We start from the raw sequence: 72,089 nt of genomic DNA on the forward strand, positions 1-72,089 counted from the left end.
TCCCTGCTCTGTTGGACTAAACGTCTATCAGGCCCTCATATGGCCAGTAATGGAGTATATGTGTCCTGTCTGGGGATACACGGTGAAGCAGCACCTGGACAAACTCCAGAGGCTGCAGAACTGCACCCTCAGGAGGGCACTGCCCCTACCCATGGGCTTCCCCATCGATGATCTGCACGCTGCTTCCGAAATCCCACTCCTTGAAGAAAGATTCCAAGATCTGGCAAGGGCTTTCTATGAGACCTCTTCCAGATCTGGAAATAATCTCATCCACTCCTTAGGTCGGTATGACATGTCCCGCGATAAACACAAACGCCCCATCACGATCTTCGACGACTAAGTCGAAGAGAAAAATCCCAAAAATCTCCAAATCCTAATACCAATTCTTAATCAAAAAAATGGTTCAAATGGCTCTGAGCACTATGGGAGTTAACATCTATGGGCATCAGTCCCCTAGAACTTAGAACTACGTAAACCTAACTAACCGAAGGACATCACACAACACCCAGTCATCACGAATTCTTAATCCTTAAAATACCCAACATCTCATCAACCTCAGGCAAGCACTAGACACCACCAGAACACCAACACAACACAACACACAGACAGCCAAAACAGTCAAAGACAATCACATACTCACAACGCAAACTGTGGAGTAAAAGCCTACAGGCTATAAACTCCTCCATACACTTCTCCAAGTAAAAGGTGAGAGGGAGATATCCCGACACTTCGCCTGAAGATCATGGAGACGCATTCAAACGTTGCTACGAGACGACGGCGCTACTCAGCTGACAACCCGTGAAGACTTCATATATGAAATTCACATGAGTTATCATTTGTTTTTGTGCATCTTTGTTGTAGTCACCTGGTGATAAGAGTACCTAAATAACTCAGGATTCAAATATAAGAAAGTAAATATATATATAAATTCTACCATATTTGCCAGATTTATATTTGAAGCTGTAATATGTATTTTAGATGGTTTAAGGCATTAGATTAAGCTGACTATTCCTATGCTGCAAGTCCACACACTGTACATATTGTAGTCGAAGGTGATCAAATATAAATTTATCACTTTATCAGTACACTAGTTTTATCTCTTTTTCATACATAAGCAGATTTCCATTCAGAAATTTGATAAAGTAGTGGGAAAATTTGACATATGTTATTAATGTTTCTCGATCTAGGAATTCAATAAAATTTTGTACATGTTTGAAAGTCAAATTTCAGCTTGGTCTTTTATATTGTACCTTTGGTTGCTGAAGTTCACCTTTGATGTAGTTGTATTGATTGACAGATGTTTTATAGGCCATAAAAATTTGAGGTTGGAATTCGTGAGGAGATGAGAGAAGTGTTATTCATTGTCTTAACAGTGAGTTAATTGTTCACAATTGTTATGTGTACCGTCGCGCAAGCCTACCAGAAATTGTCTTTTGGAAAAATCCCCTATTCTTCAGTGCGATATGTATGTTCCTAATTCGGAAAGGAAAGTGCTGTTGTATATCCCGTGAATTTACCAGATGTTTGACAAGTGTCATTAAAGGTGTAGAAACGTCTTGCTCACGTATGAGAGTACAGCGAGAGCCGCGCAAAAACGAAATGTCATATGGATGTCAGTGATGCATTAACCGAACTGTTAATGGAATGTTTGTGTGCATGTCTTCCATTGGGTCTGTTTAGTTGATTTAATGCAGTTTGTTCTTCGTTTGACGTAGCTTAACCTGAACGAAATGGTAAGCAGCAGCTCTTTTTATTATTATTACTTATTTTGCGGTATCTTTTACCTTGAGACACATTGGTTTGTGTTGTGATCGAAGGTTGGCATATCGTTAGCTGAGGACATGGAAGCATTACGAGACTAGTGTGGCCTGTACGCCTCCCCGAACTCCAGTTGGTACATGTGAGAGTAATATGAAATTTATCTTGCTGTCAGGCAATTACGAGTACGTAAGTTTAGTGTATGCGAAAACTGCAGGGCGTGTCATGGTTCAAATTAACGGCAGATGTATATGTAATTGGCAGGGTAACAATGCTTTCATGTCAGAAGAAGATACGGACTTTCTAAGTTCCTTTAAGATCAGGCATGGAAGGTAAAGTTAAACATGTTTTGTACCAGACGTCGAGATGTGTTGCTAGCGCTCTCCATGCATTTTCGTAGTGCAGGTTGCGTTACTAAAACGAACGGTGCCATCTACTTGAGAGTATACGTTATAACATGACTATAAAGATCTTAACTTTGTGAAACATTTCCTCAGATACGTCCAAGGGGAAACAGTAGATATATTTGATGCGGTCACTTGAGTATGGAATGGCGTGCCACAAGAGGAAGCACTCTAATGTTTGGCATTTGCTGTAGGTCCTATATGATATGCTCTAAACTTGCATTATGGAATGTTGTGATAATGTGTAGTGAGAGAGCTTTTTGTGCAGCATAAACACCAAATTATTCATGTATGCAGTGCAATCATGATCCTTGTTTTCTCCTACTCTCATCCCCCTTCATCCCCCACACTCCGCTGTATTTATCACATAATGTCATTTGCTCTCTATAACATTTTTAACTGTCTGTTGCAGGTATTCAACAATTAAAGAATGGTAAAGTGATAGTAGTGAATCACAGCTTCACACTAAGATTTTAACAGAAATATTTACAAATAATTAAATGTTAAAATGCTCTCGAGGAAAAACAGAGATTTGAGAACTATCAAGGAAGGTGTAGTTGGAAAATATGTCAAGAAAGAAACACCTCCAGAAATGCCCAGTGAGTAAATACCAATATGCACTTTCTTTGTACGTTTGTTTGTTGAGCTATAAGTGTGAAATATGTGGTTTGTTTGCAGTAATCAATGTATGGACGACGGAGCCCACCAAGAAGTCACATAGACGGATTAACCAGAGTCCTTCACCAACCACAGTAAGCAGACACTTTTGTATGAGCAAATTGTTTGCTAGCAATAGAAGCCTAAGTTTGTTCTGTATGAGGCTGCTTAAAAAATGTTTTTTTTTTTTTAAATACTGCTTGTGGCACTTTTTACATTTCTTCTATTTTATGTGAAACAGTGTTGATTTGCACAGTGCACTTTCAAGATAGTTGTAGAAAAAATAAACTATACTCATAAATGTCTTTGAGCGAAGGATAAGGAAAGCGTAGCACGCAGATGTTCAGAAAAGTAAATTGGAGATCATAAAACAGGAACAATAGAATACTTGCTTTTTCAAGACCAATCTGGATATGTGGTGGAGCTGTGATAATCACCAGAAGAGTATAAAAAAAATTGAAATCTGTAACCAGTTGTAAATTATAGTCACATGACACATTTAAAGGATTAACTGCTCATTGTTAAGTACTATTTGTATACCTGAGGGTAAGACATTAAACATGTGATATTTTGTTTGTTCCTGTTAAGTTATTTGTAACTGGTTACAGATCCATTTTGTAAAACTGATGAAAACATTGTCTTGCCTGCAGGTAAAAGAGAGAAGCTCCAGCTTCTGCTTTTACAGTTATAAATTCTATTTTTTCCGTCCTCTTCCAAAATACTAGGGTGGAATGCCTGTGTGGTTACACACGTTTCATCAAGGAAAAAAATCATTGTCTGTGTACTATGGGTATTTCATTTTTCCTTTTTGGAAAAATGATCTCCATTTTGGTGTTTTTTTTTTTTTCTGTGAGGAGAAGATGGAGAGAGTTATTCTTTTGTCCTTTTCTTCTTCTTCTGTACAGCCAGTAATTCACACAGTTTCCTTCTATTTTTGTTTTTGGTGTCAGTGCCTTTGTACACAACAGAGTGTGTGTGTGTGTGTGTGTGTGTGTGTGTGTGTGTGTGTGTGTGTGTGTGTTTTTGTACGAAGGTAGTGTTTTTGTGTGTGTGTACGAAATTGATACCGCCATTTATATATTTTGAAGGGGTGCATGAAATACCAGAAACAGGTGTGGAGCAACAATTTTTTATTATTAATTTTAGCATATCATGTGAAATTCTAATTGTGCATACAGGACTGCACAGTCCCTCACTGTGATGGAACATTTTGTTGTGGCTACAAGCACTGGTCACTCTGTCAATTATGGTCATTAGTAATATGCATCATGGAAGGAAATGAGACACCTGTAACCTCTCCCTTCACATTTCTTTTGTGAGTAGGTATGTGGTCACCATGGGGCCTCCAACCCATACAGCACTAATTCCCTACCCATGCTGTGAGTCTATCCTTCTACTATTCTTTTTTCCTCTCTGTCTTTTCATTGGATGGTCTTCTAGGTATCAATTGTGCTTGGATCTGGTTTGTGATTTAGGCACTGTTTTCTTCCCTCCGGCATTCTACATCTGTTGAACTACGTGGTCCCCTTGTTGAGTCTGACATGCTACTCCTCTCCGAAATTTTACAGAAATGCTGACCATGCAGAGAAGAGGGCCCTAGGATAATCATATTGATACAGGCGCCTCTACCTTAGCCTTTGAAGCGAATGTCCTCCCGGAGACAGTTAACATCATAGTGTACAAATTGACATGAAACTGTTTTTCTCACAGCCTATGAGGTACTTCAGGCATTAAGACGTTGGGCATATGTCATTCTGCTGCACAACAGACCCTTAATGCTGCAGCTGTGAGTGAACACTCCAGAAAGATAGTCCTTGTGAACATCGGCTTTTGTGTGTCAACTGTGTGGGACATCACCCTCCACATATGCAAATATGCCCATTTTTCAAGAAAGAACAGAAATTCCAGGAATACAGATATGTTGATCATCTGAGGCATGGAAGAACTATGAATGCCTAGACCCTGTGGATATGACGATCAATTATGCTAAGATCATTACATCACCCCAATCTCAACCATCCCCAAACCACATCTCCCACCACCCTCCCCTCTCATGGTTCCCACAGTACCTTCTGTGGGGATCGCTTTCCACACCCGGCTGAAGAAGCATCCTCCTTTGGCATTTATCGGTGACAGGGCTGCTCCTTGGGATCCCTGTCCCCAGCAACACCTCAACTGGAGGCCTGACGACAAACAATGGCTGAAGGAGCCATGTCCTGTGAGTCCCAGCTCTGTCCACTCTTAACTTGTCGCTCCGCTTAATGCAGATAGTCCCTTGAATGAACTTTACCCTTCAAAGGTCAGGCCATCAAAGTTTACAAAGGAAGAGAATAAGAAATGATACAAAGGTCCTCCAGTGCCCCCAGAGGTTCCACATCCTCCCACATGGTCAGATTCTTAGCCCGTGTTTGTGGATGTGTTTTCATCTCCACTGGTGACAGGCAGTGATTCTACAGCACGATCAGTCCTCCTGGCCCTTTCACACCTAACCCGGCCACCGGTAACATGATCATTCGGTGGAATTGTAGTGGGTACTGCTGTCACCTGCTGGAGCTACACTACCTTTATTTCCTCGTCTTCTGTAGCTTGTATTGCTCTCCATGTAACATACTTCGCTGATGACCATTATCCAACACTCCATGGTTATTGTGCACACTATCTGAACCATCCAGATCCCAAGGTGTTCTGTACTTTGGTTTGTAAAGATGTTGTCAGTGAATGGATTCTCCTTTGCATCTTGTTGGAGGCAGTAGTAGTGGGGGTGCAAACCACCTCAGCAATTACCATTTACAGTGTTTACCTATCTCCAGGCAGAGCACATACTTGTGTTTTTGAATTGACCACATTAATTCAAAATCTTACCATCCTTCTCCCCCACCCCTGCCTCCACCCCTGTTCTCCTGCTTGGGGACTTTAATGCGAACCACTTCCTGTGGTGGAGTACCACTTTGCCTGCTTGGGCTGTCTAATTGACCAGCTTCTCATAGACCGTGGTCGTGTTGCCTCAGTGGTGGTTTTCCTACCCACTTCAGTGCCATGCATGACACATTTTCAGCTATCAATCTGATGATCTCTTCCCCTAATCTTGTTGGTTTGCTATATTGGTCACTACACGACAACCTTTGAGACAATGACAACTTTCCGCTGATCCTGTCTATTCCTTGCCATCACAAGAAAGATCGACTACCACATTGGGCACGTTACAGAGCCAACTGGCCTTTGTATGCCTCTGATGTTAAATTTGCTCTCTCTGTCATATTGCATTGATAAGCTTGTGCAAGGCATCTCAGATGTGATTATGGATGCCACTGGAACTGCTATTCCCTTTTCTACAGGGGATTGAGGATCTCCAGCTGTATGCTAAGTCTTGGGGTTCCTCAACCCTACCTCCTTGTCGAGGGTACTCTTGGATCCCTCTTCAATTGCTTTTATATTCAGTTTGCCTCCTTTCTGCTAAACCCAGTTTTCTGTTTTGGGTGTCACACTTTGTTGAATAGTGGACACTCTTGACTGTAATGGATCAGAAATGGGACAGCTGTGGGTGAGACATTTCCTGCAGCATGCAGAGCCCTGGTAACATCCACATGCTGACTTCCCTATCTCCTCCATCTTACTTTGACTTATTGACAGTACAAACTATGTCCATTACATTTTTAGCATTCTTGCTTTTACTGTTATAGATATCCCGACTAGATCAGAAAACATTCTTGGTGGACATGTCTACTTCTGGGTGCACCACTCTTGGATTGAGAGACTGATGAGCTTCTTGTTTGGTTCCTTATCCTCCCTCCACCAACCAGCCAACCAACCATTTGGTTTAATAGTACCTGTTCAAAGAAGCTTGGGGAAACAGTTTGTTACACTCTTGCTTCAAAAGAGAATGTAAGGAAATTAATAGAGGAAAGCTGACAACTTGTGCATACATAACAATGACTGTGTGTGGTATTATATCCGTAAGTAAATTGTAGGAAGTTCTGATTCTACATAAAGAGAATGGATTGATACAAATTTTCCATCTAGTTTGCCATTAGTCATTGTGATGAATGAAATTGAAGGCAACAGACAGAAACCAGAAATATTAAATACCAAATTTAAAATGCATACAGTTCTAAGACTCTTACTTGTAATTCACACATTGCCAAATGAGTGGTTTTGAAGCGTGCACTCCCAGTTTTGAAAAATAGTTGAGACTATTCAGAGAGAGAATGAGTTGTCAATTCCCTGTGGAATCCCTATTACATTATACAGTGAATGTCCCACTGAATTACCAATTTCCTGCTAAAAACTTATTTGGAAACTTGCATAGTGCGATTTTTGGTGATGGTAGAACAGGTGTCGGACAATCCCATCAAATATGAGTGATAAAAATACATCCACAGAATTAGCCAATCTTACCTAATATTTACATTTTGAAGAATGACCCATCATACTTTAAGCTCGAATATTGATATTTGTAGAGGAAGAAAAGCTTCACTCCATCAGTACTTTTTTACGAAAATACACTCATGCTCATGAATTAAGGATAATGGCAGATTGTGGTGCCACACAACATTAATAGCATAGGCACATAGGGAACACCTGACACAGTTCTGTAAGTCCATGGCATTGGTGATAAGTTGAGAAAACTGTCCCAAATCACATATGCTACAAAACGCCACTGTTTCCTGTGCATGTACCCCAACAACAATATGGGATATGATCACCGTGCACATGTACACAGGCTGCGCAACGGGTTGGCATACTCTGTATCAGGTGGTCGAGCAGCTGCTGGGGTATAGCCTCCCATTCTTGCACCAGTGCCTGTCAGAGCTCCTGATGTGTCATAGGGATTTGAAGATGTGCAGCGATACGTCGACCAAGAGCATCCCAGGCATGCTCGACGGGGTTTAGGTCTGGAGAACAGGCAGGCCACTCCATTTGCCTGATATCTTCTGTTTCAAGGTACTCCTCCATGATGGCAGCTCGGTGGGGCCGTGCATTATCATCCATCAGGAGGAATGTGGGACCCACTGCACCCCTGAAAAGGCAGACATACTGGTGCAAAATGACGTACCGATACACCTGACCTGTTACATTTCCTCTGTCAAAGACATGTAGGAGTGAATGTGCACCAATCATAATCCCACCCCACACCATCAGATCATGACCTCCATACAGGTCCCTTTCAAGGACGTTAAGGGGTTGGTATCTGGTTCACGCCGGATGAAAACCCGGCAAGAATCACTGTTCAGACTATACCTGGACTGATCCATGAACATAACCTAGGACCACTGTTCCAGTGACCATATACTGTGTTCTTGACACCAGGATTTATGGACTCTCCTGTGACCAGGGGTCAGTGGAATGCACCTTGCAGGTCTCCGGGCGAATAAACCATGTCTGTTCAGTCGTCTGTAGACTGCGTGTCTGGAGACAACTGTTCTAGTGGCTGCGGTAAGGTCCCGAGCAAGGCTACCTGCAGTACTCTGTGACCGTCTGCGGCCACTGATGGTGAGATATCGGTCTCCTTGTGGTGGTGTACACCGTGGACGTCCCATACTGTAGCACCTGCACACATTTCCTGTCTGCTGGAATCGTTGCCATAATCTTGAGATCATGCTTTGTGGCACAGGGAGGGCCTGAGCTACGACCTCCTGTGTTTACTAGGCTCCAGCCGCCCTAGTATTCTACCCCTCATAACATCATCAATATGTGTTCTTTGAGACATTTTCAACACATAGTCACCATTAGTACGTCTGAAAACGTCTGCACGCTTACTATCTGCACTGAACTCTGACATGCACCAACACACCTCTGCATATATGGACTGATGCCAGCGCCCTCGTGAGACGACCGCAGGTCAAATGGGCCATATGGTTATACCCCAAGGAGATTTAAACCCACAAACCACGCTCCAGAGCATTGTTTCACCATGTATCAGCATTGTCATTAATTTATGAGTATGAGTGCAGATAGTTTGAAATGCATATGACTTGTCAACAGACGAAATTTTCCAAGTATTTTATGCAAGTGACTGGGGAGTTTGTCAGTCTGATCATACCAAGTTTTTTTTATGAATGTATGAGAGTGCTATACAACATGACAGATTTTCAGTTGAGACAAATAATATTTACTCCAATGGAAACATAGATTGTTCTCAGTATACCTAAATTATTTATCAGATAGGGTCAGCGGCTCTGACAATATGTTCAATTATTATTCTGCTGTCTACAAGACAGTGTCGTCGTTGTATGACCCAAAGAGAATGCATGATGACATGGAACATATTTCCACTTGTACTGAATGGCGGTTATTTAAACATGGACCAATGACCATGACAGAGAGAATCCATATTATCCAAATAAATAATCAGTTGTTAAATTCCGGAGCTGGTCTTATCATTCAAATACTTTTGGATAATACAAGGTGTTCTGAAATCTCATGAAACACTTTTATTGGAATTTTTTGGAGATTGTGATGAATCTGTGAAGAAAATCATAAACAGGATGCTAGAAAGATTTATTCTAGGGTACCATAGAAAGATTTAGAGCTCTTAGTTAGTAGCTGTGACAGCTGACTTCGAAAAAATTCAGACATTCTGCTAGGATTGTAATGGGTTACGGGGATTGTGAAAAAATATGGAAGGGCTTTGGGAACTTACATACCAATTGTGGTAGAATGAATCTGCTTTTGAGAAAGACTGTGAAACAGTTCTGCCTTTGTAAATATGGTGCACTTGTGAGGAAAACATGTGGCAGATTAAGGTGCATACTGAAGAATACAGACTGTCATCTTTCCTCTTGCTTCATAGTATAAAATAATGTGGCAGAAAAGTTAAAATTGATATGAAGAACTCTTTACCACACACTGTACTGTAGCTTGCAGACTTTGTAAACAGTGTTCAGTGGCGATGCATTTTGTGCCCCTGGTAGAATTATTTGTCTTGCCATGTACATTCCCATGCTTTTATCATTGCTGATTCCTTGGCTTTAGGGACACCACTTACCCAAGGAGCAAGAGTGTTCAAACATTCCTTCTCCAACCACTTTTTTGAAGCCTGTTTACCATATGAGTAAGATTCCATCTCCTGAAAGTCTTTAAGTTGTCAATATCGTTAATCAAAATTGAATAAGTTAGATTGTAGGAGAATTAGGTTAGTACTAAAAATGCTAACTGCAAGACCATGGTGATAGAACTTGCAAACCATAAGTTTCTGTGTATATGCATAGGAAATACAGTCAGTCTAAGAAAATATTCTCATGTTCACTCAGATGAAAGCATATTATTAGGTTGACGCACAGGTGTGTAGCGTTTTTGTTTTGTTTTTTATGGTATCCCAGTTGCTATGGGTTTGCTTATCAGTTGTCATTTTTTATTTGTAGTTCACTGTTACTGTTTGAGTTTACATATTATCATGTGATGATAGTGATTGGAGTTGTAGTCACTAGAAAATGAGGTGCCAAGTGGAGAAATCTGAACATTTCTGACACATTCTTCTGTTTGAGTTCAACAGAGGGTGACAGCGGCGAAGGCAGCACCGTGTACGAGGATAATGCCATTCGACAGAGCATGGCAAGGAAATGGTTTCCTCTGTTTGAGGAGGATCTTTTTGACATTAGTGACTCTCCACTCTCAGGAAGACCTTCGGGGTTTGATGAATATCGTTTAACTGCGCTAATTCAGAATGATACACGTCAGTGTGCTAGAGAACTGTCAAATGTGATGAACTGTGATCATTCCATCATTTGACACTTGCATGCAGTAGGGAAGGCTCAAAAATTGGGTGTGTGGGTACTGCATGCTCTAAGTCAGAATCACATAAATCAGCAGGTGGGCATATGTGTATCTCTGCTTGCTCGTCATCAGTTGACTCGTGAAAAACACCAACCATTCCAGTCATGTATCATTTTCGGTACTGGTGATGAGAAATGGTGCCTTTATGCTAACATAAGGAAAAGAAAGGAATGGTTGAGCTCAAATAAAGAAGTAACTCGCTGTACAAAGGCCTGTGCTCATCCACAAAAGATAATGGTATGCATCTGGTGGAATAGCGACGGTATGCTGTACTATGATTGCTTCCCTGAGGTGTCATCACTGCTGACATTTGTTGTCGACAGCTGGGGTGTCTTGCAGGCACAATCCAAGCACAGTGTTGAAGAAGACTGCGTGAAGTGATGGTACTCCACAATAATGCCTGCCCACATTCTGCTAGACTGACAAAAAACACTATACAGGAGTTGGGTTGGGAATTTTTTCTGCGCCCTCGTTATTCACCTGATCTTGCACTCTGATTTTCACCTTTACCACTCTATCCAACAACCTTCAAGGAACTTCCTTTCTGGATGACAGTGTGCTCCAAACATCACTCAGTGAATTCTTTGCCTCAAAACCATGGGAATAGTTGTAGAATCAGAAAGTAACCCCTGTGTTGGCAGACTGTTGTAAATAGTGAAGGAGAATATATTATTGATGAGTAAAATCTGTTGTGTGTGTCTTTTGCTTTTATTAAACTTAATGGAAACCCCCACCCCCCCATAAACGTGAACCTTGCCTCCGTGAGGAGGCTTGCGTGCCTCAGTGATACAGATAGCCATACCGAAGGTGCAACCGCAACGGAGGGTATCTGCTGAGAGGCTAGACAAGCGTGTGGTTCCTGAAGAGGGGCAGCAGCAGTCTTTTCAGTAGTTGCAGGGGCAACAGTCTGGATGATTGACTGTTCTGGCCTTGTAACATTCACCAGAACGACCTTGCTGTGATGGTACTGCAAATGGCTGAAAGCAAGGGGAAACTACAGCCATAATTTTTCCCGAGGGCATGTAGCTTTACTGTATGGTTAAATAATTATGGCGTCCTCTTGGGTAAAATATTCCAGAGGTAAAATAGTCCCTCATTTGGATCTCCGGGCAGGGACTCCTCAGGACGATGTTGTTATCAGGAGACAGAAAACTGGTGTTCTGCAGATAACAGCGTGGAATGTCAGAACCCTTAATTGGGTAGGTAGGTTCGAAAATTTAAAAAGGGAAATATACGGGTTAAAGTTAGATATAGTGGGAATTAGTGAAGTTTGATGGCAGGAGGAACAAGACTTGTGGTCAGGTGAATACAGGGTTATAAATACAAAATCAAATATGGGTAATGCAGGAGTAGGTTTAATAATGAATAAAAAAATTGAAACGCAGGTAAGCTACAATGAACAGCATAGTGAATGCATTGTTGTAGCCAAGATAGATGTGAAGCCCACGCCTACCACAGTAGTAAAAGTTCATATTGCAACTAGCTCCACAGATGATGAAGATATTGAAGAAATGTACAATGGGATAAAAGAAATTATTCAGATACTGAAGGGAGACAAAAATTTAATAGTAATGGGGGACTGTAATTCGATAGTAGGAAAAGGAAGAGAAGGAAAAGTAGTGGGTGAATATGGTTTAATAATCATGAAAGAGGGTTTTAAATGTGAAAGAGGCATGGAGATACTGGAAGGTTTCAGATAGATTGCATAATGGCAAGACAGAGATTTAGGAACCAGATTATAAACAGTAAGACATTTCCAGGGCCAGATGTGGGCTCTGATCACAATCTGTTGGTTATGAGCTGTAGATTAAAACTGAAGAAACTGAAAAAAGGTGGGAATTTTAGGAGATAGGACCTGGATAAACTGAAAGAACCAGAGGTTGTAGAGTGTTTCAGAGAGAGAATTAGGGAAGACTTGACAAGTATGGGAGAAAGAAATACAGTAGAAGAAGAGTGCGTAAGCTTTGAGAGATGAAATAGTGAAGGCAGCAGAGGCTCAAATAGGTAAAAAGACAAGGGCTAGTAGAAATCCTTGTGAAATAGAAGAGGTGTTATTTAATTGATGAAAGGAGAAAATATAAAAATGCAGTAAATGAAACAGGCAAAAACAAGTACGAAGTCTCAAAATGAGATCGACAGGAAGTGCAAAATGGCTAAGTGGGGCTATCTGGAGGACAAAATAAGGATATAGAGGCATATATCACTGGGGGTAAGGCATATACTGCCTACAGGAAAAGTAAAGAGACCTTTGGAGAAAAGAGAACTACTTGTATGAGTATCAAGAGCTCAGATGGAAAACCCGTTCCAAGTAAAGAAGGAAAAGCAGAAAGGTGGAAGGAATATCTAGAGGGAGTATACAAGGGTGATGTACTTGAGGGTAATATTATGGAAATGGAAGAGGATGTACATGAAGATGAAATGGGAGATACGATGTTGCATGAAGAGTTTGACACAAAACCCTACCATCTGATGAGAAAGATGTATGAGACAGGCGAAATACCTTCAGACTTCAAGAAGAATATAATAATGCCAATCCCAAAGAAAGCAGGTGTTGACAGGTGTGCAAATTACCAAACTATCAGTTTAATAAGTCACAGCTGAAAAATAATAACACGAATTCTTTACAGACAAATGGAAAAACAGGTAGAAGCCGAACTTAAGGAAGATCGGTTTGGATTCCGTAGAAATGTTGGAACACGTGATGCAATACTGATCCTACGACGTATCTTAGAAGAAATATTAAGGAAAGGAAAACGTATGTTTCTAGCATTTGTAGACGTAGAGAAAGCTTTTGACAATGTTGACTGGAATACTCTCTTTCAAATTCTGAAGGTGCCCCTTGTGGGTCCAGGGTAAGAATAGGCCCGAGGTATTCCTGCCTTTCATAAGAAGCGACTAAAAGCAGTTTCAACTATTTCGGCCTTCAATGTGATGGTCCTCATTGGGGTTTTGACCTACATTTTTCAAAATTCTACCGAAGTACGAGCCTTTTGGGGAAGGACACCTTACGTGGTGTATCACCGGTCCTCAGTGCACTTAAGACCTTGGCATTCAGCATTGTAACGGTGTCGTAACTGCACCCACTGTTCATCAATTTGGGACTAAACACCTGATGGGTTGCACAAGTTACGCCCATAGTGCATCCCCATCAGCACCTACGATCATGATGGACTTTCCATGGCACCCAAAATCCAGCACGGTAGCCAGCCCGCTGTGGTGGGGTCATCATGTACCCTCTAGGTTGTAGCCCCCTAACACAGGGATCGTACTGCTGATACCTGAGCTGCACCCTCCCCATGTAAGCCAAGGAGTAGATGCCCGTCTACCTGGGGCATCAGGACTCCCGGCAACAGTCATCGTGCCAGGTGACCCTTGCTGAGGCTGGGTGGTGCCCGTGGGGAGAATCCCTGGTCTGAGTGGGTGGTATCGGGGCGGACGTTTCACAGATGAAACGTCAACATGCATCAGGTCGCTCTGCGGCCGCGTCTTCTAAGAGGAAGCGTTCTGTCTCTGTCTCTGGTTTTGGTACTTCTGCCTTTCCCCCCTTGGCCGCTCCCTGGGAGGAAGGACAGGCCCGCCGGCTTGGGGCGAAATACTTCCCCTGCTATGTAGTCTGTTCTTGGACCAATGGGGCGACGTTCGCCACCTCCGAGCCCATGTTCTTTGTACAGCATATTGAGGATATCTTTGGAGAAATTGAGGCTCTTAGTAAAATGCATTTGGGGTCCATTCTCATAAAGACCACCTCCGCTACACAGTCGGCGGCGATCCAGGCATGTGACCATTGTCCATTGTCCATTGTCCCGCACCTGGTTCTCAATAGGACGCAGGGGATTATTTTCCATTGGGACCTCCTGCTGATGAGGAGCTCAGGGCCAACCTGGAGCGCCGTGGCGTGCATTTCGTCTGGCGAGTCCAGCGCGACCCCAAAGATCGTCGCGTCGACACTGGGGCCTTTATCCTCGCCTTCGAGGGGGATGTTATCCCGGAGAAGGTAAAGGTGATGCGCTACCGGTGCGTCGTGCGACCTTACGTCCCGCCTCGTATGCGATGCTTTCGATGTTTGCGCTTTGGGCACATGTCGTCACGGTGTGAAGCTGATCCCCTTTGTGGCGATTGTGGACATCCTCTTCGTCAGGGACGTACATGCATCCCACCACCTCAGTGCGTTAATTGTCGTGGCCTCCACTCGCCTAGATCTTTAGACTGCCCCGCATATCAGAAGGAGAAGAAGATACAAGAATTGAAAACCTTGGACCGTCTGTCTTATTCTGAGGCCAGGAAGAAATATGACCGCCTCCATCCCGTGATGTTGACAACGTCATTTGCTTCGGTTGTGTTCACTCCTTCTGCAGTATCGTCACCCCTATCCTGTCCCCCCTCCACCTCCTCATCCCGTCCGGGGTCAATGCCTCATCCTCCCAAATCCTCCTCCCTCGCGGCCCCTGCCCCCTCTGCCCCAGGAGCCACCCTCCCTGCTCCTCCTCCTCCTCCTCCGCCTGAGGAGCCGTCCTCTTCTCAGGCGTCCATCGGGGAAACATTACGGACCCCGGCTTCCGAGGTCCAGCGTTCCAAAAAGAACCCTGAGCGCGAGGACTTTCTTTGGGTCCAGCCCCCACAGCCGACCATCCCTATGACTCATCAGTCTTCCAAGAAGGCCTCAAAGAAGAAGTCTTTATCCCCCTCTCCACCCTGGCGCGTTTCGTCTGATGCTCCATCTGACAGTTGCTGCTCCCGGCCGTCCTCAGTTTCGCCGGAACGCTCTGCTGCCAGGCGCTCAGCTGGCCTGTCGTCGGCAGACGATGCTGCCCCTCCTGTGCAACCCAGGAATTTTGCCGCAGCTGGCAACGACTTGATGGAACAGGATCCGCCTCCTGACAGCTGTAGCGATGTTCCCTCGAAACCTGTCCCTCCACGGCCGTCGAGGTGACCAGCTCTTCACCCGTTTCGTTCCCCCTTTCTCTGATTCGCGATGGCTCTGTTACATTGGAACATAAGAGGTATTTGATCTAATCGGGAGGAATTACAACTGCTCCTCCGCCTGCACTGTCCGCTTGTCATTGGTCTCCAGGAAACGAAGTTACTCACAACTGACCGTATTGCTTTTACCCACTATACCTCCGAGTGATCGGACCTGTCCCCTGTGGATGGTATTCCAGCTCATGGTGGGGTCATGTTGCTTATTCGGGACGATGTCTATTACCATCCCATCCCATTGATCACACCATTCCAAGCAATAGCTGTCCGTGTTACTCTTTCTGCCTTTACTTGTTCTGTTTGTACTGTCTACACTCCATCGTTGTCCACAGTTAGTCCGGCTGACATGATGCGCCTCACTGCTGAGCTTCCTCCGCCGTTTTTATTGTTTGGCGACTTCAATGCCCATAATCCCCTTTGGGGTTCTCCTGCATCCCATCAGAGAGGCTCCCTCTTGGTGTATGTTTTTAACCATCTCAATCTTGTCTGCCTCAATACTGGTGCCCCAACTTTCCTCTCGGACTCTACTCATACCTACTCCCATTTGGACCTCTCGATCTGTTCTACCACTCTTGCCCGTCGGTTCGAGTGGTATATCCTTTCTGACACCTATTCGAGCGACCATTTCCCCTGTGTTGTTCGTCTCATGCACCACACCCCATCCCCACGTCACTTGAGCTGGAACATACCGAAACCTGACTGGGGACTTTAGTCCTCCCTGGCGACCTTTCCGGACCAAGATTTTCTCAGCTGTGACAGTCAGGTCGAATACCTCACGGCTGTTATCATCAAAGCTGCCGAACGTTCCATTCCTCGTACTACCTCTTCTTCACGTCACATTTCAGTCCCCTGGTGGAATGAGGCTCGCAGAGACGCTATCCGTGCTCTCTGACGTGCTTTACGCACCTTTTGCCGCCATCCTACACTGGTGAATTGTATTGATTACAAACAACTCCGAGCGCAATGTTGTCGAGTCATCAAAGAGAGCAAAAAAGCTTGTTGGGCCTCTTTCACAAGCTCCTTTAACAGTTTTACACCCTCTTCTGCCATCTGGGGTGGCCTGCGCCAGCTGTCGGGCATTAAGGCCCACTCCTCGATACCTGGCCTGACTTCAGGTAATGAGGTACTTGAGGACCCTGTGGATGTCTCCAATGCCTTCGGCCGCTTTTTCGCAGAGGTTTCAAGCTCCGCCCATTACCACCCTGCCTTCATCCCCAGAAAAGAGGCAGAAGAGGCTCAGCGACCTTCCTTCCACTCACTGAATCTGGAAGATTATAATGCCCCCTTTACCATGCGGGAACTCAAACATGCACTTGCACTGTCCCGGTCCTCAGCTCCAGGGCCAGATGCCATTCACGTTCAAATGCTGACCCACCTATCTCTCGCAGGCAAATGCTTTCTTCTTCGTACCTATAATCATGTCTGGACCGAAGGTCAGGTCCCCATGCGTTGGTGTGAGGCCGTCGTCATTCCCATACCCAAACCCGGGAAGGATGGACACCTTCCTTCTAGTTACTGCCCCATTTCTCTTACAAGCTGTCTCTGTAAGGTGATGGATTGCATGGTTAATGCTCGGTTGGTTTGGATTCTTGAATCTCGACGGCTACTTACCAGTGTCGAATGCAGCTTTCGCCAACGCCGCTCCGCTGTTGACCACCTTGTGACCTAGTCAACGTTCATCATGAATAACTTTTTGCGTAAGTGCCAAACGGTAGCTGTGTTCTTCAATTTGGAGAAGGCTTACGATACCTGTTGGAGAGGAGGTATCCTCCACACTGTGCACAGGTGGGGCCTACGTGGTTGTGTGCCCCTTTTTATTGATTCATTTTTAACAGATAGAGTGTTTAGGGTACGTGTGGGTTCCGTATTGTCCGACGTCTTCCTCCAGGAGAACGGAGTGCCTCAGGGCTTCGTCTTGAGCGTAGCCCTTTTTGCCATAGCGATCAATCCAATTATGGATTGCATTCCACTTAATGTCTCAGGCTCTCTTTTTGTCGATGACTTCGCGATCTACTACAGTGCTCAGCGAACATGCCTCCTGGAGCACTGCCTTCAGCATTGTCTAGACAGCGTATACTCATGGAGTGTGGCAAATGGCTACCGGTTCTCTGAAGAGAAGACGGTTTGCGTCAACGTTTGGCGATATAAAGCATTCCTTCGACCATCCTTACATCTCGGTCCCATTGTTCTCCCATTCGTGGAGACAACTAAGTTTCTAGGGCTGACACTGGACAGGAAACTGTGTTGGTCTCCGCACGTCTCTTATTTGGCTGCCCATTGTACACGTTCCCTTAATGTCCTCAGAGTTCTTAGTGGTTCATCTTGGGGAGCAGATTGCACTGTCCTGCTTCGCTTGTATCGGTCCATAGTCCGATCAAAGCTGGATTATGGGAGCCTCGTCTGCTCGGCCATCCCTCCTACGCCGTCTCAACTCCATCCACCATAGGGGGTTACGTCTTGCGACCGGAGCTTTCTACACTAGTCCCATCGAGAGTCTTTATGCTGAAGCTGCCGAATTACCATTGACCTTCCGGCGCGACGTACTGCTTTGTCGGTATGCCTGCCGGCTGTTGTCAATGCCCGACCACCCCTCTTATCAGTCCTTCTTCGTCAATTCTCTCGACCATCAGTATGGGTTGTACGTGTCTGCCCTGCTGCCCCCTGGAGTCCGCTTTCGTCGCCTGCTTCGACAATTGGCTTTTGCCCTCCCTACCACCTTCAGAGAGGGTGAGAGCCCGACACCACCTTGGCTACAGGCTCCGGTTCATGTTTATCTCGACCTCAGCTCGCTCCCGAAGGAGGGTACTCCGGCTGCAGTGTATTGCTCACGGTTTGTCGAACTTTGTGCGCGACTTGCCAGTCACACCTTTATTTACACTGATGGCTCCAAAACTGACGATGGTGTCGGCTGTGCCTTTGTTGTCGGGGCCGTCACCTTTAAATACTGGCTCCTTGACCAATGTTCCAGCTTTACGGCCGAGCTTTTTGCTCTCCATCAGGCCGTTCAGAATGCCCGCCGCCACCGCCATTCATCGTATGTACTCTGCTCTGATTCACTCAGTGCTCTTTAGAGCCTTGGAGCTCCATATCCGGTCCATCCCTTGGTGCAATGGATCCAGCAGTCCCTCCATTCTTTTGCTGAGGGTGGCTCTCCTGTCAGCTTTCTGTGGGTTCCCGGCCATGTAGGAGTGCCTGGGAATGAGGCTGCTGATACTGCAGCCAAGGCTGCAGTCCTCCTGCCTCGGCCAGCCTCCCATTGTGTCCCGTCATCTGACGTTCGTGGGGTTGTTTGTAAGAGGCTTGTATCCTTGTAGTGGGATACTTGGTCCTCACTTCAAGAAAACAAGCTCCGGGCAGTAAAACCGTTCCCAACTGCTTGGACAACCTCCTCCTGACCATCTCGGCAAGAAGAGGTCCTTCTGACCAGGTTGCGGATTGGGCATTGCCGGTTTAGCCACCGCTACCTGCTCTCCGGTGACCCAGCCCTGCAGTGCCCTTGTGGTCATGCATTAACAGTGCGCCATGTTTTATTGTCGTGTCCCCGTTTTAGTCAATCTCGTGTTGTCCTGTCTCTGCCATCTATTTTACAGGATATTTTAGCTGATGATGCTCGAGCAGCTGCTCGTGTTCTTCGTTTTATTGCTTTGACGGACTTGTCCAAAGACATCTAACTCTTTTAATTATTTTATCTGCGTCTTTGTCAGAACTTTCTGGTGGTCCCCCCGCCCTTGAGTTTTACCAGATTATATGTGCACTTACATTTGTGACTGGGTGCTAATGACCTCAGTAGTTGAGCGCCCTAAAACCCCAACAAAAAAAAAAAAAAAAAAAAATCTGAAGGTGGCACGGGTGAAAGGCAGGGAGCGAAATGCTGTTTACAGTATGTACAGAAACCAGATTGCAGTTACAAGAGTTAAGGGGCATGAAAGGGAAGCAGTGGTTGGGAAGGGAGGAAGACAGGGTTGTAGCCTATCCCTGATGTTATTCAATCTGTATATTGAGCAAGCAGTAAAGGAAACAAAACAAAAATTTGGAGTAGGAATTGAAATCTATGGAGAAGAAATAGAAACTTTGAGGTTTGCTGATAACATTGTAATTCTGCCAGAGACTGCAAAGAACCTGGAAGAGCAGTTGAATGGAATGGACAGTGTCTTGAAAGGAGGATATAAGATGAACATCAGCAAAAGCAAAATAAGGATAATGGAATGTAGTCAGATTAAATCAGGTGATGCTGTGGGAATTAGTGTAGGAAATACACTGAAACTAGTAGATAGATTTTGCTATTTGAGGAGCAAAATAACTGATGATGGTCGAAGTGGAGAGTGTATAAAATGTAGACTGGAAATGGCAAGGAAAGAGTGACTTAAGACGAGAAATTTGTTAACATTGAGCGTAGATTTCAGTGTCAGGAAGTCCTTTCTGAAAATATTTGTATGGAGTGTAGCTATGTATGGAAGTGAAACAAGGACGATAAATAGTTTAGACAAGAAGAAAATAGAAGCTTTCGAAATGTGGTGCTACAGAGGAATGCTGAAGATTAGATGGGTAGATCACGTAACTGATGAGGAGGTATTGAATAGAATTGGAGAGAAGAGAAATTTGTGGCACAACTTGAGTAGAAGAAGGGATCGGTGGATAGGACATGTTCTGAGGTATCAAGGGATCACCAATGTAGTATTGGAGGACTGCGTGGTGGGTAAAAATTATAGAGGGGGACCAAGAGATGAATGTACTAAGCAGATTCAGAAGGATGTAGGTTGCAGAAGGTACTTGGAGATGAAGATGCTTGCACAGGATAGAGTAGCATGGATAGCTGCATCAAATCAGGCTCTGGACTGAAAACAACAACAACAACACAGAAAACACTATGCACTTATTTGCGAACCTAATATGTTGATTCAGTTCTGTATACAAGATTGTTTTTAGGAAACCATTGCTTAAGTCATGTAGCAAGGCTTTATGGCGTAAGGAAATTGATTTTTTGTAAGTCACTAGAAGTAGTTTTAAAAATGAACAGAAAATTTCCTCTTGAACTTACACTCCAATTAGATTAGACAGATTCTCAATTTAAGTAGGCCTGAGTATGAGGACACATAATAAAATAAAAATGTGATTTTCTAACACATAGTGTGGTTTCGTGGAGACGGTCACATATTTGTTACAGATTACTTTGTTTCTTTCTTCCCCACAAGCAAAAACATTTAATGTGTTTAATCATCAATGAGATAAGTTTCAAGTATGTATTTACTTTTGTAGATGACAGAATATGCAAAGAAATTCTCCTGCTGTAGATTTTATTGTGTAGTAAAATATTTGAAAATAAAACTTCTGGGCAGATTAAAGCAGTGTACCAGACCTGGACTTGAACCTGGGACCAGGTTTGAGTCTCAGTCCAGAACACAGTTTGTCTCCCACGTCAGCACACACTCCACTGTGGAGTGGAAATTCATTCTGGTTATTTGAAACTATATCAGCTTGTAAGACATAAAGTTCCCACTAAAGTACAAATTTATAGTTTTTATGTTCATACCAGTGGTATTTTCTTTGTTTTTCTCTTGTCTTATAGAGCACTGTGCAGGAAACCAGCATAACTCAAAAATTTGGTAATAATCGAATTGCTCCCAACCTAGGAGGTCATGAAGGAAAATACACTCCAAGCAGTTCCGTCCCAGATATTGCTCAGAGGTAAATTCTTTCCATTCTACAAATGTTTCTTAGGGACTTATGTACATTGGACTTCAGGTCACATTGAGCATGATACAATTTTAATGAAGTCGTATGCAAGTTTTCAGTCTGTTCAATGAAAACTTTATTCTCCTATCCTTTTTGTGTGTGAAAAAATTGCCAAAATTAGAGAGGATAGTTTCCACTTCATATTAACATCATTCTGTTTTCAGCTTTTGATTTGAAATGTAGTTGGTGTTGCCTAAATTTATATTTCCTGTTCAGGTAAATTAATGCACTGTAACATATTTAACAAATAAATTTTGTATTATTTACTAAGTAATGTAGTACATGGCAGTGTTCATGGCACCATGAACTAAATTGGCTTCATAGGTGTTTCAAAATAGTCATTTAATTTTAAAGAGAACATCGAATTGTAGGGAAGGCATGTCAATTGAGGCTACTGAAAAATGTGAAAAGTGTGTGTGTGTGTGTGTGTGTGTGTGTGTGTGTGTGTGTGTGTGTGTGTGTGTGTGTTTGTGTTTGTCTGTGTGTGTGTTTTTTTTTTTTTTTTTGGGGGGGGGGGGGGCTGACAATTTTCGAAAAACCCATATATTTTGGAATGTAAAGAAAAGTTAAAAGTAGCTCATTGCTTCATAATCTTTGTATAAATACTGTTTTAAACTTGATACACCAGTGAAATATTAATTTAGTTTGTCTTACGTATCAGAAATTGATAAAATATGGAAAATTGGGTCATTCATTTTCTCATGATGTTCAGTAGATTTTGTCAAGATGGAAAACCTTCAGGGACATTGACAGGACCAAATTATACAAGGCAATAAGAAACAGTCTGAAAAGCTTATAAGGGTGTTGAAGCGGAGGTTCTGCAGAGAATAATTGTTAAAAAAAATTCAATACATTTTGTCATTTCAGAGTTATTTAACACTGAAGATAGTCAAGTCATCATGTGCACAATTTAAGCAGCCTGCCAGAGACAGCATTGCCAAACTTCTTCTCATTCAATTTCCTCAAACCAAACAAATGTAGCTTTTGCTCACCTGGTTTAAATTTATCATTTCCAAAAAAGGTACAAACTGGTAATGAGCATTTGAACAAGTGGTAAGTAACAGATGCACAAATGTCTGCTCATTACTGCATTTTATTGTGTGTGTGCAAGTGCTTCAATTTACACACTCAACAATCTGATTGGCTAATTTGGAAATGGTACATCATATAGAATTTTTTTCTTAACCTTTACACCTCACCACAACTTCCCGTGCAACATCCTTACAAGCTTTTCAGAGTGTTTCTTACCATCCTGTACACTAACAATAAACTATCACTATACTGCATAATGTTGTTATGCTTATGGGTCATTCTGTGCCAAGTAGTCTAGAAGTCCTTCATGAACATAACGGATTTTGATGAAATTTTGTATGAAAAATCACACGTTCCCAATGAACCCTGGTAAAGTTTCCTGTTCATTAAATCAATACTTCAAGAGATATAGCCCTTTGTTTGACCACATAGCACAGCTATCAACAGTGCACCCGTGGGTTTTTGGCAACTTTGGGACGTAATATCTTTGGTAATATTTCCGGGAAAGAAACAAAACTATGTCATCTTGTACATTTTGCACTCTCTTAAGCAAAATAAATAAATAAAAAAGCTTTCCTGGCTGATTTGAGTATGGGTAATTTAAAGTGAAGTTGGCCAGAAAAAATATAGCCAGAAACGTGAAGTTTAACTCTTTGTATCTCTAGAAGTAACTACGGGATAAACCTGAAACTTTGCACGTAATAACTTACCAATACCAAGTTAGAATATAAGATTTCATTCTTCAACTGCTTTCTGGTAGTTTACAAATTGACGGCAAAGTTGACGATTTTTTTAAAAATCGCCAAAAATGGCTATTTTTGGCCCACTTTTACAAGAAAATACCTTTTGCAAACTCTTTCATTAGGAATATCATGTTCTAAACCACCTAAGAAACTATATTTGGTTTTGCAATGTGAGTGTATAAGGCCCTAAAAGTGACAACGAAGTGGAGGTGCTTTGATAATGGCCCCACTTTCCACTGGCACTCAAATTAAATCTGACATCTTTTATTTTGTTGTGCTATTGTGTAGTACTCTCTGGTGAAGGCAACACCTGTGTATCACGCACTGGTAGGAACTGACGTCACACACTAGCAGCTTCAATGCACCTTTGTAATCCAGACCAGAATCCTTTATAGCAGCAAACATCAGCTTAGCATTTTGATGGGTCTCACATACACAAACATTGCGTGTGCCCCTTGCTCTTACAGACACAACACATTTTGGCCGAAGATTGAAAAAAGATGATAAATCTACTTTGGTATTGGGCTACTTTTCCTGAATTCTACATATAGTTCTGATATGTTGCATAGCAACAGTCTTTTTTGCATCTGTACCGTTACATAGTCTTTTTTTCCAGGCATTATTCGGGTGTAGTCATTATTTTCATTAAACTCCGACACTAGCACCTTAAGGGTGCTAAACTCTATTGCTTACCCTGAGCCTGCTGAAGTTGTGGAAGCACTCCTTGGGTTGCTTTTATTTTCCTAGCTTGCTTTACGATGTATGTAGAAACATTGAATTCCTTTGCAGTGTAGTCAATAGACCAGCTTGAAGGTGCAAGGGTAAAAATAGGTACTTTTTTCTGGCATGTGGATATGGCACATTTTTCTTTCAAATCATGCACAATTTTGTCCAGATCAGAGCATTTCTGGCATGATTTCTGTTCCTTTGGAGCAGATAGTTCTTCCTCTTCCACCATCAGTGTGTCAGCTATTTTGTGTTTTAATTCCATTTGAGCTTCTTGTAGTTTTCTTCTACCATAGTTCTGTCTCTTTTCCCAACTTTGTGTGTCTTCATGGGGGACAAACGAAGAGCAGTCACTGAAGTATTTAATTGCTCATCCGCTGTGGTTGTAGGTGGCTGATACTCTTCGTCACTGTCATGTAAATTATCAGAATATTCTTCATTTTTTAGCAGTGTAACACACCTGGAACATAACTTTTGTCCTGGTTTCATGTTAAGTCCCATGCACTGATTAACTTTCAATACTGATTTTATATCAATTTTTCTGAGGCTACACTTCACTGTCGTCTTATGAATCCGAAATGGATCAAAACAACTTCTTTGTAGGAAAGAATACTTATCCAGAAACACTTTCATATGATGATAACAAACACTAATGTTTCCTGGAACTGTATTCTTGTGCCCACAAGGTGTATCCCGGATCTCCAAAGCAACAAATCTTGGTCTGATTCATCCAGATCATACAGTACAAAGCGAATGCCTAATTTTGTTCCATATGTTGTTTTATGACATTCAGACGCTTGTGCTCTACCAATACTGCAACTTGTTTGAACAAAAGCACCACTAGTACACTCTACTGCCTCCATACTGACTTTCCACAACAGTACTGACCAGTCTGAACTAGTATCTTAAAAACATGAGTAACCTGTAATTGTTGCTTGTTTCCTTTGTTGTTCCTTCCTAACAATGACTCATTCTGTCCCTGAAAACTACCATTGGTTAACTTTCTGTTGCCTAATGGTTCCCAACAATTGCTGCAGCTTTATCTGAAACAAGCTTTCTGCATCATCACTATTACTTGCTAAATCGTGTTAAAAGAAACGTAACCAAATACATGTCTGTCAACTTTTATTGTACACAGATGCCTTGCAATAAGAAGTTGAAATTTTGCCACATATTATATTATGGTCTACTTATGCAGTGTTTGAAATTTGGCTTGGATATCACTTGTCCCTTTTGTGCTACCACACGTAGAAAATCCACGTTTTTCAGGTAATTTTTCAAATTTTTGTATTTTTGTGTGCATGTAACTCTGTATGTGTGACTGATATGGGCAAGATGAGTTCTGTGTGTGTTTAGGCCACATTAAGCTTACCGCAAAAAAATTTATACCCTTTTTGAGTGAATTATATTTGGCATAGAGGGCACCTATAATATGTCCCTTTTAACGTATTACATATTTTTAATCACATTTTGGAATTTTTTATTTTCCCTCAGAAATATGTTGTTGGCGTTTTGATTTATAGAGTATGTTCTCTAAGTGGATGTTACTGGGTTGTAAAAATTTCACTGGACTGTGCGGAATAGTTCCAAAGTTATTAAGACCTGAAGTTGAGTCTGAAGATAGATTGCCAGATGCGGGTTGCAATTTCCGGGTCATGCCACCTTCTTTCACAGGCCGTAATTCTGGAACAAATTGGCAGGGGAACTTCAAATTTTGTACATGAGTGTTCCACACTTGGTAGCATTGGTGTACTAAATTTCAGCCAAATCTGAGACTGTCAGCTGAAACATCAGCCCTAACACACCTGCACTCAACCAGCTGCCACAATGAAAATGAATAAAGGAAATGCAGTTTCCTGTCAGAGGGCATTCATGGACAATGCCCACCACAGTGGCCCAGAATGCTAGGAAAACAGCAAGTGGCCTACTCAGCTTGTGTGGTATCAAAAGTTGTGTTATCATTAGGGGTCAGTTTCCCAGAACTTACGTTCAGCAGTCAACCATATAATCACTAAGCCAAGACATAACTTTATCGTATTATTTGTGGATAAAGATGATGTTGCTAGTTGACCTTCATGTCCTTACTCTTTCTCTTCAACCGGTGTGAAGTTGCCATAGCAGTTTAAGTACATGTTGGTATTCAGCAGTTAAACTTTTGCTCTCCTTCGATCACTGACATACCTAGAATTCAATGTGAATTGCGTTGTTAATGGTTGTGAAGCCTATAGAGCATTTTTGTAAGAGGTGGTAAGTTATTACTGGCTGCTGTCAAACTCTGTACACTTCCTTTCACTGCAAATAGTTCAATTTTCCCTTTTTCATTCTGCCACTAACTACTTATGAAAACTGTCTCAACTTTTTCACATTAATAGTTGTCTCAGAGAACCCTAATTAAAGCCATTATTGTGTGCACTCATTACTTACATCGCCAATATTTTCCTTCACTTACTCTTACAGTTCAAATTCTTTCAAAATTCAGCAGTGTGGGAGTATTATCAATTACTATTTATTTTTTACTTCTTTTAACTTATGTTTCGGCAAAATGAAATCCATTTGTTTTGTTGTGTCATTACATTGTGAAATAATGAGTGCAATTGAACCTGACTTGATCCACAAAATTTTGCTAGTGAAAGTTGGTCCTAGTTCATAGTGAGATAATCTGAGGTTGACATATACACACTGCAGATTTCATGTTTGACTTACTCAAAATTTTTCTTCTTCTTCCCCTTCTCCTTTTTTTTCCTACTCTAAGACCTTATGTCACAAAATGTACCAGTAGTATCATAATTTAATAATGGTAGACTTCAAATGACAAACAAATCATACAGCAATGGCTAAGGTGTACGTTTGACATTAAACAAACTGTGCTACTCAGTGTGCATGGGTGTACAGGTGTGATATTGTTTATTATGTAATCCCATCCACCATGGCAAGGTCATTTCACATCGGATGGGAAAAATTGGCTTTTAGTTGTCCTGAGGCCAAAAACAGCATAAAAAGCAGCAATCAAAATCAGATTGGATTATTAATTTCCGTGTGACTGGCTCAAAACATGTTCAATATGCTGTCCACCATTCCCTGCAACAAGTTGAAATCGAGAAACAGCATGTTCCATAGTTGATCATAGTGTTTTCTGGGGTCAGGTTCAGAATATGTTGCGCAATGTGTGCCTTCAATGCAACTAAGTTTGCAACCAGAACACTGAACACATCATCTTTCAGATAGCCCCACAGGTGATAGGTACGGCCAGGCTGTAGGGAAATGTCTGCTGATAATTCTAGTATTTCCGAAATGGCACTTCAGCAGCTGCTTAACTGGGTTTGCAATGTGTGAAGGTGCGCCATCTTGCATAAAAATGATCCCATCCATGCTGTTGGAGAGCTGGAATGACGTGGTTATGCAAAAGACACTCACAGCATTTACCAGTGACGGTATAGGTAACAGGACCGGAGTCACCTGACTCTTAGAAAAAATATAGCCCTATGATAAATGATGCTGTAAACCTGCACTACACTGACCTTTTCAGGATGAAGTGGTACTGGTTGATTGGCGTATGGATTTTCCATTGCCTATATTCGACAATTCTGTGTATTGACATATCCTGTCAGATGGAAGTAGGATTCGTGTGGCCACAAAATCTTCCATGGCCAGTCATTGTTCACTTCGATGCGAGCAAGAAATTGTAAAGCAAAGGTCTCTCTTGCTGCCAGGTCAACAGGAAGCAACTCGTGCACATGGGTAATTTTGAATGAATAGCAAAGAAGGGTGTTTTTTGGGTTTTACCTACCTTGCTCACAGGCATGTCCAGTGTTTTGGCAATTCGCCATGCACTACATATTTGCACACCACCACTTGTCTTCTCCTGCATTCACTGCTTCCACTGACATCAAATCAGTTCGTTTCCTCCCTCTACCAGGTTGCACATCAAAAGAACCCGCCTTTTTGAATTTCCGAATCATTTTCTTGAGACCCACAGGTGTCATCGGACCAATGCTTTTTTTCAAACCCTTCAGTGTCCGGAACATTGGCTGAGCGAAGTGTGCACAGTCATCATTCTTGTAATACAGCTTTACAGTCATGTTCATGGAACATACCTGAGTTGCATTTGGTTTGCTGATGACAACATTGTGGTGTTACTTTCTAATGAAGACAAAATTCAGCAACAAATAGAACAACGTAACAGAGCAAGCTTGAAAGCAGAACTGTGAATCCACTATATTAAGGTAGAAATAATATCCAGTGAGTACATCAAAGAGAAAACAGCAGAAATTGACAGTGAAATCATAGATCCAGATGCTGGCATTTTGATTTATGAGAGACTTGATAATGACTGAAAATGACTGCATGGACAACAAAAGAAAGAAATAGAAAAGTAAGTGGTCTGGAGTGGAGTGGTTTTTATAAACTTAAATTGGTTTTCAAAACTAAGCTTCTGATGTGTCTTAGAAGCATAGTTCATTTTATATTACAAGTTTTAAATTACAGCAGTAGTTAGTGGGTTTTGAATTGAAAATCCATTCAGACCTGAGTTGCTTAGAAAACAAGGGTGACATATATACTTAAGAAAAAGGAACAGGAAAAAAAGACCACAAAACAGACTGAGGTGGAAGAAATAATTATTACCAAATTGAAAATGAAATGGTTGAGGATGAAACATATAGTCAGCCAAATGCATGGTAGATGGAACAAGGAAGTTATTTGCTGGATTCCAAGGTCGAAGAAAAAGCAATGACAACAGTCTAATGGAAAGTAGGTTGATGATATTACAAAACATCAAAGAGCAACATGGTTGCTTATAGCTAAAGACCATAGTGTATGAGAACTCCGGAACAAGCATTTACTCAGCAGGGATTGTAAAATTTTTGACAGTGATGGTGGTGATAACTCTCAATCTAGAATAATTCGTTGCCTTCTGCCTGACCCCCCGCCCCCTGCGGGTCTGGGGGTAAGAATAGGCCTGAGGTATTCCTACCTGTTGTAAGAGGCGACTAAAACGAGTTTCACACTTTTGGCCTTTTTGTGATGGTCCCCTGTAGGGTTTGACCTCCATTCGTCAAAATTTTCCCAAAAAGGGAGCCATTTGGGGAAGGGTGCCTTAAATGGTGCATTGTGTACATAGTGCATTGGGATCTTTAGCCCACTTTCTCATCGTCGCATTTCAGTCCCGCTCATTCTCCATCTCTTGGGCGAGGGCACCTTCCTCGGTGCATTTTCCACCATGCACTATGCAGTGTCGCTTTCTGCGTTGACGATGATCATGGACTTCTTTGCACCTGATATCCAGCACGGTAGCCAGTCAGTTGTGGTGGGGCCACAATGTATGTTGTTGGTTGTAGCCCCCTGACCACACAGGGATCGCTCTGCTGATGCCTGCATTGTTAACTCCCCATGTATGCCAGGGGGTAGATGCCCATCCCCCTGGGGTATCGAGACTCCCAGCAATGGTCGTCCTGCCAGGTGGCCTTTGCTGCAGCTGGGTGGCGCCCATGCAGAGGGCCCCTGGTTGAAGTTGGTGGCGTCAGGGGGGATGGCATGTGATGAAGCGTAGTCCGTTCAACGCACAGAAGTACGACCGCAAACCGTTCCCCTCCCTGGCCACACAATCGGAGGAATGTCAGGCTAAGGATGGTAGCGGATCTTATTCGCCCTGGTACCTTGAATGTTAGAGAGCTGATGGGGAGTCTTTCATGACGAAGAAGCCTCAGTTTCTTGTTGAGCATTTAGAGGACAAGTTTGGGGAGGTGGAGGGATTGTCCAAAATAAGATCTGGCTCAGTCTTGATCAAAGAAGCATCCTCTGCCCAGTCAAAGATGTTACTCACTTGTAACAAGCTGGGGGATGTTTCTGCAACCATCATGCCTCATAAGAGCTTAAATATGGTCCGGGGTATCATATTTCACAGGGATCTTCTTTTGCAGTCTGACGATGAGCTGTGCACCGATTTAGAGCGACGAGGTGTACATTTCACCCGGCTTGTCCACCGGGGGTCCGAAGGATAATCAGATTGCCTTCGGTGCCTTCATCTTGGCCTTTGAGGGTGATATATTGCCCGAGTAGGTCAAGGTGATGGTCTACCGCTGTGATGTAAAGCCCTATATCCCTCCCCCAATGTGGTGCTTAAAGTGCTGGAAGTTCGGCCTTATGTCTTCCCGCTGTACTTCCAGCGTCACATGTCGAGATTGCGGACACCCATTACATCCCAATACTCCATGTGCCCTGCCTCCCATCTGTGTCGACTGTGGAGAGCACAATTTGCATTGCTTGCCAGACTGCAGTATTCTCCAGAAAGAAAGGAGAATCATGGAGTACAAGACCCTGGACCAACTGACCTACACTGAGGCAAAGAGAAAATTTGAACGACTACATTCTGTACATATGACATTGTCTTACACCGCCGTTACAACAGTTCTGACACCATCAGCTCTGCCAACCCAAGTCATGTCTCAAAGTGGGAAGACTACACCTGCTCCGTTGATGGTGGTGGGCATTTCCCTCCCTGTTGCTCCCGCACCACCTACTTCGGGAGCAACACTCCCCCAACCATCAGGGAGTTCTGTCCCCACTTCTAAGCTGGAGAAGCATAAGTCTTCTTTGGCTTCTCTCTCGCTAGGAAGGGGTCCCTTGGGTCACTCACTTCCCAGTTTTCTGCTAGTGGGAAAGATTACACCCGCCAGTGGCTGAAGAGCTCAAAAGTGTCTGGTCGTAGGCTTCACGCTTATCCTCAGTCCCGGAGACTGAGCCAGTGAAGTCCTCCCAGCCAGGGAAACCCAAGGAGCAGTGAGAGAAATCCAAAAATAAAACCCCTAAGACCAAGGAAATTGCGGTGGCACCCACACCACCACTACAAGCTCTGCATCTTGAGGATGGGGTGGAGATTCTGGCGTCCGCTGAGGACCTAGATCTCGCCAGACCCTCAGACGCAATGGATATAGACTGCTCAGGCAGTAAGTCGGTGGCAGCTGGTGACTCTGAGGCGTAAACTGCCTCATTGAATGTTCCATGCCTTCCCAGTCTCACGATGACGTCATCCTCCAGTGGAATTGCAATGGTTTTTTCCACCACCTGGCTGAGCAATGGCAACTGTTAAGCTTTGCACCTGCTATCTGCATTGCCATCCAAGAAACCTGGTTCCCAGCAATGCCGACCCCTGCCCTCTGCGGTTGTAAGGGATATTACAGGAACTGTAGTGACTATAATCGAGTGTCAGGTGGAGTTTGCGTTTATGTCGTAAACTCAGTCTCTAGCGACACTGTGCCCCTTCAAACCCCTCTTGAAGCTGTGGCTGTCAGAATAAGGATGACATAGGAAATAACTGTCTGCAATGTATATCTTTCTCCAGATGGTGCAGTAACCGTGAATGTATTAAATGCACTGATTGATCAACTCCCTAAACCTTTCCTACTTTTGGGAGATTTTAACGCCCATAACCCCTTGTGGGGTGGCACCGTGCTTACTGGCCGAGGCAGAGATGTCTAAACTTTACTGTTTGCCTCTTAAGTACTGGTGCTGCCACACATTTCAGTGTGACTCTGGTAGTTACTTGGCCATTGATTTATCAATTTGCAGCCCAGGACTTCTCCCATCTATCCACTGGAGAGAACGTGACGACCTGTGTGGTACTGACCACTTCCCCATCTTCCTGTCACTGCCCCGGTGTCAGTCCCACAGACGCTTGCCCAGACGGGCTTTAAATAAGGCGAACTGGGAAACTATCACCTCTGCTGTCACCGTTGAATCTCCCCCTCATAGTAACATCAATGAGATGGTTGAGCAAGTGACTACATCCAGTGTTTCTGTGGCAGAAAATGCGTTCCCTCGCTCTTTAGGGTGCCCCCGGCGTAAGGCAGTCCCTTGGTGGTCGCCGGCATAAGTGGAACCCTTCCCTGCAGCACCTTACAGCCTTTAACCCTTTAACCGACTCCGTGCCCGCGGTCACCAGCTTATCAAACGACGGAAGCAGGAGTGTTGGTAGAGATACGTCTCGACCATTGGGTGCCATATGTCACCTTCCCAAGTCTGGGCAAAGATCAAACGTGTTTTTGGGTACCAGACCAACAGTCATTCCCGGTGGTACCATAAATGGTGTGTTATCTACCGATGCAAATGTGATTGCTGAGCACTTTGCTTGAGCCTCTGTGTCGCTGTGTCGGAGAATTTCCCCCTGGCCTTTCGCACTCTGAAACGGCAGCTGGAAGGGAAAGTCCTCTCATTCACTACATGCCACAGTGAATTCTGTAATGTACCATTTACAGAGTGGGAGCTCCTCAGTGCCATTGCACATTGCCCCGACACAGCTCCTGGGCCTGATCAGATCCACAACCAGATGAGTAAACATCTCTCATCTGACTACAAGCAACATATCCTCGTCATCTTCAGTCAGATCTAGTGCGATGTCGTCTTTCCATCACAATGGCGGGAGAGCACCATCATTCCAGTTCTCAAGCCCGGTAAAAACTCGCTTGATGTGGATAGCTATCAGCCCATCAGCCTCGGCAATGTTCTTTGTAAGCTGCTGAAATATATGGTGTGTCAGCGGTTGGATTGGGTACTGGAGTCATGTGGCCTATTGGCTGTGTGCCAGGGTGGTTTCCGCCATTTTCGTTCTACCACTGATAATCTTGTGTCTCTAGAGTCTGACATCTGAACAGCCTTTTGGAGACACCATCACCTTGTTGTCACCTTTTTGATTTACGAAAAGCGTATGAAACCACCTGGTGACATAATATCCTTGCTACATTACACGAGTGGGGTCTCTGAGGCCTCGTCCCGATTTTTATCCAGAATTTCCTGTTGCTTCGTACTTTCCGTGTCCAAGTTGATGCCTCCTATAGTTCCCTCCATATCCAGGAGCATGGTGTCCCGCAGGGCTTCGTATTGTGTCTCTCTATTTTTAGTGGCCATTAATGGTCTACCAGCAGCTGTCGGGCCCTGTATGCAGACGACTTCTGCATTTTGTACAGCTGCTCCAGTACTGATGTTGCTGAGCATCGCCTACAGGAAGCCATCCCCAACCACAAGGTGCAGTCGTGGGCTCTAGTCCGTGGCTTCCAGTTTTCCACCATGAAGGACAAATGTCGGCTTCGTACCGTTCATCCGGAACCAGCACTTTACCTAAATGACGATCACTCTCTGTAGTGGAGACATATCTATTCTTAGGTCTGGTTTTTGACACTCGTTTGACTTGGCTTCCTCATCTTTGTCAGCATAAACATAAGTGTTGGAAGCACCTTAATGCCCTCCACTGCCTTAGCAACACCATTTGGGGTGCAGATCACTCCATGTTGCTGCAGCTCTACAGAGCCACACTGTTTCAAACCACTTACAAGCCTTTAGCTTATTTTTCTCTATCCTAAGAATTGTGTCAAAACCCATGATGAGACATCATCAAGTTGCTGTAATTTCTCACTTAGTGTTTTACAATATACATGAAAGGAACAGAACTTGCCATGAATTTTGAAATTCACGAAACAATTGCTTGTGAGCAGAGAGAGATTAATCGTTGTCATCCAAGAGATTTATGAGCTAGCACTGCTGTTATAGTCTGTTTGTTCCATTACACGAACTGCTCAAACAAAGTTCAAGTTTTGCTCGTAATTCTTGGTGGCAGAATGATGTTGCCGGTTCTGGTAGGTCAACCTCTTCATAACATTGGAGAAGTGCAGAAAAAGCAGGAAGCTCCCATTTATGTTCATAACCCTCCTGTATCTGAGGCCATGCCTTTTGCAACTGCACAGCATAATGACTTGTTCAGGACCATTGCATCTGTTTTGCATTCTGCTAACTTGTCACGTCTTTCTAATTCCCCACACTGAAGCTATTACCGTATCACTCTTTATTTTCAGATAATTTTCACAAATACATTATATGTTTATCGATATCTGTCTAGTCCATTATCAGGAACCAGTAGCAATATGATAAATGTAAATATTACACATGAACTTCATATAACTTACAATTTCTTTATAATAGTCATAAGGATAAAAATATCATCTATGTTTATAGTGTAGCAAAATTTTCACATTAAAGCTAGTACGCATTTGTATCATGTATGTTTAATATTTTGTTGCTTATATGAATTTGTGCAGGTTCTCCGAAGTTTTTATAAAGCTTTGTATTTTGTGATTGTGTCTCCCTGTGGAGGATTATACAACATTTGAGCTTAAAAGTTAATTTTTTTATGCAGACTTTTTATGAACAAATGTCCATGTCTGGTACGTACTTTGTTGTGACCGTACATGAAAACTAATTATTTGTGCAAGCTAAAGTAGCTATTCAAATTGAACAGCCCAAGTGGAAATTCTTCTGTAAGTCACTGAATTTATCAAGGCTGTTGCAAAAGAAAGGGTAGCCGTAATGATTCATTACTTCTTAAAAATCTTCAGTAATGTGTCTCTGTGGAAGGAATTGACTGTGTTTTATATTAGTTAATGAGTTTCACGGTATATAATGCGTTTCCCATACCACTTTTAGGTTACTGACCAGTTTCACAAGACTGCAACTGATGAATGTGAATACTCTTACAGTTTCTATGTCACCTGCTAAATTTTGTGATGTGCAGATGTTCTATTTACTAGAATTGAATAACTTATATTTGAGTAATGTATTTTCAAAATTCAATTCCAATTAATGTGACATATTAAGAGCGTTTTCCACTGTTAAACTAAATGGGGTAAGTTGCTCACTCGTATACAGGTGTAGGATAAAAATAACTAAATAAATAGCATATGGAAACCATAATTTTTCTTTATGTATGGTATTTTAGGAATGTTTAATTTTCTTGAACAGGTTTGCAAGCATGTCTGTGGGTAGTGGAAGTGGCAGTGATGGAAGTGGAAGTAATTCACGTTTGCCTCCCACGACATATGGAACAGCTTTGGTTCCTTCAGTAAGTCATACATATTTCAACCAGTACACTGGATCTGAGTACAGCCTGAATAAAATGCAGGTAAGCGATTCAACAGTAGGAGCATAGTTGTGTGCACTTAATTGTGAAGAGAGGTTACTTGGAAAAGAAAAAAAAAATCTCTGATAATGAAAACTTCAGGAAGGAATGTGGACAGTGTTGGAATAGATAGTTGCTGCTTACCATAAAGAAGACACATTAAGTTGCAGACAGTCACAGTTGAAAGACTCTTACATAAAGCTTTCAGCCACCGCCTTTATCAGCAAAGGGAAACACACACAAGTCATACAAACAAGCAAGCAAACCTCATGCAGTCATGACTGCCAACTCCAGCAGTTGGTAGTCATGTGTGCATTGTGTGTGCTTATGTGTATGAATGGTATGTGTTTCTCTTTTGCTGATGAAGGCTGTGGCCGAAGTCTTTATGTAAGTATGTTTTGAGTGTGTCTCTCTGCAACTTAACGTGTCTTTTCTACAGTAAACATAAGTCAATCTTTTCCTACATTGTTAAAAAAATCTCTGAATTAGATAAGATTTCTGTCAAAATTAGAACAACAGGTTCTTCCACACTGATCTGTATAATAATTTTCTTGGCTTGTACATTGTACATTTGGAGTCTTTGGAACTATGATTGAAGGTTTCAATGTAATTAGTGAATTAAAGGGTTCACAGTTATATTGTACGTAATTTGCATGCTTGAAATTGTTAAGTTTCCTCATAAAAGTGCATATACTTATTGGTTGCAGTCACCTCAGCTGAGTCCCAGCTATATTTCTGTACGTGGATCAACAGAAGCTACTGACTTGCATGAACGTATTCCAATCCACCATGAAGTAAACTATGGAAATTCTTCAGTTTACCATTCTCGTGTGGAAGAATATAGAGTATCACCATATCAACAGGTATCAGTGACTGTAGACAGAAAGCACTGGTTACATGTATCCAAAAAATATAGTAGTGATTTCTGAACAAAAAAGTAAAGAAATGAGAGTACAATTTGTGTATGTGTGTGTGTGTGTGTGTGTGTGTGTGTGTGTGTGTGTGTGTGTGTGTGTGATGGTTGATAGAGGTAAAACGAAAGAAAGTAGAGCATGACAAGGAGAATGTTTTCATGCCCTTAAATGCCCACTATCCTTCCCAACCCTCCACAGTTGTATTCCACCATCCGCCAAACCTACACAATATACTCATCCATCACTACGCAACTCCTGCTCCCAACCCCTTAACTCATGGCTCAAACCCCTGTAATAGACCTAGATCCAAGACCTGTCCCATACATCCTCCCACCACTACCTACTTCAGTCAGGTCATTAACATCACCTGTTCCATCAAAGGCAGAGCTACATGTGATCTACAAGCTAAGCTGCAACCATTGTGCTGCATTCTATGTGGGTATGACAACCAACAAGCTAAATTTCCACGAGTGGCCACTGACAAACTGTGGCCAAGAAACAAGTGGACCACCCTGTTGCTGAGCACGCTACCCAACACGACTTCCTCCATTTCAGTGACTGCTTCACAGCCTGTGCCATATGGATCCTTGCTACCAACACCAACTTCTCTGAATTGCACAGGTGAGAACTTCCACTGCAATATATTGCACAGGTGGTCTCAACCTTTGTTAGTCATTGCCCTCAGCCATGCAGCCCCATCCCTGTTCCCATTCCAGCACTACACAGCCCTCATTCCACCATCACACCCAGTCTTTTTGCTTTTCTCCTTTTCCACTACACCCCCCCCCCTCCCCCTGCCCTCCCCTCCCCACCTCTTGCCTGCTCTCCATCTAACCTGCAGCACTTCACTGTCTGTCTATTTTTGACAAAGGCCTTACTGGCCAAAAGCTTCATTTGTGACAGTCTTTTTGTTGTGCCTATCTGCAACTCAGCATCTCTGCTATATGGTGAGTGGCAACTTTCCTTTTCATGATATTGTGTCATTGAGATGTGAATAGTGAGTGAGAGAATGGAGTTTTTGTTTAAATGGAATAATATTTGTATCAGACTTCACTACAAAATTCTGCAATGTAAATAACAGTATTCTGCATTGGTGAAATGTACCAAGGTGCTTTAATGTTTACCGTAAACGTTTTTTTGTTCCAGACACTACATATTAGTGGCTCAATTTGGAAATGCTCTGTATATCCATAACTTTTTGCTATGTAATTGTATATTTCTGTTTTGCACAAAGTTTTCGACTCACTTACAATTAATAACAAAGTTAATAAAATTCAACATTGTCATATTGTTTTTGTTTCAGTGAATAGATTCAGTGTCATTAATTTGTTCTCTTTTAAACATTCCTAACTTGGTTGTTATTTTAAAAGTGTTAAAAGATAGTTAAATGGTAGGTTGTTATTTTAAAAGTGTTAAAAGATAGTTAAATGTCATAGGTCCCTGTGCCATATAATCAGCATGTGAGCATCCATCCTCTGCACACACCTAGACATTCACACCAGAGCTTCCACAATGCACCAGCCCATTCATCACCACACCAGCAAGCTCAGGGAGACCAGAATTCCTCACAAGGTACTAATTAGTGTAAAGCTTAATTTCAAAATATGGGAAATCCTGTAGAATTGCAGAGTATATTTCCATTTATTTCACATTCATAGTGTAGTTTAAGGTTGCCAGCCAAATGAATCTGTTGAAATATCAAATACTTCATGTTTCTTAATATAAACAAAATTGAGTCGTAATTTAAGATGACACTTCATTGGATAATCAAAATTGGAAAATAAATATACATAATTTTTGTTTTACCAGGTGTATATGCCCTGGGACAAACAGGTAAGCTGGGAAAAACCGAGAATTTTTTTCATCTGGAGGAAAAAACTCAGAATTTTTAGAATTCTGGGAATTTTTCATTGGTTTAATTTTCATTTAAATCTTTGTAATTTTAAGTGGTAAGAACTGATACTCTAAGAAAGAATTTTACTTTAGCCTGGTACTGCATAATAATACTGCAGCAATAAAATGTAACTGAGAGACAAACACCACACTACAACTTTGTTTGGAAAGAAAATGTGCCATTTACAACAAAATACATTGCACGCACAAGCATCTGCCGACAGCAAAATGTGTCAAAGGCTTTATGGTGAAGACTGTGCAATACTTCGTAACAACAGATTGCTTTCGATTAGCGTGACAGCACAACGGTTTATATTTCTAATAACCCATAGGTAAATATTGTGAATGGTGGTTTGAGAAGTGTTACTTTCAAAGTAAGTTTCCTTTAATACTGGATGAATTGTGTTACATGTCAGAATGTGCAATGAATTTCTTAAATTACAGAGCGTTTGAGTTTGATTCAAAACTTAAAACTTTGAGGACCAGCCACTTAGAAAAATTTAGGGCCCAGAAGACCAGCCATTTACGTCATTATTTAAAATTTTACTGGTACAAATTTGTGTTTGATATATTTTAAAGGGTGAAGGTTAGTTCTTTCATTGATTGCAAATTTTGTAGGAACAATGGCAAAAAGTATAATTATCATTTTAAAAAAAGTGCAAGGTGAGCTTTTGAGCAATTTTACATGTTATTAGCTGTTCTTTGGAAAAGCTGAAGTGCTCGACTGAACATTTATTTAACCAGATGACCCAGAAATGTTCAGTGCACAGCAGTGAAGTTTATAATCACGTTTGTCAGAAATATTCAGCTGCTGGAATTTAAGCTGTGCTTCTAGGATCCTGTCTAACCGTGCCCTTGGAAAAAACAGCAAAAAAATTTTCACAACCAATATTATATGTGAATGCTTAGCTTTTTGTGTAGCCACACTGCATATATATTAATTTAAACCATTAACTTCTCCTTTTTGTGTGTTTGTTCTGTTTAATGGTGATGTTGCTATAGGCTGATTACATCACATGCCCTGTGCTATGAATATCTGCTGTCACTGGTTCGTGAAGAGGGGCAGCAGACTTTTTAGTAGTTGCAGGGGCAACAGTCTGGATGATTGACTGATCTGGCCTTGTAACATTAACCAAAACGGCCTTGCTGTTGTGGTACTGCGAACGGCTGAAAGCAAGGGGAAACTACAGCCGTAATTTTTCCCGAGGGCATGCAGCTTTACTGTATGGTTAAATGATGATGGCGTCCTCTTGGGTAAAATATTCCGGAGGTAAAATAGTCCCCCATTCGGATCTCCGGGCGGGGACTACTCAAGAGGACGTTGTTATCAGGAGAAAGAAAACTGGCATTCTACGAATCGGAGTGTGGAATGTCAGATCCCTTAATCGGGCAGGTAGGTTAGAAAATTTAAAAAGGGAAATGGATAGGTTAAAGTTAGATATAGTGGGAATTAGTGAAGTTTGGTGGCAGGAGGAACAAGACTTCTGGTCAGGTGAATACAGGGTTATAAATACAAAATCAAATAGGGGTAATGCGGGAGTAGGTTTAATAATGAATAGGAAAATAGGAGTGCGGGTAAGCTACTACAATCAGCGTAGTGAACGTATTATAGTGGCCAAGGTAGACACGAAGCCCATGCCTACTACAGTAGTAAAAGTTTATATGCCAACTAGCTCTGCAGATGACGAAGACATTGAAGAAATGTATGATGAGATAAAAGAAATTATTCAGGTAGTGAAGGGAGACGAAAATTTAATAGTCATGGGTGACTGGAATTTGACGGTAGGAAAAAGGGAGAGAAGGAAACGTAGTAGGTGAATATGGATTGGGGCTAAGAAATGAAAGAGGAAGCCGTCTGTTAGAATTTTGCACAGGGCATCACTTAATCATAGCTAACACTTAGTTCAAGAATCATAAAAGAAGGTTGTATACATGGAAGAATCCTGGAGATTCTAAAAGGTATCAGATAGATTATATAATGGTAAGACAGATTTAGGAACCAGGTCTTAAATTCCACAATCTATTGGTTATGAACTGTAGATTAAAACTGAAGAAATTGCGAAAAGGTGGGAATTTAAGGAGATGGGACTTGGATAAACTGACTAAACCAGAGGTTGTACAGAGTTCCAGGGACAGCATAAGGGAACAGTTGACAGGAATGGGGGAAAGAAATACAGTAGAAGACGAATGGGTAGCTCTGAGGGATGAAGTAGTGAAGGCAGCAGAGGATCAAGTAGATAAAAAGACAAGGGCTAGTAGAAATCCTTGGGTAACAGAAGAAATATTGAATTTAATTGATGAAAGGAGAAAATATAAAAATGCAGTAAATGAAGCAGGCAAAAAGGAATACAAAGTCTCAAAAATGAGATCAACAGGAAGTGCAAAATGGCTAAGCAGGCATGGCTAGAGAACAAATGTAAGGATGTAGAGGCTTATCTCACTAGGGGTAAGATAGATACAGCCTACAGGAAAATTAAAGAGACCTTTGGAGAAAAGAGAGCCACTTGCATCAATATGAAGAGCTCAGATGGAAACCCAGTTCTAAGCAAAGAGGGGAAAGCAGAAAGGTGGAAGGAGTATATAGAGGGTCTATACAAGGGCGATGTACTTGAGGACAATATTATGGAAATGGAAGAGGATGCAGATGAAGATGAAATGGGAGATACGATACTGCGTGAAGAGTTTGACAGAGCACTGAAAGACCTGAGTCGAAACAACGCCCCGGGAGTAGACAACATTCCATTGGAACTACTGATGGCCTTGGGAGAGCCAGTCCTGACAAAACTCTACCATCTAGTGAGCAAGATTTATGAGACAGGCGAAATACCCTCAGACTTAAAGAAGAATATAATAATTCCAATCCCAAAGAAAGCAGATGTTGACAGATGTGAAAATTACCGAACTATCAGTTTAATAAGTCACAGCTGCAAAATACTAACGCGAATTCTTTACAGACAAATGGAAAACTGGTAGAAGCCGACCTCGGCGAAGATCAGTTTGGATTCCGTAGAAATATTGGAACACGTGAGGCAATACTGACCCTATGACTTATCTTAGAAAATAGATTAAGGAAAGGCAAACCTACATTTCTAGCATTTGTAGACTTAGAGAAAGCTTTTGACAATGTTGACTGGAATACTCTCTTTCAAATTCTAAAGGTGGCAGGGGTAAAATACAGGGAGCGAAAGGCTATTTACAATTTGTACAGAAACCAGATGGCAGTTACGAGTCGAGGAGCATGAAAGGGAAGCAGTGGTTGGGAAGGGAGTGAGACAGGGTTGTAGCCTATCCCCGATGTTATTCAATCTGTATATTAGGCAAGCAGTAAAGGAAACAAAAGAAAAATTCAGAGTAGGTATTAAAGTCCATGGAGAGGAAATAAAAACTTTGAGGTTCACCGATGACATTGTAATTCTGTCAGAGACAGCAAAGGACTTGGAAGAGCAGTTGAACAGAATGGGCAGTGTCTTGAAAGGAGGATATAAGATGAACATCAACAATAGCAAAACAAGGATAATGGAATGTAGTCAAATTAAGTCAGGTGATGCTGAGGGAATTAGATTAGGAAATGAGACACTTGAAGTAGTAAAGGAGTTTTGCTATTTGGGGAGCAAAATAACTGATGATGGTCGAAGTAGAGAGGATATAAAATGTAGACTGGCAATGGCAAGGAAAGCGTTTCTGAAGAAGAGAAATTTGTTAACATCAAGTATAGATTTAAGTGTCAGGAAGTCGTTTCTGAAAGTATTTGTGTGGAGTGTAGCCATGTATGGAAGTGAAACATGGACGATAAATAGTTTAGACAAGAAGAGAATAGAAGCTTTCGAAATGTGGTGCTACAGAAGAATGCTGAAGATTAGATGGGTAGATCACGTAACTAATGAGGAGGTATTGAATAGGATTGGGGAGAAGAGAAGTTTGTGGCACAACTTGAGTGGAAGAAGGGATCGGTTGGTAGGACATGTCCTGAGGCATCAAGGGATCACAAATTTAGCATTGGAGGGCAGCGTGGAGGGTAAAAATCGTAGAGTGGGACCAAGAGATGAATACACTAAGCAGATTCAGAAGGATGTAGGTTGCAGTTGGTACTGGGAGATGAAGGAGCTTGCACAGGATAGATTAGCATGGAGAGCTGCATCAAACCAGTCTCAGGACTGAAGACGACAACAACAACAACAACTGAAATATCAAATACTTCATGTTTCTTAACGTAATCAAAATTGAGCTATAATTTAAGATGACATTTCATTGGATAATCAAAACTGAATGGTGACAGGAGCTGTGATTGGCTGACAAAAGTGCATCGCAATTTTGATTTCAAGGTGTCAAAAGCTAGTGTGCTGTACTTAGTGGAATTCATATTTGTACTTTTGTAGTGTGAAAATACACAATGTACTGTACATGGTTCTGCACATCAAAGATAAGTCAGAAACACGTTGTTTTTTGCTAGATTTCATTTCCTAGAGTGCCGGGAATTTCTATGCCAGTATATAAAATCTGTACCATTCAAAAAAAGGATTGATAAGTTCTAAAGCTCAGATGGAAAGTATATTGTCACTCAAAACAAAAGAAAAATGTTCTACCACCTGGGATATAGTTCATTTTCACCCGGGGGAGAAGTGTGTTTTCACCCAGGAAAAAGTGTTTTTCCACTGTATTTTTAATCGGGAAATCTGGGAAAATGCAGAAATTGTTTTCCGTGTCCACATATATAGGTTGGTTGGTTTGTGGGATTAAAGGGACCAGACTGCGACGGTCATCAGTCCCTCCACATATATACCCTGTACATAAGAAGCTAGATGTGTGATGTGCTATCACCATGGTTCCAGATACGATACCTGTAAGAGGAATTATTGAGCGACTTGTTAAAGGACGTGGATTGTGATCTTGGCCCAAAGTTTTTCCATACTGCAAATATAACCTTTCGCTATACCACACTCTGCCATCACTGGCTGAGACCCCCAGGGGACTATACAGGTCTGTAACTGTTTGTGGTGACATACGTGGATCCTCATAAATGCAGAAACAAATCTTTCAGTGATAGGTCAATGAGAGGTCTGAGCTCCTGCCCCGGCCTGTGGGCCGTATAGGTTCCTAAGTATTCGTGGCAACATATGTGGGTCCTCATAACACAGAAACAAATCTTTCAGTGGTAGTTTGGCTGTTAGAGATCTTCAGTACCCAACTAAAATGGGTTGACAGAATAGTCCCCCTGAAAATGAATTGGAAAAAATCAAATGTTGATTGTTATAATAGGCCACATTAGTGTCAAGATATTTTTGTGATGGAAAAGAAGTATACTTCGAGAAAATGTCCCTCTTATTTGTGAATAAAACTTTGTAAAATATTGCTGCTTTGCATGGGGAACACTTGTGATTCAGATTGCTGTGTTTTGGAAAGCTACCTCACTTCTGAACACTAAGGATTTGGGTCAGTATTCAGTAAGCATAAAAAAAGCTTTGAACTTCAATAAGGATATCAAAAGTTATAGAGAAGTCATGGATATGGATAATGTTGAACTTCAAATGGCATGGGAAGTGGAAAGTGTAACAGAAGCACATTAAAGCTCAGATTTATGTGACAGAAGGTAAGACCTTAAGAATCAATCTATAGTAGTACTGCAAATGCCAAATATATAGTCACTCAACAGTAGGTTTTAATGCTAAGGCAACTTGGGTAAAATGTGGGAGAGATGATCACTTAGCAGGCCGGAGTGGCCGTGCGGTTCTAGGCACTACAGTCTGGAGCCGAGCGACCGCTACGGTTGCAGGTTCGAATCCTGCCTCGGGCATGGATGTGTGTGATGTCCTTAGGTTAGTTAGGTTTAATTAGTTCTAAGTTCTAGGCGACTGATGACCTCAGAAGTTAAGTCGCATAGTGCTCAATTTTTAGATGATCACTTAGTAGAATAATCATGGTCAGTGCCAGACTTCAGTGTAGACTGCTTAAGTGAACACTCTGGCATAGGAATTTCCAGGTATATTTAGAAGAAGAAGAAGATTGGTGACCAATAGAACTTTGTGGACTGAGGCACAAAAAAATGAATAACAGACTTCGTAGCTCACTGTGTACTGTATTCCTGTGACTACCACTCTGAGAAAATCTGTAATGAGTCAGTACTGCCGGCAAATACCGGCAGCAAATACACACACACACACACACACACACACACACACACACACACACACACACACACACACACACACAACAATGCCCATGTTAATAAGACTGTAGCTACATTGGTATTTCATATACACTCCTGGAAATGGAAAAAAGAACACATTGACACCGGTGTATCAGACCCACCATACTTGCTCCGGACACTGCGAGAGGGCTGTACAAGCAATGATCACACGCACGGCACAGCGGACACACCAGGAACCGCGGTGTTGGCCGTCGAATGGCGCTAGCTGCGCAGCATTTGTGCATCGCCGCCGTCAGTGTCAGCCAGTTTGCCGTGGCATACGGAGCTCCATCGCAGTCTTTAACACTGGTAGCATGCCGCGACAGCGTGGACGTGAACCGTATGTGCAGTTGACGGACTTTGAGCGAGGGCGTATAGTGGGCATGCGGGAGGCCGGGTGGACGTACCGCCGAATTGCTCATCACGTGAGGCGTGAGGTCTCCACAGTACATCGATGTTGTCGCCAGTGGTCGGCGGAAGGTGCACGTGCCCGTCGACCTGGGACCGGACCGCAGCGACGCACGGATGCACGCCAAGACCGTAGGATCCTACGCAGTGCCGTAGGGGACCGCACCGCCACTTCCCAGCAAATTAGGGACACTGTTGCTCCTGGGGTATCGGCGAGGACCATTTGCAACCGTCTCCATGAAGCTGGGCTACGGTCCCGCACACCGTTAGGCCGTCTTCCGCTCACGCCCCAACATCGTGCAGCCCGCCTCCAGTGGTGTCGCGACAGGCGTGAATGGAGGGACGAATGGAGACGTGTCGTCTTCAGCGATGAGAGTCGCTTCTGCCTTGGTGCCAATGATGGTCGTATGCGTGTTTGGCGCCGTGCAGGTGAGCGCCACAATCAGGACTGCATATGACTGAGGCACACAGGGCCAACACCCGGCATCATGGTGTGGGGAGCGATCTCCTGCACTGGCCGTACACCACTGGTGATCGTCGAGGGGACACTGAATAGTGCACGGTACATCCAAACCGTCATCGAACCCATCGTTCTACCATTCCTAGACCGGCAAGGGAACTTGCTGTTTCAACAGGACAATGCACGTCCGCATGTATCCCGTGCCACCCAATGTGCTCTAGAAGGTGTAAGTCAACTACCCTGGCCAGCAAGATCTCCGGATCAGTCCCCCATTGAGCATGTTTGGGACTGGATGAAGCGTCGTCTCACGGGGTCTGCACGTCCAGCACGAACGCTGGTCCAACTGAGGCGCCAGGTGGAAATGGCATGGCAAGCCGTTCCACAGGACTACATCCAGCATCTCTACGATCGTCTCCATGGGAGAATAGCAGCCTGCATTGCTGCGAAAGGTGGATATACACTGTACTAGTGCCGACATTGTGCATGCTCTGTTGCTTGTGTCTATGTGCCTGTGGTTCTGTCAGTGTGATCATGTGATGTATCTGACCCCAGGAATGTGTCAATAAAGTTTCCCCTTCCTGGGACAATGAATTCACGGTGTTCTTATTTCAATTTCCAGGAGTGTATATACAAGCAAATGTTAATAAGACGGCAGCAAATAAACACACACACACACACACACACACACACACACACACACACACACACACACACACACAACAATGCCCATGTTAATAAGACTGTAGCTACATTTGTATTTCGTGTATATACAAGCAAGGCAGTGGCAATATTCCAGCAGAGGTCACTAATAAATTAATGGCACAAGCCTGGGTCACTAAACTTCGGGCACGGATGAGTTCAACAGTTCTGGAATAGCCAATGTAACAACAAAAATAGTAGTTATTCACAATGAGGGACAAAATCATCAGTTAGAAAATCAGCAGTAACTGATATGGATTACTCTGAAATTAAATTGGAATTACATGTTATTTTCCAACACGCCTAACCAAAAAAATAAACTGGGTAAAAGAAAATTTCTTCCAATTAATGGCTCCACTTTTAAAACAGGAAAGGTGCATGTCAGACCTTCAGAAAAACCTGTTTCTAATACTTCAATATCCACAAGGAGGAGGACTATGTGTGGACTGGCAGTATTCACCCATGATACATGCCATTCTGTAGCCATTATCCTCACCACTCAACTTCAGGCAGTAGCTATTGAGGTAGGCACATCATTAAGAATAGCCCTATGTTTCCTTTATCTCACTGGTTATGAATCTATGAATAACACAACAAACTAAGTTGTCACTTTCTCCTCCCCAGAGACTTCAGTGCACAGTGCATTCTGTGGGCAAATTGTCTATATTCAGACACAAAGCCAACATCGACAACACGGTAGAACATATCATTACTGTCATCCACAATGCTACTAATATCCTTGGAGCCCTCTTAAACCTGGAAGATGAGCAACGAATGTCATTTATCCATCAGAACAAGTGGGTGGCATTGTGCAAGTTCCTTCGCAGTCCACCTGCTTAAAACTCTGCAGCATTTTACATTGCTCAGACAAAAATGCACATAGCCAGAGAGAACAAATAGCATTCATGACAAAAATTAGTACAATGATTCACACTTTCATACTTAGAGGGAAGCAATTACATCTCCTTCCTGAATCTGGGGAAGGAGCTCTATCTGATTCTCTTTGTGAACATATTTTTTGTTGTTGTCTAATCTGGAGGCTATAGCTTAGTAACAGAAATTAAGAAAGCAGGAATTAAGGGCTAAAAACAACATGCTTCAAATTTCTCTCTCTCTCTCTCTCTCTCTCTCTCTGTGTGTGTGTGTGTGTGTGTGTGTGTGTGTGTGTGTGTGTGTGTGTTTTCTTATGCTGAGCCTGGGAATCACCATTAACCAACAGGCAGAAGTTCCTCATGGTGTGACATGCACATAAGGTCTGGTCAGTTCCATTATCCAGCCTTTAATTTTCATTTGGTGCCAGTAGAACATATGCATAAATTCCAAAGGAGCAACAAGACAATTTGGCACTAGAGCAAAGGAATAATTTAACAGGCTTGGTTCGGTGGAGCTGAATGTTTGGACCAAGTATCCTCCCTCGTTAGTAGTGAAGCATAGGCCAGTTTTAAAGTTGACAAAGGACAATAAATCCTGTACGCTAGATTTTATTTCTAAAAGCAAAACTTTACTCCTTTTAGATTAGCTGCAACATTTTACAATTATTTACAATATCACTTTTAATAAGAGCCCTACTGTTGACTGCTCGATAATCTCCCCTGACCGTGTCATTAGGATTAGATTTTCAGACAGGTTTATAGTTCTTGATGTGGAACTGTATACAATCCAAATGTACTGGAGCATGTGGGATAAAATGATCTAATAATTATCTACTGTGAATCCAGAAGTGCCCTACTGAAATAAATATACCCAGCAGACATAATGGTGGAACAGCTTGAAGGTATTCTTTACTTACTGCAGTGGGAGGGAAGGAAATATCATTCTATTGGATACCAAGCCATGTTGGAATACTGGGAAATACCAGTCTGAGAAGGCAGCAGTGGACACTTAAAACGAAAATAGTGATACTACAAAAACTTTTAAAATATAGAAAAAGATTATCAGGGTGATAAAAAAAGCTAAATGTAAGGATTCCTGTAGACCCCTTTTTAAAACTCTGAAAATATTGCCACTGCCTTGCTTGTATATATACGAAATACCAATTTTCACAAAAGGGAGCATCTTAAAAAAGGAAAATCGTTTCAAACACATCTATGATACACACACATATGAAACTAGACGGAAGATGAACCTACAAAGGAACACAGTAAATACAAACTTATGCAAAAGAGGAGTGTATCATTCTAGAGCTATGTTATATAACCATATGTCTTCTTACCTAAAATGCATACCAACATTAAATGCATTTAAAATAAAGTTAAAACAGTTTTTGCTTGACCACTGCTTCTATTCTTTGTCTGAGTTTATGGAACATCATAATAAGTAAACCTCATTTACCAAATTTCACTAATTGTCAATTCATAATATAGTTTACATTGTGCTTATCATGTCATCTCACTTAATAACTGCTATTATCACATGTAGAAGCAATGTAGTACACCAACCTACATTATTATGCACTTTTGTTGTGTCAACAATGTAGTGAAAATGACTACTGTATTGTAAACTAACTAGGTTTACCACTATCCTATATCACATGTGCAAGCAGTGTACGCAACTGATTATTGGATCAATAAATAAATAATACCATGTGCTATCCCAGGTGTTATTACTTCTTTTTTTGTAGGAGAATCTTGTGACCCACAGACACCTCCTCTGCTGCGGAACCCAGCAGTATCATCACATTTTATATTCTGACAAGAGAGCAGCATTTTTCTTGGTACTGATTATTTCTTTGTTTTAAATAACTGTGAGATGAGTGTGGGATAAGTTTCAAGTTCTTGTGTGTTATCTGGACTTCTGCCCAAATTTTAATGCCTGTTACTGGCTGTTTCTTACTGTTCTTAACCTTTGATAAAAACAGTCATGTTTAACTGCAAAAGTTCTTATGTTAACTACCTTTTCCTTGTTCTCAGGGTGGCTTGCTCCTTCCATGTTTTTTGTTAGTGGTCAGCAGCCAAATGTGTCAAGAGAAGCATTTTTTGCACACTCAGTCAGCTACTACTTCTTTTATTTAGCTTTTACTTTCGTAATAGGAAGAGTTTGAGTGTACACACACACAGACACACACAACACACACACACACACACACACACACACACACACACACACACACACACACACACACGTTATTCTTACCTGTTTTAATATACTGATAAACAACTGCTCATTTTAGATACACCAGACCGATAATTTTTCAGGTCACCAGTAACTTATGTAATGCATTCTGCGACTGTGCATTGATGTCAACTGTTTGTAACATGTTAAAATTTGTGCCAGACTCAAACTTAAACCTGGGTTTCCTGTATACCGTGAGTTACTACCATTTTGGCTGTCCAAGCATGCCAGCTGGGCTGGTCAATCTTCCATTTGGCATGTAGTCACAGTTCTTATGCTCACACAGTTTGTGATTCCCACACAAGGAGGCAAATATCATATTGCCATTTTAATCTGTTGGGGAATCGCAAAGACTGAAAGTGTAAGGGTGTGTGACTCAGTGACATGTGGAAGTTTGGATCAGTCCAGGAGGCATGCTTCTATAGCCAAAGTTGTTAGGTGACCACTCATGATACGTGACCACTCACTGGTTTGAGTTCCGGTCCAACAGAAATTTTAATGTGTCACAAGCAGCTGATGGCAGTGCATAGTTGCAGAACGCGAAACTATTTCCGGATTTTTACCACGTGTGTAACCGGCAGTAACCACAGAGGGACAGTATTTTGGCCCTCAGGTATGACGTTATTGTCAGGTGTGCATATGAACTGACCAGGGTGCAAAGGCTGACTTATATCCCCTCACCCCACATCTCGTGTGGGTCACTGTACACTGTCTACACTGAAGGTGGCTACATTGGTGAAGAGAATGCCATGGGTTTGTAGTACGGATGTTGGCACTCTGTCTATCCTGGCTGCCAGTTCATTTTCTTTAACAAGTGTCTTCTTGTCTATTACCTCAGCAGTGCTTGGAAATCAGTAGTGAGATGCTGACCACACTTGCCAATACAACCACCTCTCTGGCCGCCTGATGTGCACCCTCTGGCACAGACTGTGTACAGAGCACATCCTGCAGGAGATGGTGGGGCAGGGGGTGGGGCTTTCAGTTGCTTATACACTCGTCAAAGAGGTAATTTTGTCAGCACACTTGATGATGGGGATGTGTGGTATCACTGAAATAGTGTGCTCGCTTGAGACCGTGAACTGTTAGCACATCAGTGGACAGTTTGATCAATTAATACACTGGGAGAAATTAGAGAATAACTGTCGATAATAATCAGTGTCAACAAGAAGATTACCTATTTTTGCAAGAGCAGTCACATAAGGTTATAGATCCATAAACAGTGTGGAGTGGAAAACAGCTCTGAAATATTCTGCCAAGTTTTCATTGTAATTGAAACATAGATATTTGTGGCATCATCCTTGATTTTTGTTGAAGTATGCCACTTCTGTTAAATGTCTCTAGATGCATCTTCCCCGTGCTCATTAACTAATGTGGGAGTTTCACATTTGGGAATAAAACTTCAGGTACAGTCTGATCACAAGAGTAATTCATGGATTTCCGTGGTAATTGATTTGTTTCTGTCACCTCTTTGGATGGATATGAGAGAATCTAAAACTTCCTAGTGGATTATACCTGCTGCATAAGGATTTGAACCTGGAAAGTTGCTTATCAGTGTTTTCAGTAATTGAGCTATCCAGGCATGTCTCGTGAACAGCCCTCACAGCTTTACTTTCTTCACTACTTATCTCATACTTCCCAAACTTCACAGATGCTCTCCTGCATACCTTGATGGATTAGCATTTCTGGAAGGAAGGATGCTGCAAAGAACTGACTTAGTTACTCAATACAAGATTGTTTCCAGAATGAATCTTTCACACTACAGCGGCAAGTGCACCTTACGGAAACTTCTTGACATTAAAACTATGTGCCAGGTTGGGACTGTAACATGTATCCTTCTGGTCTAGTACACTGTTTTAATCTGCCAGGAAGCTTAAAACAGGTACCAATAAGCCATAAAATCCAGTGTACCTGCCACTCATCCCATGCTGTGAAGATATGGGGAAGCATTTAAGTTTTATTGTTTCACCTTCAGTAGTTGTACACAAAGCTGTAAAACAGTAAAAATCATTTCAAGTGTGGCAGACATATTAAAAAATATTTTTTGCAAATATTTATTAGCACCCAGAAATGGCAGTGACTCTGTGTGTGTTTTTTACATGTGATGAAAACCTTGGTCCTGTTGGTGATAATGTCTATCTCTCTCTCTCTCTCTCTCTCTCTCTCTCTCTCTCTCTGCCCCCCCCCTCCCCCCCTCCCCCCCCTCCCTCCCTCCCTCCCTCCCTCCCTCTCCAGAAATCCTCAACTCCACATATAAATATAACATCAAGCAGTACCCTTTAGAACTATAACTAAGATACTGGAGCCACTACATTGTTTTTTGTTGGTAAAATATCAAGAAATACATCCTAACGAATTCTAAACATGGTTTTTTGCTTCCACAGGTTCATGTATTTTATGTCAGATAATTAATGTTTTCCTTTAAGCTTAATTCATTTAGCTATAAAGTTTATAAACTATTGAGTATCAGACAGCAGATACTTATATTGTTGTGAACTCTGAGTCTCATTAGTTTAAATTGATGATTTTATTTTATCATTATCAGTTTGAATTTTCAGTTTAACAAAACACAGGGTACAAGATTTTAAAATCAGTGTAGCTTTTAAGTATCATATTGAATAATTCATATAACTTTCATTATTTATAATGAGTTAATTTTTTGCTTTGTTACAGCAATTGATCAGACAGAAGAGTTGCCACTGCCACCTGGATGGTCTGTTGATTATACAATGAGAGGTCGAAAGTATTACATAGACCACAATACAAAAACAACTCATTGGAGTCATCCTTTGGAGAAGGAAGGGCTCCCAACAGGTTGGGAGAGGATAGAATCCCCTGAATATGGTGTTTACTATGTAAAGTAAGTTTATTTTACATGCACTGACTGCTAATTTCAATTTTTAGTACTTAAATTTCTTAGCCTTCCTGCTAATATAATCAGCACATAATCAAATTGATATTTGAAACATTTGTGCAGGATTTTGTGTTTTTGTTTGCTAATATGTGCTGTATAGCTGTATGAGAAAGTTTAATTTTTAATCTTGATAGTTGGTTCTTGAGATAGGTTAAGACTTCTGCTTAATCCTGTGGTGTAGTGAAAATGGTGAAAATTTACAAATGGTTCTCTATGCTCCAACCTCAAATTGTATGTTGGCAATATCTGTTGTGAGCGGTGATGGGAATGAAGTATAGCTGAATAGCCAGTGACATTACCATATTTGGTCCGCCTAAAACAAACAGATGTGTATTAGTATATATTAGTATTGTATATATTTCCCATTATAAAAGTAAAGGCTAAAAATAGTAGTAGTAGCTGACTGATTTAGCAAATAATGTTTCCCTTGGTACATTTGGTTGGTTGACCACTTATAAAAACATGTGGTTAATATGTGAGCTCTTGCAGCTGTAGATAGTTTCTTCCTTTTACTTTTTCTTTCCTTTCCTCCCTGCCCCCTTTCCATTTACATAATACGTATCATAGCTGTGGATTCTGAGTGACGTCTGTTCTTTTGGACATGTCTGAAAGAACACACACCATGCAGTGATGTAATTAATTCACTTTGCTGGACAATAAATCCACAACCTTCATTGTAGATGCACATTTACATTCGACCTCCAATGGTAATCTAAAATTAGTGGGCATGGAGGACATGGACATGGATGGGGACTGTTGATAGGCAGTGTTAGGTGGGAATGTGAGTCGGGTGGTGAGCATACCAAGATAGGCTGCACATTTGCAATAAGCATTGTGTCTGGGTTGTGCAATGTTTAATGCAACTGCTTAGTAAGCAGGAGATCCCGGGTTTGAGTCCCGGTGCAGTGCACATTTTCATTCATCGCTGCTCATTCCACACACAGTTCCAATGCAGCTGATATCATTAGTTCATTACCTTTTTCTCTCCTTTGTTCCCCCTTCCCCTTCAATTTACATAATCAGTGATGTTGATTTATCATTATTGATATTATAGCCATCATTTGGTTATGGAGTCTCACTTGTATTGTGTTAGAAGGTTTTTATGTATATCACATTTTGACATGCGAAAAGTTAAAACGCTGATACAAATTAGTGTTTCAAAAAATCTGTTTGGGAAAGGGATAGAGTAAGAAATGAAACTGGATAAATTTCTGGCCTTCTGTATGCAAGTATGAGTTGCTGAATTATCCTAGCAGTTATCAAAAGACATCAGTTGGTAACTAATTGTGCAGGACAGCAAGAAACAACTGAAAGTAGAAACATACTTCGGAAATAAAGGAATAAGTATGCAACGTGTAGTGGTAGAAACAGTTACTAGTTCAGGAAAAGTAGTCATATTAGTGGCCATTTTTCTCACCCAGTAATTACCAGCAGTACTTCTACACATTATGCCAAGGGCTTCTTTCCATGCCATGATGTCTTAACATGATTTGTTTACATCGTGCAAGTGTGTTTTCCACTTTGGGATGCACTCATTTATATATGTAGAAATTGAAATGCCATGTGGCTAGGGCCTGCTGTCGGGTTGACTGTTCGCCTGGTGCAAGTCTTTCAAGTTGACGCCACTTCGGCAACTTGTGTGTCGATGGGGATGAAATGATGATGATAATGACAACACAACACCCAGTCCCTGAGTGGAGAAAATATCCGACCCAGCCGGGAATCGAACCCGGGCCTTTAGGTATGACATTCCGTCGCGCTGACCACTTAGCTACCAGGGGTGGGCTATGTAGAAATAAAGAAATGCTGTTAATAGTTTTCACATTTTTGCAGAACTTTTGAAAAATGGCTGTGAATAAATACTTCGTTGCATTTTAAATGACGTGTTAACTGCTGTATATTGAAGTTGCGAAATGTTTCCATGTTTTCTCAGAGATTAGCTGGACCTACAATATTATAAAAAATAGTATTGGAGATTACTTGTAGTTTACACCCACTCCTCCCTGGATAAGTAATAGCTTCTGAAATTTAATTACAGTATAATTTAATTAATCTAATGTTGATAAAGTGAAACTATTGCTGAAATAACTACACTGGTTTTATAAGGTTATAAAAAAAGAGAGCTAGTAGTTAAACTTAAGGTGGGGGAGAAAATTCTTTAAATGGGATTAAAATGTCACTGAAAAATAGTTTGTGTTGTGAATAATATAGCTCTTTCTCCATGTCAGTGAGATACTACCTAATTCTATCATTTACAAAGTAGTGCCAAGCTCAATATTCAAATGACAGTATTCAGGGAATAAATGTGTGTCCACTGATGGTCAGATGAGTTACATTTTAAAATGTTAGAATTGCATTCTGCGAAGAGAGAGATCCTGTGTAGATACGAAAAATGATAGCAATTGTAATGTACATACACTATTGAGACAACAGAAAACATTGAGAACATTTGGCATTTGAACTGTAAATATTGTATTAGAATGTGATTTGACTGGATTTGTTTTGCTGAATTTCTTACATAACTCATTTGTTTCAGTCATATAACCCGACAAGCACAATATGAACATCCTTGTGCACCACATTACATTTACCAGCCAGAGGCAAGAGTTCAGATGGAAGTACAACCACGAATGCTTGCACCACCACCAAGACATACTCATTTTCATCCTCACAGTGTACTTGTTCCTGCAAATCCTTATCTGAATGAAGGTGAGTCAAATTTGAATATTTTATATGGGATGAACACTCTGTGTAGATTTGTTAATTGTGAGGATACTAGTGAGTAAAAGAAGTAGAGTTACTTTTCATTGTATCAGTCATTTAATTTTGCTGTGTCTACTTTTTCTGTTTTCTAGAAATTGCTTGAGGTGGTTTTTTCTAGAATTGTGTTTGTCTGATGTTTCAGCCCATTTAGAACTTCCAGTGGTTTAGTAACTTCTAAACCTTAAGAAGCATACCACCACCAGAGGTGTATGAAAATGGATAGGCACCTCATTGCCCGGGCATCTTTGAAAGATGAAAGTGCAGTGTTCCAATGATCTATCAACAATTTTGGTGTCCATTTGCATGCAGCTTTTGATACTTCAATTCACCTGTTACAGTTTGCTCAAATGTCGCCAACAGCAACGATAGTGGAGGTTCCATAATCCGAGCTCATTCTTATTTTGCTTGTCACTGAATACTTATAAATGCCAAATACTTCATGGTGAATTTAAGCTGAGTTTCTCCTTTCTCAATGAAGAAACCCTTCTCATGTGGCAGGATCATTTACTTTTCCAACCACTTCAACTAAATATCGTTAGAGGCAAGATGTCTGAACCAGATGACATATCATTTGAAGTACTGAAGATGCTAGGATGAAGAACAGCTGAAACTTCTACTGTGCTGCTCAATAGCATCATTGATGGCAGTTTATCTGAGACTGACAAACTAGTATCACTATTAAAATATATCAGGGTGACTACACCAGTCACTACGCAGCCCACACACTATGTTAAATGAAACTTTTTGTGTGCATTTTATGGCAGTTATCTATGAAATATTGTCCAAATTTCAGAAGCCTCAGAAAAACAGATACAATGCATGCAGCCCTTCTGCTAGCAGAAAAATGCTGATAAACAAAATAACTATTACATCTGAAATTTCTGTACCTCAAGAAAGGTTTTGCAAGGTTTCTCTCCAACCCGTATAAAGCACTCCAGAAGCCTATGAGCATTGTCCAGTCTCTGTACCACAAGGTTAATAGTATTGTTCACTGCTCAGCTGGAATTTCACCTTATGTACCATTCAGTGTTGGTGTGCACCAAGGGTCTGCATATTCACACCTCCTGTTAATTATGTGTCTGGACACAATAACAGTAGATATTAAGACATACCATTCTTGGATGGTATATACTGATGATGGGATTTTTTGACAGTTGAGGAAAAAAAAATCAGACCCTGACCTGAATCGCTTAAGTAAAAAAAAACTTGAATGTCTGGGATGGGCGGCCAGAGTGGCTGAGGGGTTCTAGGCACTACAGTCTGGAAATGCGCTACCGCTACGATCGCAGGTTCGAATCCTGCCTCAGGCATGGATGTGTGTGATGTCCTTAGGTTAGTTAGGTTTAAGTAGTTCCAAGTTCTAGGCGACTGATGACCTCAGAAGTTAAGTTCCATAGTGCCCAGAGCCATTTGAACCTTTTTTTTTTTTTTTTTCTTCCCTGGAATGTGGGCATTTAACTACTGGCACCATTGTTATATAGAACTAACCACTCAGCAAAAGTACACAGTTTCAATACTTCAGCTATCTTACAACTTTTAACAGAGCCTTGAGCACTAGTTACTTGTGGCTGGAATAGTGCCAAGTCACTGGAGTGCTGTGTAAGAGGAAAATGCCAAACCACTTACGGGTGTTCATAGATCAGTCATTTGCCTGGTGGATGTATGCAGCTCATAATACTTAGCAACTAAAACAGGATATGAACAAGCACTGCATGGGGTGGAAATGAAAATGTGGTGCTTTGTGAGTGTGAAAAACGAACATGCAAGGGAATGTATAATCACTAATAAAGTAAGAGGAACATACCTTAGGTGGTGATGGTATGTCATCAGAACAACAAACTCCAGGAGAAAAACCATCTTCCATTACGACCAGAAAAGAAGTCAGCCCTGTGTGTGGCCATCCCAACAAACAGCACTTTTCCTTCTTTATGACAAGTTCCTGTATTTAGAAGACTGGAACTAAAATGTACTCAATTTCAGTAAACATTTGCTTGCTGTTGTATTAATTTTTGGTATACGAAATTATCCATAGTGTTTTGCATTTGATGTTTGTCATGTAAAAATAACCCTCATAATTAAATGGGTGTGTTTTGTATTATACATGTTTGCATAAAATTATTTAATAAATTTATTCTAATTCTCATTGGCAGAAATACCGCAGTGGTTAGTTGTGTACTCCAGAGCATCAAAAGAATTGGATCACAAGTTGAGATGGGAAATGTTCAGATTACCTGAATTGGATTGTTTTAGTGCCATGTTAACACGTTTATATAAACAAGAACTGGAGGAAATAGTAATGCGGTATGAAGCATACAGGTTTGTATAGTAAATTTTATTCTTGGTATAACTATTGTGGGATAAATTGAGCCATATATTGTAATAGGAAGGATAATGTATATTTGCTTGCAGGGCTTCCTTGGTGCTTGAAATTGAGCGACGTTTGACGGCTGCTGCTGAACAGTCGGGAGCTACCACAGAGCTATTGAAAGAAGCAGCTTTGTCTCAGCATGTAGAGACCAAAGTATAACATTAAAAAGTTATTTTGTGACATTTTTCAGTGAGAGAACTAGTCACCCTTATATTTTGAAGAAAGTATTGAAACATTTTGTATATTTTAAAATGCAGGACCACTTGTTAGGTTTCTATTAGTGATTATTTGTGTATGTGGTATGTATATATGAGTATATTATATTATGTGGACTTGAAGGGTTGATATAAAGTAGAGAGGAAAAAGCATTACTCTGGTATAAAATGGGAACTCTTTGATGTAACCACTATTTTTATAAATAGCATTGTTTAAAACTTTGATGAAACAGTTGAAATGGTTTAATTGAAGATAAAACTTTTTATGATGGGAAGAAATTATGCAAGTGTGAATGGAGAATTGAAGAGGAGGAGAAGGGGTGAACATATATAAACCTTTGCACATTAAAAAGGTTTGTTACTTAATGATGTTGGTTCAGGCTGCTGATACATATTTTAGTAAATTTTAAGCAGAGGCTGTCCAATAGCTTATAAATAAATGAAGTTTGTCATACTCACCAAGATAAGCTGCTGGATAATGAAAATTTTATTTGCTACAAACTCAATTGCAGAGATCAGATATCCTGTACAATAGTGGAAAAGAATGAAAATATTTTACCAAATTGATGTGAAAGTAATTCCTTAGATACACATGTTGTTTTACTAAGTCATCAGAACACATCACTTCAATGAGTGTAATGTACTTCTTGTTGTGATAAACAGAGATTCACTTCTGCAGTGTTTCATATCTGGAGCTATTGGTTCTGCAGTTTTGGCTTTGAAATGCAGAACCAGTAGAAGTTAAATATTTTGGTGTTGATAAATATTGGTTTGTTCAGCACCATGAAATTTCATACATGATCATGACTGTGTCTTGTAATAGTCTGATCTGATTATATAGTTCTGTTGGCAGATTCACTGAATTGTTCCAAAGGGCTGAAGTTCTGGTATGTCGTATGTAGGTTATTTCTAGTGTAGAATCAAAGTTTTCCACCCCAAGAACCCTGTGCTAAATTTTCGGGATTCAAAAACCAATGAAATTTTGGCAATTTTTACAATTGCTCTAATTTTTCCCTTTACATCCTACAGCAAAAAGCACTTAGACATTTCTTGTAAGTGTTAACACTTCCTATAATTTTCATTTGTCAAACACATTTCTCAATTACATACTGTAAGATGGGGTTAGTTTAGTACAGTTTTGACATATTTTTGAGCATGTGACGCTGTTTTTCTTAGAAACACATGCTTTCTCTCTCAAATTAAGTATCCCACTTCCTCAAGTTATTCAGCTGTTGTTATTACCATTATGTGTATTACGTATGTTTTGAAATAGTTTTCTTTTTGTACTAATACTACCCCTAAAGTGGGGTCATTTTAGTATTAGTTGCGAAACCTCTGAAAATCATAGCAGAGATCCAGTGTACCGTTCCCATCCCACCAAGATGTGTGTGTTAAGATCCAAGACAGCTGGCGAAATCGTGTCAACAGAAAAATATTTTTTCTTGAGTCCGTTAGTTGCTTTTGCTTTAGATAAAATTACTGAAAATTGTGCTGAAATAACACTAAATCAGCTACTACTAATGTACTTAACTCACTAATAGTGTTAGAAAATAAATCTAAAGTCACAGCATCTGAGGAATACCCTTTCAAAGTTTCGTGTCAACAAGAAATATCTCCCTTCTACATATTTGTCTGGAAATTGGAAGCTTGTGTACTATTTGCTCTTGAGAGTAGCAAATTTCGTCAACTGCAGTTGGCCGCTTCCAGTATTTGCTACATTTTTCTGTACATGACACGTTAAAGTCCTTCACTTAAAACAACATGGTCTGGGTAGTGTGGTCCCTTGTAGCTTACAACAATGTGATCAGCAACTTCTGTGATTAGATTTGGACTGTTGTGAGAAGACAGGCTGGCAGTATAAATGTTTTCACCGAGTTTATTTTTGTCATACCCTCTAGCACTTCCTATGCAATGCTCTTCAGTTGTTGGCAGTTCATCTCCACTTTCTGTGTAGCTGATACAGGAATCTCCATCTTCAAAGGAGCTGTTGTCATCACTGATGATTTTCTTTTTCCTGTGAGAAATGTTCTGCCTTTTCCCTGAAGAGCTACCAATACTGATAACTGGGGGAGTTGGGTCTTCCTGAGGAAAGTTATCGGTTGTAAAGCCTTGACCTGGAGGAACATTTATTTTCACACCCCTCTTTTCAGTTATGCCCAAAGTGTCTTCTTGGGTTTCTTATAAATGCTGCAGAAATGAACATATGGGTTTTCAAGTTCTCTCTATTTCAGCTTCCAAGAAGCTACTGCTTAACTTATTGTTCAGATTGAAGGTATATATTTTGCAAGATCTGAACCCAAATTTTATATCTGCTTCAATTGTGGTGCTGATCCTCTCAAATAACTGGTTCACTAACTTGGGGAAGGCCACTTTAATAGCCGTTGCACATCGTTCTTCCATTTCTGTCTTTTTCAGTTTGTTGGTATCATGAGCCCTTCATTGACCAAAACACAGCCATGTCTAAGAATTGCATCAGATGGGTAGAATTAGGAGGTAGGCACAAGAAAATGATGATATTGTCTCTGCATTTAATAATGACTTAATAACTCACATGGCAACTTAAATTGTGCCCAATGAACACCTTTTTTCCCCAGGGAGTTTCTGGAGCAGTAGTAATACTGTTTCCACAAACACTTCTTCAAATGTTCTTAAATCTATCCAGCCAGATTTGGTTCAGTTATAACAAGCCTTGGGCAATCCACCTCTTTGCCATTATTTGTAAATAATTTCTTCCTAGTTAATGAACAGTGGAGCCATTAGTTTTCCTGCAGTGCGTAATAGTTGTGAGTGTCTCACATGCATTTCATATTCATTATGGATATTTGATACCATATTTTATTAAAACTGCTTTGACACCAGAATCATCCACAAGGTTTGTTTTCTCATAATTCCACAAGTTTGAAGGAGGGACATCTGCAGTTGCTTCCTTCAGGTTACCAGAATAATGTCTGATATCCTTTGGCCCCACAGGCTTTCATTTAATTGTTATATTTTTGATGAGTCTAGGGCTGAGCATCTGCTTGTGTCATATCTGAAATGAATAAGCCCAATCTTCTACTGGATATAATCCATTATTGAATCTTATCCTCTTAGTTAGTGAGTTACATTTTCCATAGATCATTTGAATGATTCTTTCAAAAGGATGGCGTAGAATGAACCAGTGTATAGGATATGAGTTGTCCAGGAGAAATGATTTTAGGTTAAATTGAAAACTTACTTTGTTACCTCTCAGACATGTTATGTTATTAGGCAAATGGTAAAAAAATTGAACTATTTTCTGAGGCACTGACGCCTTTAACCCTTCCATGTGACAATTGGGCTGAAATGGCCCATAGCATTATAGGAAAAACAACATTTTACCTTACCTTGAAACAGCTAGGCCGCAACCACTACACCAGCCACCCAACAACTCACTGAAACATATTTACATTGGCCCTCTGGGCTCTCATGACCTCCAGTGTTGACAACACATTCCCTTCAACTTCCCACAGGGGCTGCAAATGCCTAGATATCATGCAAAGGGGGTTATTACCTACTTTTTACCTCTTGTGTTGTAGGTATGGATGTAACCATATATATCAATTATACAAAGAGCAAAAGTAGCTGAACTTAATTGTTCGAGAAGCTCAATGGGATCCTGATTCCTGCTGAGGCTGAGTAAAAGTGTCAAATAATGCCTCTAATTGTCAAAGCATAACATCCCGAGCCCAGCTTCTCAATATCAAGATAATTCCTGGCAACACAGGAAGACCTCATATCTCCTCCGCAGTATCAAGATTATCCCTGGTTACACAGGAAGACTTCATAGCTGCATGTTGTTCAGATGTTTCTGAACATAGCTCAGTGAACCTATCAATTTCTTCAGATGTGTTTTGGGCTTACTACTAGTTATGCCACAGCCATACCCTTCACTGCCTTCATCAGGATGTGTTTATGATTAATTATGATTGTCTGGCCAGATGCCTGATGAGTATATTTGAGGAAGATAAATAGTGAAGTACCAAAGAGCTGTGAACTTGTAAAATTCCTGCGTATTTATTACGTCTTTTTGTTGATCATGTTCAGATAGTACAGATGTGCACACTTGCATATATCAAATGACCTGTTGCACGGAAATAGGTTATCATTTCTTTGACACATTTGATGTGCTGGTTCCCATCCTCCATCCACTCAGTTTAGAAGTAGTTTTTCATCATAGTGCACATGTGGCAGCACTGCATCTCTAATGTAGCAATAGGACCACAACTTTAAATTTTTTTTCAGCATTTCTGAGAATTTGGTTTTCATAACATTGAATGCTGCATTTGCCCCCAAAATTTCTTGAAATAAATAATTTTTCTGTGTTGGATGTTCATTATTTCCATTTAATTTTTATTTGGATGTGGATTTGCCATGAGAATGAGTAAATCTTTTCTATGAAGAAAAATTATGTCATTCAATAATTAAACCAGCCAAAGCATCACAAATGAGGATGAGGCATATGCACAACCATAATATCCGATCAACACTGTTTGCAGCATTTTTCATACGGAACTGTTCATTCAACGCAAACCCACTGTAATTGTTCACACCTCATCCTTAAGACCTAAACAGGTGGAAACCACCTAGCCTAACGATAACATTGGATAGTTCCAGAAGTGAATAATTTGCTACCATACCACAAGCCTTCCAGTATAATACCTCGTTGAAAGTGACAATACTTGTTTTCTGATTCAGTAATTTCCGGCAGGTGTGGATGATATAAATACTGTGTTGTATTTGCTACGAGATGTGTTGTTGAAAGGAAGGCGTACTATTTTGGACCATCATGTTGGTCATAAGGTGTTCCTTGCTCAAGAAAACCATTAATTTTAATTCTGCTTTGGTACAGCATTGATATTGGTTTACTTGCACACTGCCAGCTTTATTGATTAAGTCCAATGCTAAGCTCACTTTAAAATGACCCTTTTCTTTTTTGCAAATTCCTGCTTGTTCAGGGATCACTGTCATTACTCCTCCCATGGCATATGTAAAGTCAGCACTGTCAAGGGTAAACTGGATGAATGGACTGGTTGACTCTTTGAATTTGTTCTTCTCAGTCTGCAGAACATAGACTCCTTCAAACCTTGCAGCTTCCACGTAAGTAGCAGCAAATCCTAAAGGTGCTAGAAGATTCAGCAGGAGTCACTAGACCAAGGCAGCTATTCTTTTACAGAAGTGTAGCCAGTTTGTTCGTCAAAATCATAGCGTAAAATAGGAACAGCAGTATTTGAGGCAAAACACACTGAACCATCCAAAAACTTATCAGTGGATGTGTAACCATTTGTGGTGAAAATTTGTGAGCGAATATACTCCAGAGTTATCTTGCCAGCAGTTTTACCAAATCAAAGCATTTCTTCTAAGGGATCTCTGAGTTTTCATTCAGGCACCAGTCATACAGAATTTTGGGCGTGTGTTCTTGAAACAGATGGTACACCCTTTGGGTGAATCTGAGATAATTATATTCTCTCCCATTGAGAAGACTTTTTGGAGTTCTCACATGTAGATGATTGTCTTAATCTACCTGATCAAGTAAATACCCTAGGGAAAACTGGCATCATCACTATTGTCTACAAGAATGGTGATATGATGTCCTTTGCTTAAACAATACTGTAGCTGTCTGGTGTCCTCTTATTGCCATTTGAAGGGGGTTCATAAGATCCTCCTGCTTTTGGTTGTATTTTATGTTAATTAAGATTATGTCTGTGTCCAAATTACCCATCTGGGTGAATCACGCTATTGGCTAGTGCACTGTGTGGTGCTCTGCTCCTCCCTGCTGTGCGTTACCCAACACCAACTGCTTTCTTACATGGACACTGCTATAAGACATGGTTCTTTTGGTAAAAAACTTGGACTCTACACTTCAAACGTACACACAACATACTAGAAGTTCCGAAAATTCAGACAATTTGTAAGGTCTCCCGCTACCCCTCTTGTAGTACCTGCCAACTCGTTGAATAATTTTTTTTGGTTTGTTTGTTGTAATGTTTATAAGTAAGTAAAGATCATAACAAATAAAGCTGCCATTCAACCTAGATGGTTATATTGGGGCAATAAAATTTAAAGTTTGTGTGCATTTGTTGTGACTTTTTCTTTCTACTCCTGATCAATAAAAATCAGAAGCTTTTTGGCAACTCATTTGTCTACATGGGCTACCAAGTAACAATGTAGTTTAATAGCAGGCAAAATGCCATTGATGAATGCTTTTGTGTGACAGGCATCATCCATTATAGTCCTAGGAAAAAAGTTTTAACTTTGATGGCATGAAACATTTAAATGAGATGAAATGTTGGCACTTTTTAGCAAAGGTGTGCCATGCCAGAACTTGAGACCAGATCCAGCCTAAGACATTTGCAGGTTTTACTCCTCTTCATGTCGGTTTTAACTTGGTGCTTGATTTGCAACATCATAAGTAGGCCCCCTTTCATTAGTAGATCTGTCAGAAGAAGTTGCATCTTATTTCTTGTCCTCTCCACAGCCTTCTTGTGAAGGGTGTAAAGTTCTGTCCCCACTTTGTACATAGACGCCCTTAGAATAGGAATGAAAATGTTTCCCATTTGGAGAATTTTACACATTGAACAAGAACAGATAAATATGTAATACTTGATACAAGGATGAAAGAACTATTTACTTTACTAACAACACCAAACGCTCTGGACAGGAAGTACAAATACTTTTTCTTTAGTCCTTCAACCCCCACCACCACTGTCCTCTGTTCCAGAAAAGTTAAAGTGAGCAGAGACTTTTGTTAATGTTGTCATGAGGACCACTCTCAGCTGATAGTTTTCAGTTAGTCTGAATTGTGTATGCCACACTGTTTGGAAAAATTAATGTATCACTGTAACAAATAATATATATCCTGCGATATTTATATTAACTCCAATATCAAATCAGTTCATAGAATACTTCACTAAGATCAGTACTGTGTTAGACATTTCTGTAACTATTTATTTTTGTGTTGTTAATGTATGGTGAAATATTCAAAGGATGAGGGGGGGATGGGGGGGGGGGGGAGGGTTGGACATACCATGTACCAATACACAGACATTGTAACATAAATAATTTTTTGAGACTGGTATGTATCTTGCTAATTGCAGTATTTTATTGTCAAAGTGGCCATCAATTTCTGAGAACTAAAGACTACTTCATACTGAGTGGGAGAATGAATGATGTGTGGATAATATGTTATAAGTTTAGAATTTACTTCAGAACTTATGTCAGAAAGTAAAACATTATATTATACAATGAAGTTTTGTATGTCTGCACAAAGCTTATTTCTAGTACAGTGGAAACTCGATTAACCGTCATCTTCGGGACCGTGGTCGTGATGGTTGAGCGAATAGACGGATAACAGAAACACTGTATTCCTCCAAAAGACACATATCACTCTCACAGTAATATAATAATATTTTGGAGCGAAAACAAATTAAACACGATTGTAATAGCAAATAAAACTATTTATTACGTGATAATAACATCCGTACAGTAGCTACAGAAGTTGCAAAATATGAAATGTACAGTACTGTACTGTACTATAAACTTACAGGTGAAATAGTTTATCTAGCTTGGAAATAGTCAGTCAATTTCTTCTGCCTTTTTGATGTTCGAGCTTTCAGCGCGACAATATTTCGTATTTTTCGGAGCAGTAAATTAGCCTCTTCTTGACTTTCAAACCATTCTGTACACTTGGACGGCATTGTTTCGGCCTCTGAATGGCTAATAGTTCGTTTTTCTTCATGGTTTGAACACTCATCTTCATCAGCCCCTTCTTCTTCTTCTTCTTCTTCTTCTTCTTCTGCTTCTTCTTTGGTGGCACTTACGCTGGCAACAATTTCGTCATCACTCAAAATTTGAAAACCCCCGTCCACTTTGTCACACTCTAACCACTCTGATACTTCTTCTGATGTCAAATTTGTGCTGATTTGTAAATTATTGCACAAATTGACCATCTCGTCAACTGTCACACACTCAGGTTCCTCCGATTCTTCACCTCTAGGTTGAGGCCAAAGTTTATTCCAGCCGTTCTTGAGATTTGACACTGACAAATCACTCCATGCACTGGCAACATTGAAAATGGCATACTGTAAGACCTCCAAAACTGTTTTACAGATGTTGATTCATCAGATGAGAGCAAACTTTCGATAAATATTTTTCTCTAACGCCGTTTCATGTTTTCAATGATTTCCTGATCCATGGGGTGTATAAGTGAAGTTGTGTTTGCTGGAAGGAAGAGACATGTTATGTTGCCGTCATCACTTTTCATTTCACAAGTAGGGTGCGTTAGGGCCTTGTCTAATAGCAATAGCACTTTCTGTGGCAACTTTTTTTCAGCCAAATGTGCTCTAACTCGAGGTACAAATTGTTTGCGAAGTCAGTCGGAAAAAAATGATTGATCCATCCAAGCACTCTTCTGGGCGTAGTATTGTGCAGGGAGAGCATTCAAATTTAAATTCTTGAATGCACGAGGTTTTCTTGATTACCAAATCACAAGTAGGGGTAGCCTATGATTGCCGGTCGCATTTGCGCAAACCATAGCAGGGGTGCGATCTTTTTGTACTTTGAAACCTGGAGCAGCTTTTTCAGAGAGTGATGCTAATGTCTTTTGTGGTAAAGCCTTCCAATGAAGCCCAGTTTCATCACAGTTGGAAACTTGCTCCCTAACAAGATTCAATTCAGCCATTTTTTCTTTAAATTGTTCCCGGAACTCGGCAATTACAGAGCTATCCGCACTGAGTTTTTCTCCACTGATATCAAGTTGGTGAATGCCATGACGAAATTTAAACTTGTCGAGCCATCCGATAATTGCTTTAAAAGACGAGTCGCCATCAGTTTGTTGTTCATTTCAACAGCCTTGGCCATTATTATAGGCCCTGAAAGTGGAATCCCCTGACTTCTTGCTTGTATAAACCATCGGTACATTGCAGTGTCCAATTCATCATATTTTGCAGGTTTCATTGTCTTTCTTGTTCGCACATCTCCATCCATGCTCTGCATTGTTGACACATGTTGTTCTATTTTATGAGCATCATGTTTTATATCGTTAACTGTTGTTCTTCCAATACCATAAATCAGTACTACACTTGTCGCAGTTTCGCCCTTTCTTAAGCGTTTTATAATTAAGTTTTTGATTAAGTCCTAAAACAACACGTTTACGTTTTTCAGAAATTTTATCAAGTCACTGTATCTCACACGCCTGCACTAAGTACGGTAGTGTAAAATATTAGTCAATAAAGCTTATTCAAGTGGAAAACACGTAACATGGCACAGCCCGCTAGATGCACTGCGACAATTACAGTCTTCTCGCCACAACTGGAAAACTATCCAGTGGTGATTGTTGACTCACAAGTGAGACAAGGACAAGAAAAGAGGGAGATGTGTTAGCACGTCAACTGAAGGTCATATTTTATGTACCATTCTACGGCAGGCGGGTACATTCACTTCCCATTAAAATAGAGCAAATAAACAAAGCAAACGCGTCACTGCACGTTAGAGCATTCTGTTATTACAGTATTATTATGCTGTTACAGCAGTGATGGTTAACAGAAACTGACAGTTTAAAGAGTGACGGTTAATCGAGTTTTTACTGTATGATGTTTCAATGGAGAAAGAAAGATTAAATGCAAGGATTATACTCTGTGTCATATTAGGTTGAGAAATGTTGGCATCTTCAATTTATTTTGATATGTAAAAACAGATTGCTTGTTTTTGTCATCATCATTCCATTAATTTAATTCTTCAATTTTCCTTAAAACAGAAGTGACTTAAAATGTAATACTTTTAATACTTACATGAGGATCCAATTTTACTGATGCCTTTGTGTCATTAATAGCTCCTGCTTTGTTAAAAACAAAAGGCAGAAACATAAAATTGTTAGCTTTAGTGGAAAATTTGAAAGTTGAATTATGTTATGGACACATTAAACATTCAAACTCTCAGATATTTTGCACAGAGACAGAGTAGATACAAAAAGCATACTCAGTAGTGCCCTTTGCGAAGTCACTGATAGTCAAATGTGAAATGAAAGAATTCAACAATCCCAAATTTATTTCATCATCAGAAACTCCATTTTATTCTAGGTGACTTGTGTTACTGTTGGAATGGTCCTTCAAAGACCAATAGCCTTTTCAATGTAACTGTCTCTGTTTCTTTGTCTTATGTTACTGTATGCAGTTATTTCATATGTTTCCTGAGACATTCTCAAAGAAAAAACTGTAATGTGCATATACGTTTTTGATTCCATTTACTGGTAAATTTCTGAGGTCAAAAGAAATTTATACACTTGAAATTAAACTTAGTAGATGTTCTTAGATGTATTTCAATCTCATGCCCTCTCTGGAGAATTGTAAGCCACATTAAAGTGTTTCTATGGCATTTTTCAGATCAGAGTAAAATGTGTGAAATTTTTGGACCTAGATTGTAAAGAGAAAAAATTAAGCCATCTAACATGTAAAAAATTGAGTGTGAGAAATATCATTGATGTGATGTGTTTTTGCGTGAATCGGTGCAAGATTGAGTGCCTTAATATGAAGAAGTTGAAATTATGTATATTTGGTACCTCAAACAGTAGGGATTTATTTTACTTTTTGTTTAGCAGTAATTTTTTACAAACAATATAAAATAATTTGATTTGTACAGTATCTCCAGACAAGAACTGGCATATTAGTGCTTATTTAATGGCTGTGAAAATCTTTTCCTACTGAGAGTTCCTTAGTCACACAAGTTGTGTAAAGATTTCATATATTAAAGTGATGTATTATTTTTGTAGCTGTGGTGCTTGTATACATGCTCTCTTTGTAGTAAATACACTGCTTGTACCTGAATGTACTGTTTTGAATTAATTTTCCAACGGGAACCATTTACTTGACCCTGACTGGAATAAGATATATAGTAGGCAGCAGAGGATCAAGTAGGTAAAAAAAAAGAGGGCTAGTAGAAATCCTGGGAAAATATAACAATGAGTAAACGAAGAAGGCGAAAAGGAATACAAACATCTTAAAAATGAGATAAAAAGGAAGTGCAAAATGGCTAAGCAGGGATGGCTAGAGGACAAATGTAAGGATGTAGAAGCATGTACCACTAGGGTAAGATAGATACTGCCTACAGGAAAATTAAAGAGAGATTTGGAGAAAAGAGAAACATCTGTATGTATGGAAAACCCATCCTAAGCAAAGAAAGGAAAGCAAAAAGTTGGAAGGAGTGTGTAAAGGGTCTATGCAAGGGCAATGTACTAGAGGGTAATATTGTGGAAATGGAAGAGGACGTAGATGAAGAAGAAATGGGAGATATGATACTGCATGAAGAATTTGACAGACCACTGAAAGACCTAAATCAAAACAAGGCCCAGGGAACAGAAAACATTGTCAGAACCACTGATAGCCTTGGGAGAACCAATTATGACAAAACTCTTCCATTTGGTGAGCAAGATGTACGAGTCAGTTGAAATACCCTTGTACAAAAAGAATATAATAATTCCAATCCCAAAGAAAGCAGGTACTGACAGGTGTGAAAATTACCGAATTATCAGTGTAATAAGTCATGTTTGCAAATTTCTAACACGAATTCTTTACAGACGAATGGAAAAACTCGTAGATGCCAACCTTGGGAAGATCAGTTTGGATTCCATAGAAATGTTGGAACGCCCAAGGCTGTACTGACTGTATGACTTACATTAGAAGATAGATTAAGGAAAGGCAAACCTACGTTTCTAGTGTTTGTAGAGGAAGCTTTTGACAATGTTGACTAGAATAATCTTTCACGTTCCGAAGGTGGCAGGGGTAAAATACAGGGAGCGAAAGGCTATTTACAATTTGTACAGAAACCTGATGGCAGTTGTAAGACTTGAGGGGCATGAAAAGGAAGCAGTGGTTGATAAGGGAGTGAGACAGGGTTGTAGCCTGTCCCTAATGTCATTCAATCTGTATATTGAGCAAGAAAAAATTGCAGTAGGGATTAAAATCCATGGAGAAGAAATAAAAACTTTTGCTGATGACATTGTAATTCTATCAGACAGCAAAGGACCTGGAAGAGCAGCTGAATGGAATGGACAGTGTCTTGAAAGGAGGATATAAGATGAACATGAACAAAAGCAAAACGAGGATAATGGAATGTAGTCGAATTAAATCAGGTGATGCTGAGGGTATTAGATTAGGAGATGAGACACTTAAAATAGTAAATGCATTTTGTTATTTGGGGTGCAAAATAACTGATGATGGTCGGAGTAGAGAGGATATAAAATGCAGATTGGCAATGGCAAGGAAAGCGTTTCTGAAAAGGAGAAATTTGTTAACATCAAGTATAGATGTGAGTGTCATGAAATACTTCCTGAAAGTATTTGTATGGAGTGTAGCCCTGTATGGAAGTGAAACAAGGATGATAAAGAGTTTAGACAAGAAGAGAATAGAAGCTTTTGAAATGTGGTGCTACAGAAGAATGTTCAAGATTAAATGGGTAGATCATGTAACTAATTGAGGAGGTACTGAATAGGATTGGGAAGAAGAGGCATTTGTGGCACAACTTGACAAGAAGAAGGGATCAGCTGGTAGGATCCGTTCTGAGCATCAAGGGATTACCATTTTAGTACTGGAGGGAAGCACGGAGGGTAAAAATCATGAGGGAGACCAAGAGGTGAATACACTAAGCAGATTCAGAAGGATGCAAGTTGCAGTAGTTATTCAGAGATGATGAGGCTTGCATAAGATAGAGTAGCATGAAGAGTTGCATCGAACCATTCTGTACTGAAGACACAACAATAACAACAACAACAACAGAGATGAGTCTTTGAACTAACATAAGGACTTCAGGGCTGCAGATATTTCTTGTGGTATTTCTTCCTCTATGTCTTGTTCTGAACAACATATGCATATTTCATAATAATTATTAATGTTACTTAAGATTCTTTCTGTATCCCTCCCCTTTCTCTCCTTGTCAAAGATCTACTGAACTTTCTTACCTTCAGCACTTATACACACTAACACCCTTTCTTCTTGAAACTTCTTGGCAGATTAAAACTGTGTGCCGGACCAAGACTCGAACTCTGGACCTTTGCCTTTCGTGGGCAAGTGCTCTACCATCTGTGCTACCCAAGCACGACTCATGGCCTGTGCTCACAGCTTTGCTTCTGCCAGTACCTCGTCTCCTACTTTTCAAACTTCACAGAAGCTCTCCTGTGAACCATGCAGAACTAGCACTCCTGGAAGAAAGGATATTGCGGAGACATGGCTTAGCCATAGCCTGGGGGATGTTTCCAGAATCTCATTCCAGCCTTCTTCTTGTCTCCTAACTTCTTCTCTTTGTAAATGCATTAGTTTGGGCTATTCATATTGTTAGTCCGCCTCTGTAGTGTAGCAGTAGCATTTCCGCATACCACGCAGGGGGCCCGGGTTTGATTCCTGGCAGGGGACTGGTTGTTGTGTGTCCTTCATCATTTTCATCATCATTGACCTGCAAGTCGCTGAAATGGCTTCAAATGAAAAGGACTTGCAATACGGCGGCCGCAATCCCCCCGCATGGGGCTCCCCGGCCAACAATCATTTCCATTTCCATATTGATTTCTTTGGAACAAAACAAGAAACTTTCTCAAAAATTAAGACTCTCAGACAAGCAATAGTTCACATTCATTGCTGCCCTCTGTAATTTAAGATTTGCATAGAGATAATTGTGATGTATCGACTTCTAAAGATGGGTTGTTCCTTTGCTTGATTTAAAGTCAGCTTTTACTTATGCAGTTGGTGATAACTGTAATGGGCATCTTGGAACTTGTGGAGAAGAGGCTCTGATAGGTCCAAGGTCTTTTTTTTGTGTTCTTTAGAAGTATAAAAATTTCAGCAGTTATCTAATTTCGAGGATTGCCTTCCTCTAAAGGTATACTGTGAATAATTTAGTAAGTTCCTTTTACAGTACTTCACCTTTAGCTTTAATCAATTCCACTGAACTGCAGTCATCTTCTGGAAGCCTATTATGTTGTAACATACTCTCCTCTACTGTGGAGCTGTGTCACTCGTAATGACTGTGCCAGCGTAGCGTTCTGGAACCATTACACAAATAAATTAGTCGAAGTATGAGGCACATCCAAAAAGTAGGTTTTCTTTTTTTTTTTAACAAAGATAAGATAGTTACATGAAAAACTTTATTGGCGACTGGTACAGCAATGTTTGAGCTATTTTTCAACATAGTCACCAAGAGAATACACACTCTTGTCATATCGTGGGATCAACTTTTCTATATCTGTGCCACTTGTGAATGGAACCAGCATGTGACAATAGTCGTGGGATCAACTTTTCTATATCTGTGCCACTTGTGAATGGAACCAGCATGTGACAATAGTCTTCAGCTATTTGTCGTTGACAAAACAATGGTCAGAGGACAGGAATTCCTTGAGGTGCAAGAAAAGATGGAAATCACCAGGAGCAAGAATCAGTACTGTATGCTGGATGATCAAACAACTCGTAGCTCTGCAAAACAGTTGCTGTGCACTGATCAGTATGGGGACCAGCATTGTCATGGGGCAGCACAACACCTGCAATAAGCATTCCTCGCCTCTTGTTTTGAATGGCATATTGCAGTTTCTGCATTGTTTCACAGTAACCATCAGTGTCAATGACCTCAGTGCTCCAGAACACCGTGCACATCACTTTGTGCACCAACATAGTCTGTTTGAATTTCGTCTTGACTAGAGATCCTCTGTGATGCCAATTCATTGACTGCTGCTCAGTAAGTAACAAAAGTAGAATAGCAAAAGTCACAATTTAACAAGTACTGGGGCAAAATTGGTAATCAAAACTTTGGCTCCTTTTGGACAGTTTGGAATACATTATTTAAAACTATAACTGCTAGTATTTATGTCTAGTGGTGTCCCTATACCCAGAAATACTCTCTAAGACAGGAAAATGGACATGCATCATGAAGGAGTTATGCAAATTGGTCACAAATTGATATAAAGGTTTTGACTGAAAACACAAAATTGTTAACTTTGGCAGCCAGTGAATGAATGTTTGGTGCTGCAGTGGAATTTCACTACGCAGCTGGCAAGGATAGTAAACAGGGGCATGTCAATAACAAAGCATAAAGTCTTTGCAAATTTCATTTCAAGTACTCAGTTGTAAAGTAACTATGCCTCACAGATAGACACGTGAACTATATACGCAGATATCAGAATTTGAGAGAGGATGTGTAGTTGGGCTCAAAAAAAAGCCGCATGGAATAATCAGAGAGTCGCGTGACATTTGAATAGAAGTGAATCATTTGGTCCAGTGTGACCAATCCATTGTTCAGTAATACTTTGGTTTAAAAATGCCAGTGTAGTGGTGCCTCATCCTGATGGTAAATAAAGTCATTTGAATCAGTCTCCAACTGTGGGAAAAGAAATTTCTCAAGCATATCAAGATACGTGCTTCCTGTAACA

The 72,089-nt window shown here is 40.8% G+C and overlaps 1 protein-coding gene across 1 annotated transcript; it reads left to right on the forward strand.

The window, feature by feature from the left end:
• The first annotated feature begins 1,299 nt into the window (after positions 1 to 1,299).
• Positions 1,300 to 57,079, forward strand: LOC126457619 (scaffold protein salvador). Its single transcript, XM_050094080.1, has 11 exons — positions 1,300 to 1,372; positions 2,575 to 2,761; positions 2,841 to 2,914; positions 21,136 to 21,254; positions 34,589 to 34,748; positions 35,453 to 35,608; positions 37,096 to 37,231; positions 51,085 to 51,271; positions 53,862 to 54,034; positions 56,239 to 56,404; positions 56,498 to 57,079. Exons 2-11 carry the CDS (start codon positions 2,671 to 2,673, stop codon positions 56,613 to 56,615), a joined length of 1,380 nt encoding a protein of 459 aa, XP_049950037.1. The 5' UTR covers positions 1,300 to 1,372; positions 2,575 to 2,670; the 3' UTR covers positions 56,616 to 57,079.
• The last annotated feature ends 15,010 nt before the right edge of the window (positions 57,080 to 72,089 follow it).

This window comes from Schistocerca serialis, chromosome 1 (assembly GCF_023864345.2).
Source record: "Schistocerca serialis cubense isolate TAMUIC-IGC-003099 chromosome 1, iqSchSeri2.2, whole genome shotgun sequence".
Taxonomy (NCBI): Eukaryota; Metazoa; Arthropoda; class Insecta; order Orthoptera; family Acrididae; genus Schistocerca; species Schistocerca serialis.

Excerpts from the sequence above, each read along its gene's own strand:
- LOC126457619 (XM_050094080.1), top strand. The coding sequence starts at position 2,671 with ATGCTCTCGAGGAAAAACAGAGATTTGAGAACTATCAAGGAAGGTGTA. Across the intron at positions 21,255-34,588 it reads GTCCCAGATATTGCTCAGAG|GTTTGCAAGCATGTCTGTGG; the intron begins GTAAATTCTTTC and ends TTTCTTGAACAG. Across the intron at positions 56,405-56,497 it reads ATGCGGTATGAAGCATACAG|GGCTTCCTTGGTGCTTGAAA; the intron begins GTTTGTATAGTA and ends ATTTGCTTGCAG.